Source organism: Thermobia domestica, chromosome 11 (genome assembly GCF_964235325.1).
Source record: "Thermobia domestica chromosome 11, izTheDome1.hap1.1, whole genome shotgun sequence".
Lineage (NCBI taxonomy): Eukaryota > Metazoa > Arthropoda > Insecta > Zygentoma > Lepismatidae > Thermobia > Thermobia domestica.
The window spans coordinates 104,281,852-104,353,940 of record NC_137464.1 but is presented as its reverse complement, the minus strand read 5'-3'; the positions used below and the strand labels follow the sequence as shown (position 1 = coordinate 104,353,940).

Genomic DNA, 72,089 nt, shown 5'->3' with positions numbered 1-72,089 from the left:
CCATTTTATCCAGTGTATACCTGAGGGTCAAGGGGGGCTATTGCCCCTATAGTCCCCCTTGGATCCGCCCTTGTATATATATACTGTATATATAATGTAATCGAGAGAGCTGTTTCCAGAAGTTCATGTGTGAATATCTCATCCCATCAACCAACGACCTTTATATATAATGTAATAATATATATATACTGTATATATAATGTAATCGAGAGAGCTGTTTCCAGAAGTTCATGTGTGAATATCTCATCCCATCAACCAACGACCTTTCCTGTACTTTTGTAAAAAAAAAAAAAAAAAAAAAAAAAGTGTTACACATAGAATATCTCTTGAAACAGAAGTACTAGAATTAAGTCCTCGTTTTTTTTTTTTTTTTTTTTTTTTTGATAAAGAATCCAGAAATTATTATTATTGTGGGAGTCGATGTGCAAATCATACTTATATACAAAATACAAACCTGTCAACTGTAAGAGTCCTCGTTTAATGTTTAAAGTTTCACAACAAAGTGTGTAAAACTGGCTAAAATAATTTTCTGTCCTGTATTTCTTGGACTTTGCAACTTATGCCCCCTTTGTAGTTTTTTTTTTTTTTTTTTTGGTATAGGACAAAATATCGCCTAGAAAAAATATCGCGTGGCCAAAACGTCGTCGTTCTGCCCAAAATCTCGTACGGACAAAATGTAGCCATAAGCTATATAAGGAAATAAACAATAATTCGGAAGAAAATAGTGTTTCTTATTTTCTGTTTTTGAAACGTTGAAATGAGTCACTCGTTTTGTTCGTATAGATAGAACCAAGAATATTCCGATAAAAACAATTATTTCCAATAATTTTTAATTGAGTCTTGATTAAGCACAGAAAAAGTTACAATGAAAAATTACAACTGTTAATGGTTAAATATCAAATGAGTCTTAGTGGAAATCCAACTGTTTTTGAAGTATCGTAAAGTAACAGCTAGGATTCTTGTTTTCCATCCTTGAGCGAAAGGACCCTGTCCTGTAAGTACCAAAAGCCTTCTGAATCTTCAATGAGGGGATGAGGCCTCACACCTTACGTAAAGAATGTTCGGTGCAAGAGCCGAGTTGATGGAGTCACTGCTTCTCACCCGTGTCAAAGGCGTAATCAGTCACCAAGGTGAGAGCCCCTAGTTGGAACCTTTGAAAGGAAAGGGGAAGGAGAAGGACATAAGGGTATAGAGAGCTGTCATCTTGTTCATGAACTCGTCTTGTACAATGCAAGACACTCAGCGGAACCGGTTTCTTCCTGGAGTACGATTAATAGGTCTTAGCAACGGCTGGCCAAAGATCCCTTTTCTTGCGGAGCCTCACGTTTCCTCGGCTTTATACAACACTGGTGGTGTGCGGTCTTTTCTTCGCTTTTCTTCTCTATTATATTTTTTTTCTCTCTCTTGTTATACCTTTTGGAAGTTGAATGTAGTTTGCTATTGAATCAAACGTACGTACGTAAGATACAGTGCAGGACGAACGAACCCTTTAGCCTACCTTGCGAAAAAAAAAAAAAAAATCAATCCCTTTACAAAAAGTGGAAAAGTGGGTCATAAATGAAAGAAAGCAAGCAAAATATCTTCTTCCGTGTGTTTTGAATTTTCTTCTCACTATTGTGTTCCAAATTGTACTCTTTTCCTTTTCATGAAGACATGTTTACCACTAAAACATTCAATAGAAAGCCGACCTTACTTTTTTCCCTTCTTTCTTCTGTATAACAAATGTGATGAAGACCTTCTTTCGTAACAACGCATTTTAGTGATCTTTTATTTTCATTGTTGATGCACACTGTATTGTTAGCAAACAATGAATAAATTTTCCGTGTAAATGATCCCAGTAAGTTATAATTTATTCGATCACCAACTTACTTCATTATAACTTTGCTGATTTACTTGCTTCTTCTGCATTAATTACGAAACGTATTTCTTGATTTATTTTCCAATCAACTTTTTCTAACTGGTTAACTATTCATATTGTTAATGGAGGAAATAAATTACCTCAGTTTCATTTATGTGAAGATTTTTTTGGAATATGCGTTAAGAGCTCCCTGGTGGTTATATGATTAGCATAAGCGCCTTTAGCGTTCGATTTCCGATAGCAATTTGTTTTGTGGATCCTACGTTAATCGTAGGTTCATGTCACATATAGCTTCTGTGCTGAATGGGAAGCTGAATAACAATTCAACCAACTAACTTTGAATGTTGTTCTGATCATCGGGAAGTAGGTTATTAAGAGACTGAAACTTTTATTTAATTTGCTAAAATAGAATACATATTCTTGATAAATTATTATGCAAGTGATTTGTGATGCGAATTATAAGTAAATGTTCAGGGTAATGTATTATTTTAGTTGTTGTAAGCTAGAAGAGGCAATATTAACTTTTGTCAGAACAGTAAAATAGCATTTTTTAGCTTCGTTTATTAAACTGGTGGCATATAAATACATTATATTTAAAATAAATTTGCTGAGAATGCACAAGAACATACACAAGGTTTGGTTTTGGGAACGCCAGATATGTCAGGATAATACTAAGATAATATTTTCTCACATGAGTATGCGAGGGAAAATGAGATAATCTACCTTTTTGAAACTCAATCTAAGCATTGATACATATAAGGTGCATATATATATATATATATAGATATATATATATATATATATATATATATATATATATATATATATATATATAATAGAATTTTAAAATACAGTGCAACTTTTAACTTCTAGGAATCTAAGCACATTTATTGATGTCAGATGGTAACCAGTTTGTACAAATTCTTTCCTGTCGATATCGTGTTTTGAAATGCTTTCTACATAGGAAAACTGGTTACGTCCGATATCTTTGAAGCAAAACTCTAGAGTTAAGCACACACACACACACACAAACACAAAGTGTTTCTGCATCCATGCTGCTCTTTAATCCAACATACTTTAGAGTTTAGAGTAAGTAATATCAAGTCTACGAAAGCACATTTTGTCTTTTGAGTAAAGAATCGATATTATTTACAGAAATATAGAAAATTTATGGAAGAATCACATTGATCTTCTAAGTAAATTTAAATTTATTAAAAGTCCTGCTCCCAAACACTCTTTTTACTGTATGCTATAAGTTAAAATTGTCCTTAGCTAAAAGCTCTAATTGTTTATATTTAACAAATTTGTATACTCGTTTATTTAATTATTGGATATATTCATTAATTTTTACATTAATAACCATCCTCCAATTGATATTCACTAATATTTTTATATTAATATACAAATATATTAATTAATTTGTATATTAAAATTCCTGGTTCCAAACACTCTTTCCACTGTACACTATAGATTAAAATTGTCCTTAGTTAAAAGTACAAATTATGTACATGTAACAAATTTGTATATTCATTTACTTAATCATTTTGTATATTCATTAATATTTACATTAATATTCGTGCTTCAATTGATATTCATTAATTTTTATATTAATATAGTATACAAATATAATCATTAATATTTGAATATTAATATACAAAAATATTCATTAATTTGTATAGTCATTAATTTGTAAAATATTATGTCAATATTCATTAATTTGTAAAATATTCATTAATTTTTATTTTTAATTTCTTAGTCAAATTGGTTTATTCCTTCAAATTATTCCTGATCTCAACCACTATTTCCACTGTACACCGTAGGTTAAAATTGTCCTCAGTTAAAAGCTCTAATTGTTTATATTCATCAAATTTGTATATTCATTTTTGATGAAAACTGAATGCCGTATTTTTAATGCAATTGTTCAAGAACTTCTGTAATCTCAACACTCCAGCATGTAGAACATCTATTAGCCTGAGCGTGTACTATTAGGAATAAGAATGATGCACTGATCATTTATTATAGAGAAATTCATAAAGTATATTTTTATATAGTTTCCCCTTACATATTTTCTTTTCTTTTTCCTAATGAGATGAGTGAATTCCTCAAATATTGGAGTACTCCTGCACTTTAGTGTAGTAAATTAAAATCTAGTAAGTTCAAGGTTGCTATATACTGATAATGAAAATCGCGGAAACAGCCACAAAATGTTGCCAGTGCTCAAAATTATATATTCAGTATGCAGTTATCGTGTTCGAATAGGTAGATACACGGTAGTGAATTTGCCCACAATTAATCTCAGAACATGACCAGCCGTAACTTTTGTACAGGGGTTCTTTAATTTGTGTACTGAAGATCGCTCTGGTCTCAAACGAGAATTTCTTAAAAGCTAGGAAAAATTTAAACCATTGATTACAGTTCGTATATGCATAATTAAGGTTACCTTAAACTCAAACATTACTTATAGTTAGCGTCATATATGGTTTATCACTCAACTAATGAGCTTTTGTTGACATAAATACTTAAGTGGTTTCTTATTAAACCACTTAAGGAAAAGTTCTGGCTTAACCGCTTAGGTAATATCTTCATGCCTATTAAGACAAACTAATCTCAAATTTTGTGTTGCGTTATGTTTGCGTTTGTCAATGATAAGTTGAGTGAAGCTCTGAGCTCTATTTAAACAAAGGTAGAACAAGAAAATAAATGAATTACAGTCTTACCGAAGATCAAATCCGAACCTTCTTGTTGGGAAGGAGACGCCTCCTGGACCATATTGCCGCGGATTTTATACATTATTCTTTTCTTACAGTAAACTAAACTTTAACTCATATTTGCTTATTTTATAGTGTCTAATAGATTAAATTGTAGCTAAAGAGAAAAATTATGGTGGAAACCCCACATAAAGGTTTTGAAAACTCACTATTTTGACCAAGGGTAAAAGTGGATCTGAAAAAGTAGGGGGACGGTAGGTAGCGGCATGACATTCCGCCATAGCCCTGCCTTTCCTTGCCCATTGTATTTTTTAGTAACTGGGGGGACGCCGTACATATTTTTTGGAGTCAGGGGGACGGCGTTGCCCCGCACATTTACCCCTGATTTTGACTCCTGATAACAATAGTGATTAACCTCTGCAAAATTCGTAAATTACGGTATGCTTCATGACCAGATGATTCTTTTAAATGGTTCTGGTTCGAATGCAAGTTCGATTCTGCTCTCCAGTTGATTCATTAGATTAACTACTATATATAATTATATACACACATACCCAAATTTTTGTTAGCTATTAAACCTGTCCTTGATTTGATCAACCCTTAATTCTCATACCTGCTAACTATACTTCAAGCAACCTTGATCAGTACAAAGACTTGCACTCTTCATGTGGATGTTTAAACCTAGAACCACGATAGGAGTGTCCAAATGATTTTTTTTTTAAAAAAAAGGCCAAAAAAAGGGGAAAATTTTCCAAAATATTTTTCCAAATTACTTACAAATTTATGGATCTTAACACATGTATATGATATTATACATAAAATAGTATCATTCTAAATATAATAACTAACAAACTATTTATAGTAATTAGGTCACGAGCCGGCGCACTTAAGAGTCATTTAAAATATATATTGGTTTCTGAAAATTTTTGTAGCGAACTAAGCAGAAAGTTATAGTATAAAAAGGTCAACGTTTATGATTTTTCTAAAAGAGGAAGTTGTTATGTGGTGCAAGTGTGATGAAGTGGCATGTGGGTTGAGTGTGATGCTACCCGGCAAAAAATATCAGCAAAGAAAAACAGTGGTCGAAAGAAAATCCTAAGTGACAGATCCCGCCGAATATTAAAAGTGGATTGTCACTCAGAAACGCCGTGTGACTGCGGTGCAAGTTAGAAAGAACCCAAGCAGCATCCCTCACAATCTGTGTCTGCAATTACAATCCGTACGGATTTATATAACATAGGTGGTTGAGTTCGCTGATAAAGGACTATAACGCTTTAGCAGGAAGTCAATTATGCAGCGAACGCACAACGTGGATTGCTGATGACTGGAAACTTGTAATATGATCTAATGAGCCACAGTTCAGTTTATTTCAAACCACGAGCCATGTTTACGTGTGACGGACGGCCGAAGAAGCATACTATCAGCAATGCCTCTGCCCAACCGCGATACATGACGGCTGATCTGTGGTGCTGTGGACTGCAATATCTTGGTTCTCAATGAGCCTTTTGCTGCATGATTACAAGTCACGTTACAACCCATGATTATGTCACTATTTTAGGGAATCTTGTGCATCCTTTCGTCCGGAGGTTCTTTCTAGACAATGTCACCATATTTCAGAATAATACTGCGCCTATTCACACTCTGTACCTGTTGCGTTCTGGTTTGCGGAACATCAGGATCAAATTGGGTACCTACGCTGGCCTGCTCAATCCCCAGGCCTAAACATAATTGAACAAACGAGATCCGTTTTGCAGCCGGTGCAGATTTCCGCGTCTGTCATATCTCACGGATCTAAGTGATGCACTACACGCAATTTGATGTAATATTCTACTTACAATATCTATGGCTGCATCCCATATCGCATGAGATCTGCTCTAAGGGCGAAAGTTGATCCAAACCACATTAATCTGAAGTGTTGAACTTTTCTTAAAGGTGTTTCCATTAAATTTATTTGACCAGAATGTAAGGTATTGTTTGTTTTAGTATTGTTAAACAATTTATGAACTAAAAATGAAATACGGACGAGAAAAACAAATTTATTAAGTTTATATGTATATAGGTAGCAGTAATACAAATTTTATACTATCTTACAAAATATTAAAAGTATTTTAACCAATGCATCTTACAAAAAAGTATATCAATAGCACTTCAAAATATCAATTGTATTTTCAACCTTCTTCTTGTCTGAAACTATAATACCAGCTAATATAATACTATCAACGTATTTCCGATGATTCGTATTTTAGTAGTTTAAGTTTTGAAAACAGAAAAAAAAATAGATGATTATTGTACTAACTAGAATGACTTCAAACTTTTTATTCAATAACTTAAATTACTCAAATTATTATAGGTATGGATACATAATCAAATTCTTTACTAATATCTCTATGTATAAGATTCACATCAAAATGACTCTATAATTTTAGCAACTGTTTCTTTAAATTACCTTGGTACACGTTATAAGGAAATGTCAATATAGTTAAAGTAGTGTATTACTTTATTTTTCATCATTAAGGTCTTCCCCAAAGTAGTGAAATGTTTCATATATTACTCATTATACACAAATGATACGTATTTTAGGCCTGTTAAGTTCATATTTAACTCTAAACACATAACCTCTTAGTTACTCCAGAGAATTTAATTTCTTAAAACTCACAAATGAACAACAACAGTAATTAAACTATATTACTTTTGTCTCCATAGGGCTTTGTGCTGAAGGCAATATAAATTATATTGGCATATTCTATTTAATTGGCAACATCATTGTGCAAATATTTATGCAAATAACACTATTAGTGTTATTTCTGACGCTTCCACTAGTTTAATACAAAGTAAACCGTAAGTCCCATCAGGATCATAGATTAATACTGACAACTCCCTGTAGATGCTCACAATGGAATATAATACTTTAACCCGGAATAAAGGTGCTATTTCCAGTTGGGTGTTAACATTGCAATGTAATGTTCTTTTAAGTTCTTTTCCAGTTTGTGAAAAGATGTCAAAGGTCCATTATAAATGGATCTTGGAACATATCCTTAATATTGTACTTATTATAGAATCACATGATAAAAAACAAAAACAAAATGTTTTATTGCTTCAAAATTATGAATATAGAAGGTACTATTTATATTCCAAGTTATAAGTAGAAACTGGAAATTTAGTTAACCAAAACCTTGACCATAAAAGAAATAGCACTCAATATAAGTTTCAAACTTTACATTTTCTTTTATTGATTCACATTCAGCAGACTAGACTTCCCTAATTCATTAATTCGCAGTGTGGTAAACATACTGTTATATGGTTTTCAGACTCAATGTACATTAACTCATAAATCCGTCATTTTGTAACTTTCACGTTCCCCACAGAATGTATAGTGTAAATAGCAACTCCTCATCCACAGTATGTGTTACTTTCAGTAACATCCTTATCATAGACTGTTAATCACCTTCTTACACTGTTCCCTCAGTACATTTTTTTAAAACAAGCTTCATCTCACCATCACGTTCTCTTCCTTAAGCAACAACTTTTTATCAACTGTACAAACTTCTATTTCAGATAACTTAATCAATGTTGATTACCGTGTATATAAAATATTTTTGAAAGTAAATGTGAATAATGTATTAAGCACTTTTATTAAAAAGATTTTATTCCATCTCATCCTCAAACTGGTGAACTATCTCGGCACATCGTGTAATTCATGAATAAGGTGCACTATGTTACAGGGCAAAACAAACTACCAGTGAGAAGGCAAAATGGAGCTGAAACTCTCCCGTGGCCCGGACAACCAACTGATATAAATCTTACAGTAAACGTTTTTTCGTAAATTACTATTAAAATTGCACAAATGATCACACAAATTTCAAAGTTATTAGAAGTACGGCAAGCCTATACCATCTCTATTATCTACAATTGTACTAGCTGTCCAAGAATACCATAAATCACTTGCTGGATACCTAGAGTCGAAGCTGTCAAAGACGATTCCAACAAATAATCGCCTCAGACTAATTTCTCAGGTGACCATTTATTTGATAGGGTAGTACCCCACTGGAAAGTTCAGTCCGTTTTGCGGTTTTTATTAAAGTAACACTATTTTCAGCATTGTAACTATTATTTTATTATTTCACATATATTCTCAGGTCATTCACATCTCACCTGGATAGCAGTTTTCTTCAATCCCTCTTCTGTAGAATGTCTCATCTTGATAGACCTCACATCTTCACATCACCTTCATTTCTGTCTTCTCTGCATATTTAGAAAATTTTTAAGTCACAAAAGAGAAATTATAGTCTGTGGGAGCAATATCAGGTGAATATAACTGATGACTTAAAAACTTCACGCTTGCTATTTCTTGCTGAATCATTAAAGAAACGTGAGATTGTGATGCAGCAAAATGATACCTTTACTGCTCGCTACAACTGACCATTTGTCTTCGATTTTTTTCTTTCTTGAATTCAAGGCGTCGAGCTGTCAGAATTCACTGTTTCACTTAATTTTAGTAATTTAAAATTAACTATCCCTTTAAAATTCCAACGTATTGATAACAATCTCTCCTTTGGAGTTGAATTATGTCTTGGTATAGAGGAAACGGCTTGTCCTGTTTGACTTTACGCTCTTTTCTGAATTACATTCTCATAGGTGATTCATTTTTCATCACCAATTTCTACATGATGTAAAAATTGTTAATTTTTTATGCCAACCGAGTACAGAAAGAATAACTAATAGTCACACAATCCTGTTGATTCTATTCAAACTATTCTTGCAGAAACCATTTAGAGTAGATACTTCTCTAAAAAAATTCAATTGCGTCATCATCATCAATCAGGAAAGGTCTTTCAGAGCGTGGATCATCTTTAAGCGTTAGATTTTCCTAGAATTTCTCGAACATCTTGTGTGTGTATAGACAACCTTTCCAAATACTCCACAAAATGATTTACTGCATCTATTGCATACTTCTTTTGCCGGAACTCACACACTATACAGTCATGATACAAATTAACTTTATCAGACAGACATCTACAGATCCCGTAAGACACAGAAAATTAAAATCCATTAAAATACCAATTCATTTCGAAGAGATAAAAAAAAAGAATACTTCCCCATATAAATCAATGATTTGTAAAAGAAAGGAACTTGACAAGTGTAATGTATACTCTCTTTCAAATAAATCCAGTTAAAAAAAAAATATCTCATATAGTGATTGGAAAATCTAAAGAGACATATCATCGCTTTTGCCAGTGGTACACATGTATGTGAAATTTGGAATTCAGCCTTAATTTTAACTTGCTAATCTGTATATTACAAGTAAATATCAAGTTCAAATAATTATTTTAACTTTTATATTTTAAAATTCATTCCAATCTACGTACTACCCTATTGTAGTTTTATTTCAGTGGCATGTTTATTACAAAATCCATTTTAAAAATGAAATAATTGTTGTTTATTTTCAAACGACGGTAGGGAAGACGACAATCATTTGAAGATAAAATTGAAAAAAAAAAAACTAATTCAAGATTACATCAGAGTAACAACTTCTACATGGCCCTGACAGTGCCGGATATTTTCCCAATAGTTTAATCAATTACATAGTATTGCAAATAAAGGATGATGAAAAAGGCTGAAGAAAAATAAAATGCGACGATAATAGCATGTTTCGGCTAAAGTCTTCAGATGCCGAAACTGAAGAGCCGGATCTGAGCATTAAAAAAAAAAAAAAAAAAAAAAAAGTTTATTTACTTGAACCAAATAATGAGCTACCAGAACTGGCAACGAAGCAAGAGATGTCTCTTACAGTAATCAGTCTACCCAAAGGCCAGATTAATTATCTCAGCCATGATGTTCAAAATCATATCATCCGGCTATTTTTCTCATTCATCATTGATAATACTCAAGATTGATCAAAGGAAGATCAAATGAGTTTCATTAATAGCTATGCAAATTTTACAGAAATAAACGAAAGCTTTGAAAACGAAGTTTCGAGACATGTCGAGATTAAAGAAGTGTTTTTAGGATTTTAGCATGTAGGAAATCCAACTGCATCCAGACTTGCAACTCTAGTGTTAGATCATTTGGAGAAATTGGGATTGTCTGTAAAAGAATGCAGAAGGCAGGGATATGATGGCGCTGCTATGATGAGTTGTGCTTACTCAGGTGTTCAGAGACTTGAAGAAATTGAGAAAAGAGCTATATATATATTCACTGCACGGTACATAACCTAAGCTTTTTCATTAATGATGACGTCAAAGGTATAAAAAAAAGTTGCCAGTTCACACGCTCCAGGATTTGTATATATTTTTTTGGCCAAAGTATAAGTAGGTGAGATATTCTGTCATGATTAACAGGAGAATCAAGATGTCACTTTAAGAAAGTTCTATCCAATCAGATGGGCCTCAGGGTATCAGTTCATTGTATAGGCTGAAGTATGTTGATGTAATGAACTCTCCGAAAACTTCCACTCACAAGTAAGAAGGTTAACGAGGTATTAGAAGCAGAGGGATTTGCAAAAGGCAAGGAGTTCCTTCAATTTTATTTTTCTTACTGTGGTGTTGTCAAAAACATTTTCACAACTGAACATCGCATCGCAACTTTTCCAAACTAAACAAATTGACCTTGAGAAAGCTTTACGCACTCTTGAAGAAAGCAGAGAGGAATTCAAGGAAATGAGAGAAGAATACCACCAAATAGAACAAGAGGCCACAGCTGTTGCTGCGAAGTAAAAGTCAACCCTGTGTTCTTAGAAAAAAGGCAACCCAAAGTGAAAAAAAGTTTTCGATGAACTGGTAGAAGATCATCGGTTTTCGGACACAGAGGCTTGCTTCAGGGTTAATGTTTACAATAAACTTCTAGATATTGCGTACAATACAATGAAATAGAGAACCGTTTTACATTGTTACGAACAATTCTTGATGAATTTTCAATCATATTCTCGATGGTATGTACTTATAAACCTTTCAGACGAAGAAATTTTAATTAAGGCTAAAAAACTACAAAACAAGTACCAGCTAGACATTGGCCCGTTGCTACCATTGGAACTAATTTCCCTTCGCACTGGACTTAAAAACCATATTTCAAAGATCACACTGTTCTTGACTTGGCGGTATTACTATAAATCGAGTTTAATGTTATTGCCCCAAATTATCCTGAAGTTGTTTTATTCTTGACTTTACTCGTGACTAGCTTCCAATCTTAAAGAGGATCAAGAGCTATTTAAGGTGTTCAGTGACACAGAAGAGAATGAGTGACTTAGGAATGTTGGCAACCAACCATGAGAGGCTTCGACCATCGAAACGAGAGGTCTTATACGGGAGTTTGCAGAGATGAAGTTGAGGGGGAAAGGATTTAGCAAATAGAACACTAGGAATATTTCATGAAAATGTGCTATTAAAAAATGTATTGAATATAGAGGGGGTCGTTTCAAATATTCTTGACGGGGGGGGGGGGGGACAAGTTTCTAGATCCGGTACTGAGCTTGACATATGAAGGGCCCCTTTCACTATCTTATAGCCTCATCAAACCTAAATCCGGCATTGTATATTCCGATAAATTGATTTTCTTTCTCTGTCAATTCATCTGTCTATGCGATTGTGCCTTTTTATATGCGTATATCGATAGATCCTATCATACCATTCAACGTAACCAGACCAAATTATATACTTGTATTTCGAACTTGTATTATTGCATTCTCCAGGGAAAGTTTTTGTATTCTCTTCGTATACACTTTAATTTTTTTTTCAAAAATGTCTTTGACAATTTTGATTAAATTTCAGAACTAAATAAAGTAAATATCTCATTTTCATAATTTAAAATTAATTTATCTAAGAAGAAAATCAGAAGGGATGAGTTTTCTTAGATAATTCTTTTTTTTTTTTTTTTAACAGAAACAGCTTGGGCTATTGTTCTTTTTGTATTTTGTATACTAATGTTCCATTACCCAAAAAAGTCGCTAAATTCACCTCTTCAAAAGTATCATAATGAGTGCTAATTTAAACGTATTATTAACAACGCTAGATTACCCAATAAATTATTTCCTTTGAGAAATTCAATAGTAGTAGTTTATTGTTGAAGGATACTTATTTTAGGACAATCTTCTGAAAACGTGTAGCTGTTATAATTTTTTTAATAAGTTATTTTAATAATATCAGAAGCATTTAATGACTTAATTTAAAAAGTGAAAGCGAGAAAACTTCAGTAACTTTTATTCATATAGTTACTAAGATCGTTAGCAGACCACAATTGCATTAACTCTATGCCAAAGGGTATCATAATTAGTTAATAAACTATGGTTGTCAGTAAGGAATATCACGCACTTGAAGTTTCAATTTCCTCAGGTAGATGAGCAATCGTTGGAAGATGTTTTCTTCCATCTAACGGAGAGATGTGTAATTTCTATTATCTTCGTTTCAATAATAAAAATGGGATATTGATAGTTACCGTTAACATCAACCTTGCTAGTAATTATGTTAAAGATTGACTCAATTAACAAATTATACAAAGACAACTGCCAAAAAACATAATTCAAAACTTCACTTACATTCAAGAGTTATCGAAGCAACGGACGATTTAAAGTCACCGTTACCCGTTAAGATATAAACGGATTGACTCCATTCAAGAACTGTTTTACGAGATAATCAAACTGGCTATCAATTGCCAAAGAAGAGTTCAAAAATTCACTTTCATTCAAGAGTTATCGTTTGGAGTAACGGGCAAGTTAAAGTCACTGTTTCCCGTTAAGATATTAACAGATTGGCTCCGTTCACGACCTTGTACGAGATAATCAAACTAGTTATCAGTTGCCAAAAAAGAATTCAAAAATTAAATTTCGTTCAAGAGCTGTCGTTTGGGGTAGTGGACGAGTTAACGTCATCGTCACAGATTGATTCCGTTAACGAATATTTCACGAGATAATCAATCTACCTATTTATTGCAATAAAAAGAATTTAAAAAATTCGCTTTTGTTGAAAAGTTATCTTGTGGACTACAAACAGACTTACAAACACCACAATCTTATAATTTCCACTTGCGTGATCGTAAACTCAATAAGAACGATAACAATATTTTTAAAATGTGAACATTAACGAATGGTGGCCAGGTGATGTCATGCGGCATGAACGCAGAACGATTTATGTTACACTGTTTAAATTTAGGAGGGAGGGAGAGATCTGACCGAGGGCGTCAGTGAGATCATAGGCATATTTGTTGCCTATAAATGGAGTTACCATACGTCAGTATTTGTACGGAAATATCCGCATTTTAAGAATAAAAATTTCCATCCTCATATATTTCCGAAATTATCTGATTTTGCCACATTTTCTAAACTAAAGCGTATTATCTTCCTAATATAGTGTTGAACTCAGCAGAACTAGGATATGTATTTTGCTAGGGAAAGGAGGGAGCTATCCCCTTACTTCTGAGACTGGAAGAAACTTGTCAACGACCACACGGTATTACATTATTCTAAGGTCGGACCAACAGTGTTCCAGGCATATCACTCTAGTTACATATATGCGTATTGGTAATAACAGCCGGTACTTTCTGCCGAGCTTTCTATGCTTGTTTCTTGTGATCATATTGTCATATTTAAATAGCTAAGTATGGAGACAACGAGATTATTATTCTTATAGCCTTATATATATACAGGGTGTAACAAAAAATTACGGCAATATTTCAGGGGCTGATTCCTTATGGGTAGACAAGTACAAAAGTTCACATGACCATATTTCGGGAAATGCATCGATACAGAGCTACGGACATTGAGCCGCCTGACGGTGCGAAATAGTTACATGCTGGACGCCCCTAATGTGACTCAATTTACACCTAAATAGCTCAGCTCCTAATTAAGCAAGGAAAATAATTTTGGTATCAATGCCTTCCTAAAGGATGAACTACGTGATATGGATTGTATGTTGTCGCGCGAGCCTGCATCCATATCAGCTGCAGCGAGTGCATTATTTGTCAACAGCGGACTATCTGCCACGAGTATACTTTTGAAAGTGATACTTCCAGCAAAGTGCCGTTAATCTCCTTTTCCCATCCGCAACAGTGTTTACAGATGAGGCTCAGTGGCATCTTCAATTACCATAGTGTATTCAATTATTTTTTCGATAATCCTCATTCAATCACTCCCAGGAGACATCAACAGCACTGCTCTCAGTGTGTGGTGCGGTATTGTCGGTGACACTTTATTAGGTTCACACAAATTCACGCAGAGGCTGACGGGAAACACCTATCGAGACTTCCTGGAAACCAGCGTTGCGGATGCATTGGATAACTTGTCCATGGCTCTGCGACCACAAGTGAAAATGCATATCAGTGGAAAGCTTTATCTTTTAGGAGGACATTGATACCAAATTTTTTTCCTATCTTAATTACTAGCTGAGCTATTAAGTTTTAAATTGAGTCACATTGAATTGCATCCAGAATGTGACTATTTCAAACCATCACGCGGCTCAATGGTCGTAACTATGTAACAATAGATTTCCTGACACATAGTCATATGAACTTTTTTGCTTGTCTACCCATGAGGAATTCACCCCTGAAATATTGCTGTAGCTTTTTGTTACACCCTGTAAATATATATCAAAAAAGTATTACCTCAGAGTTTTCTATACCACATGATTTATCGTCAGATTGGCATCAAATAATGTTTTTCACTAGTGCAACACTTTGCAGCCAGCGTAAATTCCGTTATCCCCCGCTAGGTTATAAACAAGCACGCGTTTGGTTAGGTTTATTTTCTGTTTTCCATGATATGAATAATCACGATGGGGCTTAACGGAATTTAACCCTTGCTGCGAACGACATCAATTCTGTAACTTGATAGCGCACACTAAACACAGTGATGATTTCAAGGATGCCCCGGGGTGAAGAGCTACGAAATATCACCCGCCCCCGGACTCCCTATTGTCCTTAACGTGGATTTTAAATGCTTTCGTTGATTTCATTTTTAGTTTAGTGTTCCTATCTGCTGCGAGGCTATATGAGACGTTGACTTTCAGCTTGACCTGGAATCCAAACCACATGAGCCCTTGCCGAAAATCAAACACGGGTGTCTCACCCAAAGTGCATATGCTAACCGCTTAGCCACGAGGAAGCTCATCCACTACTTTCGTGGCATTACATTTTACCCTCACTGAAATTCCCCCGAGGAAAATCTGAAATCATTGCTGCCACAAAATAATCATATTATTGTGTATTGTCTTAACGTAGGTAAGTAATACATAATGAAAAAATTTAAAAAAAAAAAAAAAAACAGAAAGTTTGGTTATCAAGTGAGATCTACCTACCCCAGTAGCACAGTTGATGGGCCGATGTCGATCAACATGGGAATTTTTGGTGGGATCGATGTCGCTGTCGATGACGATCGATGCAGAATGGCAAACATTTTTTCGACATTGGCCAATATCGGCAAATCTATGTCGATCGACATCGGCGTCGATGTTGATCTATGTGGGTCCCATGTGGATTCTTCCAGATCAATGTTGGCCCCACATTAATCCATGTAGCCCCATCTAGATCTGCCTTATATCAACATAATCGATCTTGGTCCCTGGTTGAACAATACCGGCCTATGTGGGATCAATGTCGGCCCATCTAGATCTGCCCCATACCCACATCGTCGTTCGAGCTCCCTAGTTGACCTATGTGGGATTTATGTTGAACCACCCAGATCTTCCCTGAACCCATATCTTCGTTCTAGCTCCCATAGTTGATCGATGTGGATCTATGTGGGATCCATGTCGGCCCATCTAGACCTTCCCTATACCCACATCGTCGTTCTAGCTCCCTGGTTGACCAATGTGGAATCTATGTTGAACCACCCAGATCTCCTCCATACCCACATCGTCGTTCTAGCTCCCATGGTTAACCGATGTAGCTCTATATGTTCCTTGTAAAAAGAACGGAGCTATTCAAATGTATTTGAATCGCCCAGTACTTTTCTCAAGGAACATAGAATAGGCGACATTTCTGATCGTCCAGCTTCTATACACAATTGCGAAACGTACGAGCTCAGCCTATTTCTTTTCACACTAAATGATTAAATATGAAAGTTTTATTCAAACCTGAGTGCGGATATGTTCTTTTGTATTGCATGTTGTAGATCTGAGTTGGACCCATATAGAGCTTCATCGGTTAACCATGGAAGCTAAAATGACAATGTGGGTATGGGGAAGATCTGGGTGGGAGATCCCACCCACATCGGTAAACCAGATGTGACCATATAATTTTTACAGATTTAACACCAGATGGATATGTCACCATATCAGATTTGAATAGGGCCATGTACTGCATCTCTGGCGCACGCTACATGCTTGTCCACCATTTTGGATTCAAGTTATGTTTTTCTGATGAAAATAGGAGAAAATGACATCGGATACATCTGACATTTTTTCAAAATGTCACTGGTGCAAGTAGTTTTGCCGCACTTCTATCTATAGCGGATCCAAGAGGGCGGTCGGACATTTAGCGTTTCAGAGATGCAATATTTAGACTAAACAAAACAGTATATAATAAAAACATTTTCAGATTGAAGTATTCACATTTTTATTTTTTAAAAATAATTAAAATAAAATTTACACAAAACATATTCCCTAACTTTTTTTTTTATCGTGAACTTCACTCATTGCATAGAGGTATTTATTGTACAATTGTTTTGCTGTTTCCAACATAACGAATGGAAATAAATACTTTTAAACACGTAACTTATTATCGTTAATATTGAAACAACATAGAAAAATGAGTAAATTTTCTCTTGCATCAACTTAATAGTTACCAAACGTTGACACTGTCTTTACCATTTTGTTTCATTCCATATGAAGAGTTCGCAGGAAGGACTATGAAGGGCACGTTTTAAAATGCTCAGAAAATTCTTTCTCAGCACCAAAATGTATAATTAAGATGGTGAAAACATGTCGTAATTCGCTCACGTGTACATTCACGAGTGGACTACGACCTGTTTTCACCAACCATTTTGTATCTTTTGGTGTGGAGAAAATATTTTTTGAGCATATTCAAAATGTGACCCTCACTGTTCTTAACGCGTACTCTTCATATACATCATTGTTTCCTTCCACTGAAGAAGGAACCAGCTCTTGTTCCGCAACGCGTGGAAACTATTTAGTTTATTCAAAAAAGGGTTCACTGATAAGTGGCCATTTTCCTGACCCTTATGTCAATATATCATATGTATAATAAAATTAAACACTTAAAAATCATATACACTCTACGTCAACAAAAGCCACTGTAAATAAATTTATTTCAAACATCGAATTTTTCCGCTACACATCCCGACTAGGAAAACAAATATATCTAATTAAAGAAACTATGCAGATAATATTTATCTTTCTACTTAACCTGAAATAATTTAGAGAAAATTTAGGAAGTTCTTTTCTTCTGTAAATTATTAGTTTCCCATAAATTTTAACTTCTCAAAAGTTTTTTTTTTTTTTTTTTTTATCCCACTCCGGTTGTAAAATATCCGTTAATTCTCACACTGGTCTGTACTGTGGACTCATCCCTTACACTTACACAGACAGCACGGAAGTTCGGAAAACTCATTATATTCAGTAAAATATGCATGCCACTATAAAGTTTTAGTTTGGATAGGTTCTTTGCAGTAAAATACAACATAAAACTTATAAAAATGTATCACTAGGAAATATTTCTGCAAATTAGCGAACTGAAAGTTACTGTGATAAATAAAAAAAAAAACTATTAATAACGGTTACTTTCATGAAGTTTATAATTCTCTTGTACTTTAACATATTATTGTCTAGTATATTATTTACAATAAGACATTTCGTTCATATAAGTTTGTTTATATCGGACACGCTGCTGAGGGTTGACCACAACTAGCCGCGGGACCGATCACCCCACGGCTTTCCCTTCGGGGTGACTCTGCAAGGTGAATTCAAGTGGTCCTTGGACTCTTGCGGGTTCCCCGCGGAACGACTGTGCATCTTCCCCTAAGTCTTGAGCCTGTTCTCTTCTCCGATTAAATCTGTAGCCATCCCAATCTCGCGAACCACTTAAGACTTTCCCAATCCGTTGGACAATGTCGCTAGTTTGTATATCAGAAAATCGGAGTTGTACTGCTCCTGAAGAAGAAAAAATGGTAAAAACTCAATGCAATAATACTGTATCACCAGAAGGGACTACACATTTAAATAGCAAATGTCATCATTGAGAAATAACAGATTAATTTTGAAGTTACATAAATAAAATTCGAACGAAAATATGACTTTCTCCTAAAATACAAAGAAACCTTTTATACATTGCACAAAAAACATCCATTGTACGCATGAGCGCATTATTTCGTGCTCGAAAGGCTAATCTAACAGGACATTGTCGTTCGGTGTCAAACAGAGGAAGTAGGGAGTGGAAAACGATATGTGGATGGCTCAGAATATCCACTCGTTTCAAGTCAAAAATTGAAAATTCACTTGCACGGTGCGATTGAAAGAAAATTACAACTTCTTTCAGAGGCATAAACAAGGAAAACAATGATTTTATTTATCTGCGAATAACAGCGTTACTAATGCCCTAAAATGTCTACAAATGCCAAAAAACTCTAATTTTCTTAGTTTCATTTTTCTAGATTAACACATATTGGTCTCTGAAACCTCGATATATGACAGAAAAAAAATCTCCAAACACGAACTGCAGTAATAGATACTGATGAATGAATATGACAAGGAACGCGTATAGCATAGCAGATACGGATCCATATGAAAGGAGAGTATCTAACGTATTATTGAATTATGTTTTGTCCTCTAGAATGACCTTTTACTCTGATGGTGATTCAAAATTATTTTCATATTCCTGTAGTAAAATGATCACAACGAACAATAACACTTCCAGTTCCCTTACTACATATTGTTAAGGAATTCGATTCGATCCGAAGAGGAACTTGTCCTCGGAACTCTGGTATTGTTTGGGAGATATTACCGCAAGCTTTACTTTTACTAGGATAATGCGAGAATGGCACCTAAACAAAGGATTTCACTGGTAGTAATCCCCCTCCAAGATTCCTAAAAATATATACTAAAAAACGCCATACATCCGAAAGATGAAATTAGACTCTATTATATATATATATATATATATAACAAAATTCTTTAGGAACTCAGATCCTGCACAGGCGAATCAGCGACACCATCGCGAATGCGGCTTTTCCTCAGTCTCATCCGTGAACGGCAGAATGCTAGGACCTAAAATTATTAGGGGCCCCGAACTACATGGTGGCGTGAATCTAGTGCACATATCTTGAAGTGAGGTCACTTTACTACCTGTTTAAACCATTCCATATTCGTCGCACGACAAAAATCGAAGGATAAATGTGTTGTTTCGACTTCATTAGACTTTTGTACGACGCACAGAAATTATATTTACAGTAAAACTTCTAACGGACATCTCAAAATAACGGACAGTTTTCAATTTCCTGGCAGAAATACATTGGGTGCAATGTGAAAATTACTTCTGAATAGGTGACATTCTCAATAACGGACGCGGATACTGAAAACTATTCCCCAGCGTCTATGTAGAACTTCCAACTAACGGACAGCCTGAAATAAAACTTTGTTATTTTCTTGAATTTCAAGCAATAATAGGCAGGATCGTTAATGTACCGCGCATTGTTGGATGTGATAATTGAATGCAAATGTCTCCATTTATTTGTTTTCAACATGCATTTAGTTTAGTATCCATTTTCAGCAAAAGTTTATTTAATCTTTGTTTATTTGCTTTGCTGCAAGTTGTTAATTTCGAAGAGAAAGAGTATTTTGTCCGAACATAATACCATAGGGGAAAAAAAACACTGTATTAGCTCATTATTAAACAGAAAGACATATTGCCTACATTATGTTGCTTATACGAGTAGTACGTTAAGTTTATACTGTATATTTCTTTTAGTATAAGAATTAATGTAGTATAAGAATGATATGCTCCAATGTTTCTCTGCAGAACCTCCGTATATGGAACAATGTCTAAATATCGATACTAACAGAGTAACGGTTTCAAATGGGGTGCGAGGAATGCTTAACATTCAAAGAGCGTTGATCGCGTCTCTGTGGTGTGACAATTATGACACCTGAACGGAATTTGCCTAATTTGGGTTCGTTCGAATCTCAGCCAGAGCAACAATAAAAACTTGAGTGTGTGTTGGTAAGCATGAGAAGAAACCAGAAGCGCCACGAGAGGGCGTATCGGTGTGTCGACTTAACAATTTTGTCTGCTACCTGCGCACAGGCAGTAAGAAAAAACAAATGACTAACAAGATGCTGTTTTGTATATACAAAAATATAAATTTTTCTGTTTCATGGTACAAATTTTATATCGTCAGCCCGTCGGTTTAGCATTCAAAAGGTTGGGAGTTTAATCGCTCCTAACATACGCTTGCCCACAAGCTTCCTCTAATATGGAACAGAATAGTTCCAAAGCAACCATTCCAACAGGATGCGCTGCAAATCAAAATGTGATAAAACTAGAATTACAGATTATATGTTCTGAATTTTAAAGCCAAGAAGTACTTCCATTACGAAAGGAACGCCGGATCTAGAAATACTTTCGGAGGAGATCTTAAACACTAAAGGTTTCACTGTAAAAAGTAAATCTTAGTATGATATATATGTTTTAAAATGTAATTAGTACGAAATTTATATTAGTTACACAAAAATCTATTTTTGAGGAAGAGAAGGAAAAATGAAATGAAATCTTTGAGTTTTACGTCCCACGCTTATGCCGGTTAGGCTAAAGGAGACGGTGATGATGAGTAATGAATGAAACGGTGGAATGAAGAAAGTGGGAGGAAACGGGAGAACCCCGAGAAAACCCACGCACACGGTGTTTGTCCACCATGAGGAAGAGAAGGGTCCGGACTCCCGCCCCCCTTCCTTCGCACGGCTTGGAACATAACAATTTCAATTTCCAAGCATAAGTTTTACCATAAGTTCGTTTTTCATTAACAAAAATTGGTGATAATCTCGGAGACTACTAGGTCAAGGCGGCCACACTAAGTGGTTGGAGAAAATCGATGCATTGACTACGTGCTGCCACACTTTCGAGCTAGCAGGGTTCAAAATGTCTCTAAAGAAACAATATAGTCTTCATTTTGTTTGGTTATTTAATAATGACGACACACGTAACTAAGCTTAGCAATACAGTTTAATCTTTGGATACTTACTACTGCCAATTCCTAAACGAGCTGATGTGAAGGTACTGTCTGTATCTGCACATGAAGTAGTGGCAACTGACGACGCTGACATTCTGCATGGAGTTTGGATTTGGGAGTGGGATGGTGAAGGTCCGTTTGGACTTTTACGATGTGATGCAGACGAGCAACCTCCGTTTGAATTGTGGACCATAGATGATACGTTTACCTCCGCAGTTCCTCCTATAGATACTCCAAGCGACTCTGAAAGCAAGTAATGAAATTATACAAACATCCAGTTTTTACTAGACTGTTAAGTATACAATAAGCAGGTGACAACTTATGGTTTTAAAAACATGTTTAAAATGTTACAATGATTACATCCAGTATTCTATCTGTAGGGGGATGGCTGGAACTTCCTCCTCTCTGTTTCTCGAAATACCTCTCAACCTTGGATATGGTGGAAATAAAACCCACTTTTTTGAGCTATTGACGAATTTATCCCCCTCTCCGGAAATCGCAGATCGTACACTGATTACATTAACTCACAACGTTAAAAGATACTAACGCTGTTTATCTGCTTGTTTGATCTTGTCCTAAATAGACTCCCTATCATAATTAAATGAATATTTAATGTGTGCGTTATTTTTTCATTTATTTATTTATTGATGAATACTCATAATAGAACCAATTTAATGACACAGTTTCCATTACGAGCCCGGTTTTTCTGTAGTTAACCAACATGAGAAGATATCATTTATCCGATAAAAGGCGAAAGTATTAACAACCTCGTTAAAAAAAAAAGAAAAACAACTAGCAAGCATTTTCATAGAAATAAATTACTTGAGACTATATCTGAGACTGAATGATTTGTTACGTAAGACTTGCTTGAACATAGCAAGTAGCCAATTTTGGACTCCAAATTGAAAAACTTGTTTATAAAAATAAACAAACTAGACATCTTATTTTTAGTTGTTAGGGCTTCTCACTAAGCTTGTTGTACACATTACAACAACTACTCTGCACATCTAACGAATAAATTGTTTCCAACAGGTTCATAAAATATTGTAGGTTACTTCTATCTGTCTACTATTCCAGCCAGCCTTACTTTTGAATGTTTTTCAGACGAAGTAGCAATAAACTTTCTCCAAAATAGTATAGTTTCACATTTAAGTAAGGTCTGCACTGGCATAGTAATACGAAAGAACAGTGTTTCTTTCAGGCCTGTTTTTTTGCCCCCCCCCCCCGGACGAAATGGTTAAAACATACTGGAATAGAACCAGCAGAGGGGAAATATATGATTTCAGCCCCTCCGGATACTAAGAGTAACCCCCGGAACATTTTTTTCTGAAACAAACACTGCGAAAGAAGGTCAACTCCCTGGCAATAAAGAATCGCCCTCGAAATCTTGATAATTTTAATTTTCACACATTTAAAAAAAAATATATTTAAAACGCGATTCAATACATAGTCCTATGTAACAAATCAGCTACGAGCTAAACTTTTAATTTGCGTTGAAATTACTATCAAGAGAGATATATATGAGGAGACAAGCAATGTTCTTGAACGAAATTATGAATATAAAATATATTTAGCATAATTACCTTTCCGAATAGGTGCTGGGGGACTTGGAACATTACATTCGTTAAAAGTTTCATATGGTCTTCTCTTAGTTCCTGGATATAAGTCATCACTGTCCTCTTCAGACAAATATCTTTGTGGCTTTTTGCGACATCTTCTTGAATAAATTTCTTCGTCAGAAGAATCACTACTAACGTTTGAAGTCAGTAAAGCTTTGTCAGCCTTTGCTGTAGCTTTTTGAAATGAATCTGAAATGTTAAAAAATACATATGTTCTACAGTTACTGATAAGGGAAAGTAGCTGCGAAATTATTCTTGGCGTGAAAACCATACACGATAAGAAAGCAACATGGTTATGGATCTACCCTCAGTTGTGATTTCTTTGCTAACTGTAAAACATTAAATATTAGAATATCCCAAATAAAACAAATCTGTTTACGAACTAAATACTCTTGTTTATGTAGTTATTCACGACTGAAATTCGAGAGTAAGTAAGCCTGTAACAGAACTAAGAATAGAAGGCCTAAGAATACTAGCATTTTTATTTTATTTATTTATTTTTTAACTTTATTTAACGTACCTTTGACATTTCCTGCTCACGATAAGATAGTGCAAGGCTAGATTTGAAGAGAGTTATCCAGGCCTTGTCTTTAAGGTACTATATTCAGCATTTGCCTGATTTGACTGAGTATAAGATCCCGGAAAAAACTCTAGCATAGTTAACACAAACACACACACACACACAAAGAAAAAATCCTTCTTATTTCCCTGACTGGAGTTGCTACTTTTCCCTGACTTCTTTATTTTCTTCCATATACTATTTACTTTATTTAATATTATTTCAAAAGCACTTTAAAAATCCTATAAGAAACGTCATGGATTCTAAAAGCTAATTTAGTATAAAATGTCCTAACATAAAAAGTTAATTTTAGGTCATACAAATATATATCAACTCATACCAACTTGTAATGTAAAGAGGACACCATTTTTTCTTTTTTCTTCAATAAGACTGTATTCCAGCAATGTATTAAAATGGAAGACATTTTTTTAAGCATATTTGTCACGAAACAACTGGTGACAGGAAGCTATGAATTTGAACAAGCTTACTTTATGAGTTTTATTTACCAACTAAGCTTCTCGAACTGTAGTCACAAGTATACAAATTACAATGGAATTAAACCTTTAAACTTTTCCTTGTTTTGACAAAAATATCCTCACAAATTTCGACCTGTAACGCTGGAGCGTCGAACAGGTGAGTTCACCGTTAGTAACCGTTATAAATGAATAAAACAGGAACAAACGTAATCCGAAACAACCTCTTGCAATTTCCCTGGCATTTATGTTTATTTCTTGTTTCCCTGATTTTCCAGAATGCGGACATGGTGTCTAGTCAGGATGGCCAGCCACCGGGCTGAAATCTGCGACCTACCAAATACTAAGATAACGCGCTACCAACTGAATCACGGCTGCTCCGCATGATAGATCTTGCATTTCAATGCAGAAAATAGTGAATTAATATTACATTTTGACTCAAAATTGAGGTATAAATACTCAAAAACACAACGAGACAGATGAAAAGAAAATACAAATAGTACTCACTGGATTGTCCATAGATTTTTATGTTCACAACTGTCCAATCAGCAGATGGCTCCTTACAGTCCCTGATAAAATTTTGAATACGCCTAACGGATGATGTTTTAGGCCAAAGGCATTCATTTTCGTTTTTAAGCCATTTACTAGGTATAACTTCTAATGCTCCGTCCTCGTCAGTGAAAGCTGCTACGCAACAATTTTTTCTTCCTGAGGTCATGTTGATTCTGTCTACAGATATGCTATAAAAAAAAACTCAACACTGAATGAGAAAACACTGCAGCGTATTTCTTTTCCAAACACAATACATTTTGATGTCACAGAGGTAAAGGAAGCACGGGATATCTTATTCGACAGTTTGCCACACATAAACAAATACCAACTGCGAACTGCATGGGAAGGAATAATAGTCACCTTCTATCGGAACATCCAAATATATCAACCAAATGGATGGGTGATCATTTGTCTCAATAATATTAGTAACTTTGCCTATTTTCCCTGTAGTGACTTGAACAAAACTGTCCTTATAAACAGAGATACCAATCATGAACCCACTATAACTCACTGCTCTATATTCTTCACCCACAACCCCTAAACATATGGTCCTCCGCTATACGGTTTATTCAAAGCTAATTTGCGGTATGACCTGGAAGTGAACTCACGAACAGACACAATCAGATTATCTTCGTAGCTTTCGCTTAAACATCCGCAGCGTTGTGGACGGAAAATGCACAGATGAAACAGTAGAAAAAAAAAGTTACCAGTTTGTTTTTCTTCTCTACTGTTTCATCTATGTGCATTTTCCAATCATAACGTCGAGGATGCTTATTATTTAAGACAATCTGATTGTCTATTCGTGAGTACATTTCCTATTTTCCTTATTTTGGACCATTTTTGTCATTAGGCTCCGTTTTTATCCATGTGATATATCCACTGTACTCCTTATCTTCCCTTCTTAGGCAATGAAGTAAATTTTAATTCAACGACATCGAACGTCTAAAATTGTTATGACCAGACTTGCCCCGCTTTCTATTCGCATAAGAAATATAGCATCTCTAGTATCTAACCCTTATACACTATATTAACTGTGTTTCGACCGTAACAATGTATTTATAGAGCCTACGGTTTCTCGCATACAATATCTGGAATATGTTTGCTACTGTACATGATGTATAAAAGGTTTGCGGTAACCACTGAACAGGGTTGGCAAAAACCATGGTTTTTATTGAAAAAAACAATAAACCAGGTTTTTTGGTTTAAACCCGTTATTTTTTGTTTAAACCTGGTTTTTTTTGTTTAAATAATTTGCTCTATGTATTTATATCACATATGGACAGAAATAAGTTTGTTTCGCCTTCGTGTTATATTGCAACAATGGGGTTACATAAGCTTAAAGCGAAATCCAAACCACTTCTCGGCTTACATCCGAGAGAAATTGTCCTCTATTTGAACTCGAAACCAGGATTAAATTGGCGATACGTCTGCCGACGCACTCAAGAAGGACTCCCGATAAAAATACATTGTACTGATCTTTACATACTTGTTAATATAATTTTCAAGAGCCATTTCAAAAGGGGGAAAAAAAATAAAATAAAAAAATAAAAAAAAATAAACCGTTGCACAAATGAAGCCAATCTACAGAATTACATATGAACAATTTCAAAATACTGCAGTGTACACAAGAACTAATTTAGTCCAAATTAGTTCACTACGACTTTTATTAGTCCAAGTTAAAGAAATATAACGACTTAATTTGCATATCAGTAAGAAAAGTGAATAAAGATACGAATTATTTGAATCCACTTCCATTTATACATAAATAGATACTTCTGATTTCAATAAATGCCTCTGGTGTTTTTTTATAACCCTCTCCCCTCCAAAAAAAGTACGGCACTTCGATGTATTTTACCAATAGTAAACATTATTAAAACGAAACAATATTTAGAATTTTTCTTTGATTGCAATTGGATAACAATAATAACAAACTATAAAAAACCATAAAAGAAACATTCATAAATTTATTAAAAAAAGCTGCTTTTGTAGTTTAATCTCTTTGAGTAATGATTGGGGAATTTAGGTCTGAATATAATACGAATAATATACGGGAGTGAAACGTGATAACCCACAAATGTGTTTTCATCAAGATTTTACGAACACTTACACTTTTTCGGACATTTTTCGTTTTTTGGTTTAAACCAATTGTTTTTTTTTTTTTTTTTTTTTGAAAAAACAGCTGGTTTAAACCAGCCAACCCTGCCACTGAAGCACCGTAGCTCAGTGGTAGAGCGTGGGTAGCATTCAGGAGGTTCTGGGCTTGATCCCAGGGGTTGTTCCCCGTAGATAAGTGGTAACACTTGCTACCTTATAATCCATGATTCCAGATTAGATTCCTGTGGAGATAAACGTTATTTGTATCCCACGTAAAACTGTAGGTCCCGTCCTTGGAAGCTCAACAACTCGTTCAAAACGTTAACTTGAATTCACTCACACTCAATTACCATGGTCCACTATTCAAACAAGTTTTCCCAGGGCAAGGTTCTCACTTATTTGCCAAGATCAAACTCAATGACTTTTCCAAGTTTTACACGTCACTACCCAGAACTTCCAGTTACCCCAATTTATAGTACGATAGATATTTGTACTTGTGTGCAGATACATAAAAACATAATATCTTTATGAACAGAAACATAATTCCGAGAAAAAATAAGATACCAAATGTTACATGGAAATAAAGATAGGTCTACATCAGAATACTTCACTGTACTGTTTCCTTAACTTGTTTCATGGTTGGCACATCAGCCTGTAAGTTATTTCAGAAGAGATCTAACCAACCTAGCTAGTTTTTAGGCAAATCTAGTTTCTGAGTGACAATCACAGGCTAAGTAACCTACGTGTGAATCTGTATTTTCATCGCCAATTCTAGTTTTCAAATGGTGGTTACAGGCAAACCAACGTAGTGGAAGACATAAATTAACCTAATATGACCTAACCGGCAAGACCTTATTTTGATTATTTATTTACTCATGGGAAGGACAAAAAGAAGGGATCGATCCTTCAGGTAAAACTAGGATTTGGACAGAAAGTGGCCCTGGCCTTTCAAGAGAACGTACTATCCCGGCATTCGCATTGTGGGGCGGAGGAAAGCCTCAGTCAGTCTTGCGCGGGATTCCAACCCACGCTCGAACTACCCAAGTGCTGCGTGACAGGTGGATGCTCTTCCCCTACACCAACAGCTGGGTTCAAGATCCTACGTTGCACAGAACAGCGAAAGTATGCGCTCACCTAAAGTTTATTAAGTACAAGGAGCAAAATAGTAAATTAACTTACTTAAAATAGAGTTACAAGTTATATTTATCAACACTGTGTCCCTTGTACTTAACACAAATCAGTTGTGATGCGTGTGCATCTACCACTGTTTTATAAAAAGTAAAATCTTGCTGATCTTAACTTAACCTGAAACTATGCAAGAATGTGCCAATTCGGTAGTGAATAACTCGATAGTACCTCTATTTGTCATAATCTCTCAATTTAAAGTACTTTTTAACGCATTTTTTTAAGTAGTAAATAAATCGTTCCAATATTTGGCTGTCTCAGCCTGAGCCTCCTATGCCTGAAGACCATAAATCAAAATTATTCACGACTAAGTATAGTGATATCTACACATGTTTGCACCTGTAACAACAAAACCAGTACCAGATTTCTTGCATCGAGCGCGGACTATAAACTAGCCAAAATTTATTTGGAACAGTTTATGTGGATCTCTTAATCTATAGTCGACATCGTTCATGCAAATCAAAGATAAAATATGCATTCTATTAATGGAAGAAAAATAATTTTAATACTCACCTTCAATAATAAATACGAATTGATGGTAAAACCACAACAAACAACAGTCTTAAATATATTTCTTGCTTTTCCCTCGCTTCGCACCGCTTGTGGCGCCATACGGTGTTATGGTTTTAAAACTGTGAACAGTTGACAAACAATCTGCGTACTCCGATCGACATCGATTCGACATAGATCGAGGCCGAATCGAAAAATTACTTTTTCAAATAATTGCCACAGAACCATCAAAATGTTAATTTCATGTGTTTCAAATTTATTCATTGTAAAAAGGAAATGTTTCCATGCTTTTTTCTTTTTGGTGGGCAAGCCTATTTATATCCCACGTGGGACCTATATCGGTAAATCAACATCGGCAAGCCCACCAAGTTCCCACGTGGGACCCATATCAGTAAATCAACCTCGGCAAGCCCACCAAGTTCCCATGTGGGACCCATATGGGAACTTGGTGGGTTATTGTGGGCCAGTTTAGATCCACGACGCCGACATTGGCCGATGTCGCACAAATATGGGTCCCACGTCGGCGTGCTACTGGGGTACATTCAACTAAGTGTAAGATACGATACACCAAAATATAGTCCTGGATACAGAAAGAGTGCATCTTATTTTCTAATGTTTAGTAAAAGTTTCACGGAAATTGATGAATGATGTTATCAATTCCTTTGTGTTATTATTAAGCGTTTAGGGAGCACTATTTTGTGAAACAAAATTTTCTATTTGCAGATTTCCGTTGCTGAGAGTACGTTTTCTAAATCAAGTTTGACGACGTAAAACTAGATAATGCACTGAGCAAGAGCGAGGGCCATCTCAAAACTGTTAGTCAGTTTATTGAGTAGTAGTTTGTGTTTCCTAGAAAATTACACCGACAAATTATTGTATTATTTGAAGTTTGAATATGTTATAAACTTCTAGTCTATAAAATGTTAGTTTAGGCTATAAAATACTGCCTTTATGAAAAATTGAAAAGTGCGGACAAAGGTGACGGGCACTTTTTGTCTTCTAAATGAAGGTACTTTTTAAGAGAAAATTTACAAGTATGCGGATGAGGATAATTAAAAGAAGAAAACAGGTAAAATCGATGAGCTCATAAAGAAAGTGCGACGTTTGAGAAATTTACTTAGAGTAAACTTTACAATACACTCTCCAATTGCCCATAAATTAGTAGGACCGATTTAAAATGGTATAGTAGTCAGGTACGTAGCCAGGATTTCATGAAGGAGGGGAAGGGTCCGTGACATGAAATACCGTGATCATCACACCAGAGGCTCGATCATTCTAAACTATTTTACTGGAACATATATTGGTTAGTTTAGCCACGATTTTGTAACGGGTGGTGGGGTGATATGAAATTCTGAAGGCTCAGGAGCTTGATCAATGTAAAGTACTTTACTATCAACATATATTGGTTTGTTAGGACAATAAAATCAGGATATGTCCGTAAGTATTTTAATAACAAACTATGAAGAAATCTCGAGTAATAAAAGAATAAAAAAAAGTATTGAAAAAGATTTTACAATATTTACGTTCCTTTCTTTGTTCATTCAAATATAACAATTTTCCTTTCATTATGATCTCAACTATTATGAAAAGTACATATTTTCTATTATAAAAAGTACATGCTCAATAATGTCTTGTAAAATATTTTACATTATATGTGTTCCTTTTTCTGTTGAATCAAATGCTAACAAAAAACTCATTTAAATAGTGGTTGATGCAGATAATAATATCAAACCTCGAAAATAAACCATGAATTTCAAAAAGATTTTTTAAAGTTCTTAACATATTTACGTTATGAATTTGAAAGGATTAACCAATATATGTAATAATATTTTAACCTCTTATATACAATAAGCACTTTAAAAAATGATACACAAATAACTAGCAAAATTGTATGTAGTATTTTTACTTCAAAATATCGCACATCCTCTTTTCGAAGCAAAATAAAGAAAAACATGAGAGAAATCTGCACATCAAGAGCTTCGTTTCGGGTAGTTTTGTACATTCTTGACATTTTTCAGTTAAGTTTTAACTTTCATATACATTGTATGAATATTTCGAACAAATTTTTTACTGATTGATCACATACGTAATAATATGTTACCACCTATCAGGTGCTTCGGATCTGCAAAATTGGTAAAGCTCCAAATTCTGTAATGCACTGACTGCTCCCTAAGCTTGTTCAGAATCGGGAAAGTATCGAATTTTCTGTTCATGGATCATATACGTAATAGACGGTTCATCTGAGCGTATGGTTTCCTAGGCTGTAGAATATTCAACCACCATCATGGTTTACCCAGTCCTGAAGGTTTCTGAATTTTTAACAAGAAAAATCAACATATCGTTACGAAACTTTCTTTTTTGTTTTTACAAAAAAGAAAAAAACTAAACATTTAAAAAGAGTGGAATAATCAATCACTGTTCCAATTCACAAGAAAGACGACAAAATTGCTTGTAATGATTATCGAGGCATTTTTCTTAACATTCTATTAATAAAATTGACCCCACAGGCAGATGAAATTATTGGAGATTATCAGTGTGGATTTAGTCGAAATCGACCAGATATATTACTATTCGACAAATACTCGAAAAGAAATGGGAATATATTACCCAGTACATCAACTGCTGATTGGCTTGCAACTCGGTTAGGAGGGAAACATTGTACTGTACAACATTCTTACAGAATTTGGAATACCGAAAAAGCTAGATTTGTTAAGTGTTTAAATGAATTTCAGAGTAAAGTCCGAGAAGAAAAATGCGAGCTTCCATGTCGAGATTGGCCTGAAACAAGGATATGCGTTATCGTAGCTATTATTCAGCTTTGTTCCAGAGTATGCTATAAGAAAAATCAAAGATAGGAACCAGGGCCTAGAGTTGAATGGTATTCATCAGGTTATGGTGTATGCTGATGATGTAAATCTGATAGAACGATCGAAAGAAATGCAGAGGCCGTATTAAACGCTTGCAGGAACATGAGTAAATGCAGAGAAATCTAAATACAAGGAAGTTCACAAGGAAGTTACGGCAAATAATAAATGCGTTAAAATATCAATTAATACTTTCGACACAGTGGATACTTTCAAATACTGTATCTTGGATCAGTAATACAAGACCAAAATCATACCGACAAAGAAATTAAATGTCGACTAAAATCAGGAAATTCTTAATTATAAACTAATTATTTGCTGAGCAAAACTATATATTTTCGTTAAAATTCAACACTTGTTACAGTTTCGCCAATTAACTCTTTGGCTTCATCAGACTTTGGAAGATCTCTGGAAAATAGTGTCTGATGAAGCCAAAGAGTTAGTTGGCGAAACTGTAACAAGTGTTGAATTTTAACGAAAATATATAGTTTTGCTCAGCAAATAATTAGTTTATATTTAATTATAACAAAGCAAAGCTTCTACTTAAGGAAATTCTTGTTATTATTCAGTTCAAAATATTTTGTCGTCGCGAATTCTGTCAAGGAATTTAAAGCTTAAAATATATAAAATGATAATCATGCCTGTTATGCTTTATGATTGTGAAATATGGTCGTCGCTTACGCTGAGGGAAGAATACAGACTGAAATTATTTGAGAATAAAATTCTGAGACGAATATTTGGACCCAAGAGGAATGGGAATGGGGAATGGCGGAAACTGCATAAGGGGGAACTACATAGTTTATACGGTTTACCAAACATCGTTAGAGTCATCAAGTCTAGGAGGCTCAGGTGAGCAGGTCATGTAGCCAGAATGGAAGAAAGTATCCAATCGGGAACGTCCATTAGGAAAACCTAGGCCCAGATGGGAGGACAATATTAAAATGGATCTAGCAGAAATAGGAATACAGAGTAGAAACTGGATTGAATTGGATAAGGACAGAAGTCAATGGAGAGCTTTTCTGGTCACAGAGAAGAGAGAGAGAGAATACATTTAAGTTAAGCACAATTGCACAACAAACATGAGTGAGTGGTTAGCTTTCGCGCTTCTATCGTGAAGTCCGGGATTCAACCCCGCATTCGACCATTTTGACAAAAGTTTTTCTTAATTCCATCTGTGAATGTAGAGATAGTGCGTGTACTGTGAGTCCTGGCCGACTTACTTTCTAATCGTTTTTAAATCTTAGTTATTATTAATTACCAGCAGTGATGGGTTTGCGAAGAGGATTAGGGTGGAGATGTCTTTCGGATTGAAGCATCTACCCCGAAATTAGAGAATTTCTAAAACAAACTAAATATTAGTTTTGCCTTTACTCATAAACTTCAAGCTGTCCTCAAATAAAAAAAAAAAAAAAATAGGAATTTTTAGAAAAACTAAGCATTAATAAGAAAAGCCCCTCCCAAAATACTTTTCTAAATCCGCCACTGATTATCAATATAAAATGGTCTTCAAGGTTGTATCTGGAAGATTATAGCTCAATATACAAACGGAATGAAATATTTGTTATGCCTGTACTCATAAACTTAAGCTCCTCTTAAATAAAAGTTAGGAATTTTTAGAAAAAAACAAACATTATTCAGAAAAAACCCTCACAAATATTTTTCTAAATCCGATACTGATTATTTCTATCAAATGGTATTCAAGGTTGTGTCCGGAAGATTATTGTTAAATCATTGCACAGCTACAGTATAACGGAAATGTAGAAGTACGCTCTGACAGACATATTGAAAAACGTACGCTCTGATGTATATATTGAAAAACATAAGTTTAATTATGTGCTAGAAGCTAGAGTACTAAGCTCTAAGAGGTGAAACACGGATGACTAAAACGAAATGATCTAGAGAAGAAAAAAATGTCGATAATTCAGAAGTTAAAATAAAGTTAAATAGCTTCTAAAATTGCCCTCAAATACTACGTACTTTATGTTTACTTTAATTAATAAACCCTGTGCTCCATCCATCATAATGGTGAATTCCAGAGAGAAATATGCATTCAGGTCATGGAATCTTATTTAACTTGAGAGTATACCATAAGAAAGCTATTTAAACAGACTTTGCATCTCTTAACAGCCCCACACTCGTTTCTATACTTTCAAAAAATCCTTGCAGGACATGTCGAAATTGACAATCACTTAGACAATCAAATAGACAAATTTAGGTATGTTCGCTTTTCATTTAAAATAATTAAACACGTATTTCAGAGATTTAATATATATATATATATATATATATATATATATATATATATATATATATATATATATATCAGAGATGGGTAGAAAAATATGGGAAAAGGAACAGGAATGAGGGCTACAATTAATATAATAAGATGGAAATATCTCACGGTTAGAGAAATAAAATTTGATATTTATTCTTTGAATTTAAAATAATTTAACTCCTGTTTCAGCGTCTTAAATGTTTGACCTGGAATTGAACAAAAACGGTTATAATGGTTTGCTAAGATACATATACGAGACGTTCGAACTTCGTGCGAGGCTATCAAGTTCAGATGAATCCCTTTTTTAGCTGTATTTGAAGGATTCAAAATAATACCCACCACTGACGGCATATGCTAATTTAAATATAAGAAAATGACAATGCAATATTGTAAGCACTACATTTTCAATTTTGTATATTAAAATAAAGTGAATATTTAGGTATAGAGTTAATTTTAATACTGCACAAGCGAGTTGACATTTACCTGATAGTTTCTCCATATTCATCAGTGTAATATAATTTTATCGAGTTCCTCTCTCCTGTTTCTTTCTCGGATGTGTTAAGGCATATATGAAAGTATTTTTAAATCAAAATGATAGTAATAATACTAGTTTCATCCTTTAATAGCGTTACTATCTATTAATTTCTTTTCTATTCTCGAGTAACATTGTACAAAACTGTGATAGTTTTCAGCCTACTACGTATTTACGTATTCCCTTAATTCATTCTATGTTATTGTTATGTTACAAAAGGAAAAAGAAAATATTCACCACATTTAATACGAAACTCGTAGCTTTGTTGTTACGTATCTTAATTCACTTAATAGAGTTGCTTATTAACATTATTCTAGTTATGCTTAACACAATGTGTACAGATTTTACTCTTCGTTAAGTTACTTTTATTCTGCCTTAATATTTTCATCTCAATGTACACTTTCATAATTATGTTATCTGCATTTTTAATATTCATATTAAACACAATACGTAGATTCAACCAAATGTTCACAACTATTCGTTTGAGTTAGGTTGATTTTGAGTTTAACTTCTCGTTCAGCAGCTAGGCTATACTAAACGTGGACCTACTGATTAAAGTGGAATCCGAACCATATTAGCTCCCGCCGGAAATCGAACCCGGGTCTTTCACGCCAAAGGCGCGTACTCTAACCGGTTACCCACGAAGGAGCTCAACTATTCGTTTACATAGACCTAGTTGACAACCCTTTCATGTTATTCTGTAATGACAAGAAAGAAATAAGTAACATAAACTAATACAAAAGATTAATGTCTAACATAACTATGAATAATGATATATAATGCATATAAAACATGAGAACTTCTTAGAATTCATTGTGAAGCATGTCAACTCTAGCGCCGTAACATGAAACTTTTTTCTTGGGGGAACATCAGCATTAATATTCTGGCCCCTAAACAATGAAATTTGGACAGCTTTTATAATAAAACCTTAATAAACACTCTTTGTTAGTTTTAGGGGCATCAACTATAGCTTTGCTAAAATAGAGTTTGTATTACGTTTATTCATCATCTTAGGGAAACATCATATATTTTGCTTAGATAATGGGATATCAGCACCACTTAAGTTACTTTCAGTACTTGGAGAAATTATGGGCCTATCCTGAAATCATGCTTCACAGGTTAAATTGAACGAACCACAGTTGACTCAACTTAAAGCCTTAAGAAATATATTATATTATTTTTAGGTCCCCTAAGATTAAGCATTTTGCTGGACACCATTTTCGTTTCATTTAAGATATTTTTGGAGAAGGGAGAAAAGGGGAAGATTCGGTAAATTTATTCCATACTTCATTTCTACATTAATGTTCATATTGTGTTATATGAGTAAGATAGTTTTATATTGAACTAAACAGCGGGGAGCTCAAGTGAAGACAGTTATCCCATATTCCCTACAAGTTACGGCATTTGTCAACTCCAATAAATAAAATTTAATCGTTCCAACAGCCAATATATCACACCATATGTATCCATCATGCAATTAATAGCACAATACTCTTTTTTAAGTTTTCGTACATCCAATTCAAGTTGTATATTACAAGTACATTTTTACAATTTGTAGATTTTAATTTTCCAAACTGCACTGTTAGTATTTTAAAATCTCAACAGTCACTGAAAAAAGTTTCCTATTTGTAGTCTCAAACTATCACACTTTCGTAGCCACAAAGAGTTTCCGAATGTCATAGAAAAGAAAGAAGAAAAAAAAAAAGAAACACTTGAAGGCATTTTGGTTTTGAAGAAAATTCAAGAGGTAAAACATATTAACTTACTTACCTAGAAACATGTTATTTTTTCATTTCATGGAGATAAAGCCCTCTCACTACACTTTAATATTTCATTATAATTAGAATGTTTTTTATCGGGCAAAGAAAGAACAACATGGTTGACAAGGATTTAGAAAAGAAAACATTGTAAAGGAGGTCCTTTCTTTGATAACAAACATTTCAATGATCCTTTTGTGGCGTGAAATTTTATACTGTTGTACATCAACAGTGGCAAAAGGAACCCAAAGCGAAAAGACTCTAACCACAAAAAGGTAGTCACCCTTTTCTTCGTAACATACCTGCCAGCAACGGGGTCATTTTTTGCTACCTGTGCCTCCCCAACCTGACCCATACCCATGAAAAGAGTCTTTCAAAAGGTTGCCGCGTGACATATAAGTGGTCTTTGCTAAAACATAATTATAATAGGGACAAAGATATTTGTAACTATAGAATCCCTTTCCTTCCATGCATTTTTTGTAGGATTTCGTATCTCGTTTATACGAAAGGGAATATTAACATGTTTGTTATAACTTTTAATTTCGAAAGTGGTACCACCAACAAGGGAACCACCACATCCTGTTGTACTAAGGGTAGGGGTCATAAAATGTACTTTGCATGCCACGTGCTAGGGTCAATTTTTTGCTCCAAAAGGGTTATGTATACCTGTGTTCAAACCATCCCAAGATGCTTTTAAGCAATTCAATACCTGACAAGACATTGTGACTCTTGTGCTTGATTTCTCTATTGTTGTTTTTGTTAAGGAAATTAAGTTACATATCGCTTTCGAATGATTTACAATATAACTTGGAGAAAACATACTGAAGTTTCTTTGGCATCTGTAAGAAGAGTGAATGAAACACATTGTTTCATGTATTGCCCACGAATTATATAATTATTTGGACTCAGTTTGCGGATGTGACTCAATGGTAGAGGGCTTACCTCTGGCCTAAGGTAACCTTGGTTCAAGCTCAGGTCATGTGAATTTATGGTGGACAAAATAGTGTCCGTGGATTATCTTGGGTTTCTCCTGTTTTCTCCAGGATTCCCATTCCAGGTATTCTTTTCCAATAATTCACATTCATCAATACCTTTAACCTAAATGACATAACCATGGAACGTAGCATCAAATGTTTCAGTTCGTTTCTTAGTTTAATTTTTCTTAAATTCAGTTTAATTTATATAATAATGTAGATTAAACACAATTTATTAAGAGGCTTTAATACATGCTTACCTCTTTAAGTGTCCGGAACTACAAGAAAATCCATATGCTTTATATTTTAGTAATATTTATTGACATTTGCAATTGAGCATATTTCCAGTGCAGCAATAATTACCGGTACCTAGGTATTGTACAAGTACACTATCCCTAATATACATTCTAAAGAATCTCTCTTCTCGCACGGTGGTCCAGTGGTAGAGCGCTTAACTCTGATGCGTGGGGTCCATGATTCAATTCCCGACCAAGTAAATTTGTGGTGGACAACATCATGCTCATGGGTTTTCTAGGGTTAATCGAGTTTCCTCCAACTTTATCTTTCAAATAATTCTTCCATCATCATTTTTGCTTTAATCATCGTCTCCCTTAGCCTAACAGGTATAATCGTGGGGTGTTAAACTCAAAGATTTCATTTCATTTCATGTCCCTCTTCTATAGCCCTATAATTTCCTCTTTCTCATATCGTGTTAAGCTACATGGGAAAGGAACTTTACATTCCATCTGTACTCAACTGTCTTAATGTGCACTGTCTATCTTCCAAGGTAAATGACCTAGAACCGCCTTCGTTGATCCCATTGTAAAAAATGCTCTTCTAAGTACAAGGTATGTTTCTTATCTCTAAAAAACAGAAAACAAATTTCAATATCCTGTTGTGTACAAAATGCAACAGAAAACACAAATGTATGAGAGTATTCACAGATAACTCATAAAATGTTTTGTTCCTCTTTCCAGAAGTTGGGCAACCGGAGCTAAATTAGATAAAACTCCGATTATACGTCGTGTAGCAAATAATGTTCCAGTGCAGACCCCTCACATTTTGATTTTGTCCACTCCCAGACAAAATTTTCTGAAAGCAAGCCTGATCATCGTTCGTTTTGCGTATACTTTAATTTGAATGGCAAATTATAAGAAGAAACATTGTATAATAACGAAAAAGTTATATTAATTTTGCAAGAAGTGGATTAAGTCAATTCTTGAATGGGTGTCGAAACGTAAAAAATGTGGTTTTGAATGTCCACGTACAAGATGATTTTGAAAATCTGGATACACTGTGGCATCATATTATTTTTCAAGTTACTCTACAGCACATTTTTATTCCATCATAACCTTGTATGTGAACCTTTCTCAGAGCGAAGTTTGTCTCTCGATGTCCAGTCAAAGCTTTCTTTATTTCTTTTTTTACCTATTCTTCTTTCAATATGTGAGCCTATTATAATTTCAGTATCTATATTTCCAGGACAAAATCAGATACTATCGTATGTAATATTAATAGAACTGTATTGCAGCTGGTCAGATTAAAGTTTAGAATTGTATATGATCTTGTGCTAATGATAAATGGGAAATAATATTTCACGTGTGCGATCTCGAAATTTGAGAAGTTGAAATCTCTGACCTAAGTAGTTTCCTTTGATACAGAGAAACCTGACGAGGAAATGAGATGGCGAGATAAGAAACTGAGACCCATGACAAAGAATTAAGACAATTCTATTTTGAATTCTAATTCGTAATGAAATTTTAAAAGAAAACAGAATTTTTGAACTTCTTTCATTATTATACGGAATTATTATTTTGTAATCACACACACATATATTTTGGGCCAGATTCACAAAATCTCTGGATCCCCAACAAGCCTTTCTATCGGTGCTTTCCTCACATGCTCCATACCAGAAAGGATTATTCTATAATAGAAGAAAATGTTTGAAATTGAGGTGCGCCAGCAGATTATGCATTTACCATCACAACACATCTGGGTTAAGTGTTCAGTAATTGGGTAATATTTAGCACAGTTGTAAGTATCCCTAGAATGACTACCATGAAATTTCCTGATGCAGTAACTCGTAATGGAGATCAGGAACGTTCACAGTAAAATTTCGGGGGTCTGAAAACCCAGAATTCCTTCCTGCGTAAGTCCCTGGAGGTGGTGATACATCAAAGAACAAATTGATCGCACCGATTATGACAAGACAGACTACACTAAAGGTACAGTTTGGCGTAGCTTTTCATCGATGTTGCAGACAATTTTGCAGTACGTTGCACTTTGCATGGAATTGTCCAATGCTATAAAAGGACGGAATTTACATGGATATTTTCAATTTATAACTATTAATTATATGATAAGAACTATCCTTTCTTATGCTCTACTCCTTTTATAATTAACAAGATTCTTCATAATCCATAGGGATGATGAGGCTTTTGAATCACACTACATATAACATATGCCACTTTCTTTCTCAAGACTGTGGACTACAAACTTCATTATGTGAGATGTAACTAGGTATTATCAGCTAGGACTCTATCTTCAACTATGGTGTAGGAGACCCGGGTTCGATTCCCTGCGGGAGACCCGGGTTCGATTCGGATTCCACGTTAATGAGTAGGTCCACGTCTTATATAGCCTCGCTGCTGAAAGGGACGCTAAATTAAAATCAACTCAACTCAACTCTATCTTCAACTAAATAAAAATAGCTTTTAACAACCCAAGAGAAAGTACGAATGAATTTAGCTCTAAAATTCTGGAACTGAATTCTGCTACCCATCTATCCTGGAAAGACTTGTGGCTCTCGTGCCTTTCCAGTACATTGACATCGGAGTTTAGTCAGTGCATCGTTTCCTATTCGCCGTATGCTTGTTTCTATGGTTAGAATTTGCTATATCTGTCATTGAGAAAACTCCCAAATTGTCCTAATGTTTCGGGTGACTTCTATAATAGTAGCATAACCTGAAGATTTACCACAATGCAACCATTTCTGATTTGGAGGTCTAACCGAAATAAGTATACCGATTCTTCCAGAATTAACTGAGAATGAAAACTCATCTTGATCCGAACCTTTATATTACAAACCAAATACAGTTAAAAAAAAATTTTTTTGACTTTCGCAGAGAGAACAACTTAAACGATGTAATAAGGGGATATGGTTATACAGGGTGTCCGAGAAGTCCTTCCCTGATTACAGAAATTGATAACTCAGGCTAGAAATAAGATAGAAATATGAAACTGGTGTTGAATTGTTTACAAACTATAAAAGTTTTTGTCTGTGTTAGGTTTGTTCTGTTTTACCAAGTCTCAATTTTTTTTGTTTTAGGTTTGTAGTACGTAAGTAAGAAGCCCAAGAAGCCATGCCAACCAACCAGGAGAAGGCACAGTGTGTCCTGTGGTACCATAAGGATACCATCACATCTGCAGTGTACCTGGATATGTTGCAGCTGTATGCTGTTCCTCAGCTGCTTCAGTATCGACCGAACACATGTACCAGATCTTGAAACCCTGTAGCAACGAATAACCGCAGTCGTTGCATCGATCCCTCCAGTGATGTTGGCTAATGTGTGGATGGAAATTGAATATCGCCTAACGTGCTACGTGCTACCAAGGGTGCTCATGTGGAAGTGTACTGATGTGACCAAAACTTTTATAGTTTGTAAACAATTCAACATCAGTTTCATATTTCTATCTTATTTCTAGCCTGAGTTATCAATTTCTGTAATCAGGGAAGGACTTCGCGGACACCCTGTATGATTAGTATTAAGATTACGGATTAGTTTTCTGGGCTTAACGGCATCTTTGGTCATGTTAGCTCGTCGCGTATGAGGAACGAAGACTGTAGACAGTCGCGCTATCCGGGGAACTGGATTTGAGTGATTGATTAGAGTTTAGAGTCTCTTTCAACACAGAGGCTATATGAGACGTGGACCTACACCTTAAGGTGGATCCGCTTATCGCCTAGCCACGAGAAAGCTCTCCAGAGAATGGAGAGGACGAAAGGAATAAGGAAGTGCCCTGAGACAGGGGTGTCATTTAGGGGGGGCCTGGAGGGGCATTTGCTCCCCCCCCGAGTTTGAGATTTGTATAGATTTTATCAATAGAATAGTAGTAAGTCAGTGAAAAACGCGAAATTTTACTTATATCAAGGGGTTTTGCCACCCCAAGCTAAATATGAAATGACGCTACTGCCCTGAGACCATTATGCTGGGTACCATTCCAGCATTTACCTAGGGTAAATGAGGAAAACCCGACTCAAGATAGCTTGCCTGAAACAGCTTTTATACTTTTTTCTACCCAGGACCGCTCGTACGAAAGGCGAGAGCGTAGGCGACATGATTATATGAAGAGAATGACAAATTATACGCCGAAATGGAACTTTTACGAATTCAGAGAGATACAGACTGAATAGGTTTTACTGTAGGTAGATAATGACCACGATCTTAAACCTACTTTTCATCATGCGTGCTTATATTTTAAATTCAATTAGTTACACTATTTACTTATTGATTACAACATTGGTTCAAATTGCAATCAATGTGAACCGTTTGTAATTATGTAGTAATCTAAGAGTAAGTTTACAAAGTTTGTATCCTGATGCATTAACGTTCTTATTTCCATCTCTGTAAAACACAAAGTTTTTAAAAAGAAAGTAGAAAAAGTGGTCATAAGTTAAGATGTTTTTAATAATAAAGTAGAAACTGCCTTTTAAAGTTAATTTCTTAATAAAATAAGATAGGCCTCGTTATATTATGGTAGTAAATGTACTTTGAATAATATGATCTTATAAATGATACATATTCATACGCTACATTGTGAAATTAATTGTAAATTTTGCCTTATGCCATTCCAAATAATTTAATACATTTTTTTTTTTTAATAAACGAACCTCTAAGTACGTGATTATAAATAAATTATCCTTCACTTCGATTTGTGGAAACGTAAAACAATATAATTTATTACTGTCAAAATTGAAACAAGAGTCTGTCATAGAAGAAGGTTAACATTAATCACGTCAAGTGTACTTGTACCGAAAAAAAATAGAAAATAAAAAAAAATACAAATGAAGGAGATAAGGTGGAAACTTCACAAATGAGTGATTCTTCTGGAGTGAGATCGTTTCGGACGTGTTTGAAAATAGTAGTAAGAGGAATATGTGCATTGGTGCTGATGGTATTAGTGGTAGTATAAGGTTGCAGAAATATGGACGTAAGCCTCCCCTCCCCCCCTCTCTGCCTCTCCCAAAAACCCTCCTGATGAATACAGGCTAATGGGCACAGTAGATCACGTGATGTTCAGTAATGGTTACGCGCACGAAAGCTCACGCACAGGGCTATAAAGTGTTTAGGTTGACTACGTTTCTCTTTTGCCTCTGGTCCATATTTCGATCCTTCCCTGAGGCTCGTCCGGTAATGGGTTGCATGCATTGCTGTCAAACCCCGTACTCTATGAACAGCAGTCGTGTGTGAAAAATTCGTATCTTCCCACACCAGCACACACTAGCACATCTTCCTCTTCGGGACCATCAGAGAATCGCTCGTTACATCGCATAAGCAGTCAGCACAGGATGGAAAAACAGTCTAGGATCAAATGGCGCAAAAGCGGCTGCTTTTTTTTTATTCTTCTCACAAAGTGCAAAAACCCCTTCATGAACATGAGGGTTTGTACACATTCGCTATCTAACTATTTCATTTTTCTCCCTCTATTCTTCTTTGAACATTTTAACGGTTTCCGGCTTTAACACGAAAAAAAAAAAAAAACTATTTGCAATAAAACTGGAACCACAATTCCGGGAATTAAAATATATGTCCATTACACAATTTGTAGCAGAATATTTTAAAAAGATACATATATTTATTTAATTTTGTAGATAGAATGTTGTTCTGTATTCACATTGTGCAAATCCAGTTATTTGCACTAAAGATTCTTGTTTTCTTTGTTTTCTATAAACCCATGATAAAACAAGTATTCCACTATATTTGTGTTGAACATTCTGACTGATAAAACACAGTATAAGTAAATACAGAAGTATAATATCTGAACTTACTCGAATGTAGTGAGAAATATTAAATGTAATTACAGCATCTCAGACTGTACACAGTTTACAGCTATGTTGAAATTTGGAATATAGACGTAGGTTAAAGTTCATCTATGATTTGTAAGGTTCATAATTCGTCTCCTTTAGCATATAAAATAGATATATCGAACTTAGTCTGTATAAAGGTCCTCATCATTAGCATGACAAATCGTTAAATTCTAGTTATTCCGTTATTCCATCTTGGCTGATGTAAAATTAGGCTTGAGACACATTTTTGTTCACTGTGGTAAGCAGAGCGTCCCTAGAGAATGCTGCTGTTCGAGGCCCGAAACAGCCCCAAAGGTTTTGGAGGTACATGAATATGTTAGGGGGGTCAAGTCACTAAAAATTCCCTTGCAAGTATTTCAATTCTGTTTTTTGTATAATAATAGCATTTTATATAGAGGTCTGGAAGAGCCACGAAAAGTTTAGGGGGCAAGCCCCTCCTAGCCCCCCTCTGGTTGAGGGCCTGCGAGGGCCTTGCTGAGAGCCAGGTTAAAATTGCGCTCGTTGAAAAATTCTTTCAATTCTCAGAAATAAGGGACCATGTTTCCCCTAGCAGAATATCTTAGTTACGCGAATGATATGCAATACAAAGAATACTACACATAAATGTATATCACAGTAAAACTAAGACTCAACACTTGTTACCACAACTTCGTGCATTTATTTGAAACTCACTTAATCTGTTAATAATTAAATATAATAAATATCTGCAGATGAATTAGTTGATCCATTTACTGGATGCTAAAAAGATATTTGTGTGAAGCAAATGACCTGTGTAAAATAAGTAATACGTATGCTTTCCTAATTCTATATATATTATCTATTAGCATCTCATTTACTGGAACTTCAGTTACTAGCAAGATGTTCGGTGTTTGAACAAGTTTTATTATACAGGGTGATATTTTTTAAAACTCACGGATTTAATTTGGGTCTAGAATTTCTAACTGAAGTCCGGTTTTCAAGAAGTTTGTGGCAAATGATCAAGGAAAGATGGTAGATTTATGAGACTATGTTTACTGTTTTAAATTCAACCGGGATAATATCGATCACGCCTGAAGGTAAACAGCAAATATCCGCCAGTGTACCCTACAATTGAAATGAGAGTTTGGAATTTTGAAGCGAAACTGCAAAATACAAATTAACTGTTAGTGAGAATACAAATTAAATGTTATTGGTACACCCATATATCACATGTAGAATAGCTATAGCCATTTTTTTTTTTTTTTTTTTTTTTTTTTTTTTTTTTTGCGACAGACGACGGAGAGATTTCTTGAGCGATCTAAGGAGTCGATAACTGACATCCTCCAAAACACATGCCTGAAGGTCCATGCTTCCCTGTTTCTCACTCAGAAGCGGTCCTGTTTCTTCCAATTTATGTTCTAGCGACCATCTTATGTTCTTGTCTGGGACAGATGGTGAGGCAAATTTTTTTCTAAATGCCATTTGCGTAGCAACAACAGATTCCGTTCTCCAAACACCTTTAACGATAAACTCATGTTGCTCAAAGAGTACACTATTCTCACTGTGTCCTGATCATACTCACATAACTTAGTAGCACAGAACTGTACAGCACAATTTCCATTACAACGGCAAAGTATTCTTTCTTATTTACCTTGGCGAGGATGTCATCTAACGAAGAAAACTTAAGTTGTAAGGTACACTGGCAAATATTTGCTGTTTTTATTGAGGCGTGGCCGATATTATCCGGGATGGGATTAAACCAGTAAACACAGTACCATAAATCTCCCATCCTTCCTTGATCATTTGATACAAACCGCATGAAAATCGGACTTCAGTTATGAATAAAATCCGTGAGTTTTAAAAGAAATCACCCTGTAGTACAGATAGAAGAAAGCATATCAAACAGAATTTAACGCTAAACTTCACATGTTATGATGCACTTCTGTAAGAGGAAATTGTCCTTATTACTATTAATCTCATCACTAGTTAGATGATACGATATCTATTATTTTTAAATAAAACATTTGAAATGTTAAAGGTTAATGTCCTTCAAGTTAGGGGAAAACGATTATTGATGACAATGAATGATTAGAAAAAAAACATGGTAAAATAAGAAAGTAGATGGAAACAGGTATTGTCCTGAGAAAATCCTAGATATATATGTTCTCAAGTCGTAAGATCATTGGCAACTTCCAGCCGAAGTGAGTGCTGCATCACTGAGACACCACGTTCATTATAAGGAAAATAATAATTAATAAAACTATGATGATGAATATTATCATCAATACTTATAATATTGGTTTCATTAAATGATTGTAAGAAGATTGTTATCAAATGAGTTAAAACATCATCTTCGTAAACAAAAGAAGAAGGTTGCAAATTCCGATGGAAATCATCATCAAGTACTGTATATTGCCAGTCTAGTATTGTGATAAATATACTCGTTACACAACAAGTTGTTTCGTCAAGAACCTTATTTATGGAGCGCAGGGGAGCAATTGCCCCCCCTCCCCATGTAGAAATTTAATTTTTAATTTTTGCTATAGTGTATTTTTTAAAATAATATTATCATATTTTGTTGTAAATTATATATATTAATAATATTTTTTACGTCGATTATTTAGTCATGTAGTCATTGAACTAGCTTTATGTAGGTGTAGTGATACTAATGATCCAGTTTATTACCTACCGAAATGCATATATTTAGAAAAATTCTAAATTATACGAATTTATATTATTTTAGTGTTGTCGTATTCTAAATATTCGATTTCGTTAATTGTGGGAAAGAGTTTCAAAATTATTCACTCAGAAACTTGAATGATTATTTAAAATATGCGAATTATATTAATAGTCTTCAATATGTTAATTTTCCCATATGTTTTAATGTGACGTTGCCATGGAAATAAACGTATGAACCCTTGATTTGCTGAATATCTGAGCTTGAGATTAGGCACTTGATGGTGTTTTAAAAATGAAGACAATCATATGGAATACCTGTTCCTGCATATATTTAGCAATTTTACTTCTTTTAGTAGAAGTAAGGTACGTTATGCACCTCAAGTGTAATTAGTGTAGTCCAAAACCAAGAATTCAACTGAAATTGTAGAAGAAAAGAAAACACTAAATAAAACAACTTGAAAAAAAAATTCAAGTGCAAAAGTAATATCTAAATTTTTATGAGCAGAAAGATTAGGATTTCTCATTGATGTAACTTGTTTATATACTTGCTGATTAGTACATTTTGCACAGTATCGCAAGCTGGAATATTATTTAGATAGAAAGATTTTTCAAAATTAAGGCAAAAGTAGATAGAAAACGTTTTGAAGGTTTTAATAGTGCAGTTCAAATTACTTTAACTAGGCAGAAGTTGAATTCTCAGCGCATAAAAAAAACAATGAATATGATTCGTATCTAGTTTTTTTTTTTTTTTTGTTTTAGTTTCTCCTTCCACAGAGTGAAATGGTTGCATTTCCGAACATTGCACAATATTTTATTACATATCTAAATTATTATTATTTAGGCAGAATGAAAGAGTCTTGGTTAACAAATTTATGCATTATGGTTAATGCAGTTTTTTTTTTTCAATTCAATGACCTCAAATTTACAGTATTGACCAAATTCGTCAAACCAGTTTTATTACGTAGAAGAATATTTATTATTGTACTTATAGTGACAACAGATATCAATGAAACAATACTACATATAATGAATATAATGAATATTTTTATTTTATTTATTACAGTTCTTTGCTGGTGCTTACAAAAATAATTTCCACAAATATTTAGACTTGATTACCTTCCTATTTTGATTCTGGTATAGATACAAGCTTAGTGCCCTGAAAAAAATTGTGGTTTGTTAATACGTATAGTAATGTGAATTATAGAATATGAGTAGTACACGATATTTCTATTTATTTATGGGCCAATATTAGAGAAAATTAGCGATGTATGTCATAATAGTGGCCCCGTGTGGCGTAGTCACTAACGCTCTCGCCCCCTCACTGCAAGCGGTCCCGGATTCGATTTCCGGGAGGAACAGTCAGTCGAAAAAGTGTAACAGTTTTTCCAAGAGTATTGAGTGAGTCAGCTGTCTTGAGTGAGTTTTCCTGGGTTTCTCTCATTCACACAAGGCAAATGCCGGGATAGTACCTAACATAATGGTCTCTGGCCGCTTCCTTCCTTCTCTAATCCTTTCTTCCTTTCCTTTCATCGGATGGTGTGGTCGCCGAAGGATGTCATCCCTCATATACGTGACGAGCTAAATGGTCTTAGATGCCAACAGCCCAAAAATCTAATTCCTAATTCTAATTCTATATCATAGTGTAGAAAGCATGCAAGACTATTACTATATTTTTAATTTGATATATATATATTAACATTACATGTACAGAAAATAATTTAACATTTCAGAAACTATTCATATAAACACCTAAACAAAACTTTATATGAAAATATGAAATTAATTTTATTTGGAATATGAGAATCACATAACTATTGAAAGTCGGTTATAGCAACGACTATTAAGAAAAGTGTAAAATAATCCAGGTCAATTGCCACTAGACAATCATTTGCAAATTTTCCTTTTCTTTTAAAATGCTAATATATAATTTGCTCTGAATGAAGATTAACGTAATTACTACACAATTTTGTTTACGTATGTAGGTAAATAATTTCCTTGCATTTTAGAAGTTGTTTCATAAGAATTCTTCAGTATATTTTCAATTCTGAGAAATTATTTATTTATTTATTTTTTATTAAACTAGTTACATCAATAGGGTTCTCATGTACACAAAGACAAACGTGGAACATATCTTCTCTTTTATAAGTTGACAAGTTTATAATAAGTCAGATTTGCAATTGAGAAAGAATAATAAATATTAGCCTAATTTGTATTTTAAGTAGAATTTTGATTTTAGTATTTGTAGGGATATATTCTCTGGCAGCTGTGAAATGGCCGTTCCATATTAAATATCCAATTTACATAATTTTTTACACATTTATTGTTATTATCAACACATATACAGGTAAGTAAGCTACACCCCTGCGTTTGGAAGTACACATGTTTTAATCAAGTTTATATAATAATATGCCTATATAATGTCAGGCTGCTATGTCGGTATACAATCTAGCTCCCTCTCAAAATCAAGCAAAGGGGCCGCGGCAGCTCAGTGGTAGAGCGTTTATCTCATGCATGGGGTCCTTGATTCGATCCCAGCTCGCTTCAACTGAGCTTTGTGGTGGACAAATGAGCTTTTTGGTGTGGTTTCCTCTGAGTTGTCCCGTTTCCTCGAACTTTCTTTATTCCATTGTTTCATTCATTTCTCATAATCACAGTTTCGTTTAGCTTACCAGGCATAAAAGTGGGACTTAAAACTTAAAGATTTCATTTTATTTTCCCAATGAAGTAAAATATAAAACGATACTGCTGGTATGGTAGGTTGATGTTAAAATTCTTTTAAAAAATATATTGTTTATGTTGAAATATTTAATAAATAAATAAATAAATATTGACTTTGTTACTTCGATATTATTACTGTTAGGAATCGCTTATTGACGATATAATGACATCGTATTTCCCTGTGTTTTCGTTGTAAATTCAATGAATAATTTTTCAGCATTTGAGCTACGTATAAGTATAATTCACACTAGAAAAGAAAGCTAAAGATATAATTAATTGAGCGGCTCGGAGGAAGATAATAGTAAGCGCCGTTATGCAACTTTCGAGTAAACTGGAAAAGAAAGTTCAACATTCCCATGCAATGCAATGAAATGACATATACAAAATAAGCTTACCCTGCTTGCTTTATGCAGATAGAATTCCGAACTTTAACTACCTACATACTGTTCTGTGGTTCAATATTTATCCATTCCACCTAATAACTCAATTTCCCGTAAGTAGCGCTTAGCATTGTCTTCCCCTGAGCCGCTTAATGATTATAATTCACAGTTCTATTGGCAGAAAAGTAAATGTTTATATAACTTTTTTTAATTACTTCAGTCGAAATGAAATTCCATTCTCATGTTTAACCAGTAAAAGATATGACATTTAATTTATATATATATATATATATAGATAGATAGATAGATAGATAGATAGATAGATAGATTGATTGATTGATTGATTGATTGATTGATTGATTTCCAAACTATCTATGCATAAGTATGGAAGGTCTTATAGTACGGCTTTGTCCGCCCGTATGTCGACAGCTATCAGAGAAAAGGTAGGTCCCAATGATAGGTTCCATTTCTTCCATTAACTCTCTATTCAAACTGAAAGTGGTTCAAATGAGTCATTTCCGGTTTCAAAGTTTATCGCCATAAAAAGAAAACGGTACAAGATGGCGGTAAGCAGTTTTCTTCAAACGATTTGGCGTCTTAAGGTGATGTATCATGGATATTCTGAACACGATACCAAAGCCGGAAGTGGTTCAAATATAATACTACTTTCTGTTTAATACTGATTTCCACAGAGAAGAAACGGTGAAAGATATAGAGATGTAGTTTCCTGCAACCGTTTCAGTGTCCCAACAATAGGTTCTATCCTCTTCCATTAACATTCTGTTCAAATCGGAAGTTGTTAAAAATAAACTATTTCCAGTTTCAATATTTCTCGTCTTAGAACAAAATAGTTATTAGGTAACGACAAATGATTTTCTGGAATCGACTCAGGGTGTCAAGGGAGTATACCTTTACAACTTACAACACTCTACCAAAATCGGAAGTGGTTGTAATTTCCCACTATTTCCATTTTCAATAATGATTTTCGTAAAGCAAAACCAGTAAAATATATCGAGATGAAGTATTTTTCCAATCCATTCAGCTTCTCAAGAGTACGCTCTATATCTTCTTTTAACCATCTATTCAAACCGGAAGTGGTTCAAATTAACAACTTCCGGTTTCAATTTTTATTGCCCTTGGAACAAAAACACTAAGTCAATATGGGTAATGGCTTTCTGATATGAGTTCAGGGCGTAATTCTTGTGATAGAAAGGAAAGATGAAAAGAAAGTTCTATACTTTAAAGCAAGTAGTAAAAAATTGTAATTTTTTTTTTTGAAAATTTCCCATAATTTCTTCCTTATGTTCTGTGATGTGTAAATATAAGTTTACGTTTTGAGTCAAATTTTCCTCTTATTAGAAAAAGACAATTCGAAGATACTGAATCATATAAGTTAGAGAGGGATTTAGAAGTAGTAACGAGATAAATCTTAAAAGCTATCATGATTTGAACAGCGTTCCAATTTTGAGAATGTAAACTATCTCACATGGACACTCCATGATCCGTTACGCACAAAATGTGAATACAATTGTTCGTGCTGAAGTGAAAATACTGTTTTGTTTAAGAACAACAATATCATTGCAGTCACATTCTTTGCTTATTCTAATAACAATCTGTTGTTTTCTTTGAATGATTTAATTAATTGTTTTCTCCCTATATATCATATCCAATTTAAAGGACGTGTATGTTTTATTGTAATTATACATTAACTGCTGTAGCTACGTTTATTTTTTTTCTCAGTGGTATGTTAATGTCATATTCGTACATTGAAGTAATTAGAAATATAACCAGAAGTGTGTTTAGCTTATGCAAACAGTTTAATACAAACATGTTAGAGATAATTGTCTAATAATTGCCTACATATATAGCTGTTGATCTAGCGTTAATATGTTTTCTGCAAAGGTATTTGTCCATTAGCACAGGTAACAGAATCCGTGCCTATAATAGCGTGTTATAGTTCTTTTTTGTTACTATTGAATCACTCGATGGAATTTCACAATACAAGATCTATTGGAGTTGTACTAGCTTAGTGTTCGAACGCGATCCGTTTACACAGGTTGTGTGTGTGGTATTGAGCTCTGTGTAACAGCATTACTGCCAACTATGGTACGTACTTATGATATGTTCGTTTCTTTCTTTTTCCCTGTAGAATTTAACCGGGGACTGCTTTCTTAGATTTAAAATTAATATAAATGTTGTAAGGTTAGAAATTGATGAAATACTACATATATGACGAATGATCATACGCATCATATATCATATAGCTTTATGATGATATTTTCGAGTTCATTCTCAACCAAAAGTTACTTGGTAATATGCATTTCTTTTCTCCATTATGCGATAATTGATTTATTTAATCACATTGTTAATTTTTCTGGACACCAATTAGACTCTTCATTCTTAGTCCTCCACTTCCGGTTTTCTCTTCAACTTTACTTTTCAGTATTTTTCTATATGTTTTCTATCCGCAGAACACATTTATTTTTTTGAATCAAAAGATCCAATATATTTTAATCAAAAATTTTCTTGTAGGCCTTATATGTGGAAAAGTACATAATGTGTAGCTCAACCCAAACTATCAGGTAACTCAGTATGATGTGCTTATTCCGTAAAAATATAAAAGCTCGATTTAGGGACCGTTGAAAAATTTTGTAGCCCCTGTTCCACAAACTCACTCTTGGCCACGATCGTAATGTTTTGATCCATTTTATGTTTTTTTTTTCTAAAATTCTTGTGTCTGTACACACTTACGTTTATCATCTTATACTATATTAACTTTTTTTCTGTATCTCGAATATCCTGAACTATTAGTCTTAAAATGTTCATATTGTATAGAGCAAGGTTACAATAGCTTCTAATTCTGGGACACTGAAAGCATGGAAAGATGAAAAGAATACTAATCTCAATACTACTAGTGTTGTTAGGAAAAAGGGGAAAGAGTACATGAAAAATAATATCGCGGAAATTGAAGAAAACAGAAAAATGAGGGATTGGTACTCAGAAATAACGACTATTATCATAGTGTATAAGGTCAGATTATATGTGATCAATGAAGTAAAACGTTAAAAATAACTGATCATGGAAATGTTCTACTTTGGCAGATAGAAGCAATATTTCGGTAGCCTGTTAAGTACACATATGAAAAATGTAGACGAAAGTAGAGAATGCCTATCGTATAACTACGGTGAAACTGCTTCCAGAACTTGTAAAAAAAAAAAAAAAAAAAAAAAAAACCTATATAATCTTTCAGGATAGGAAGCTGGTCCATATCAATACAAACTAACGGCAGATTAAACTATCGTAATTAAAGAGACAAACCGAGAAATTTGGTTAATACGATAGAATTTCGAAACGAGGGAATTTACTAAAAATCAGAAATGAGAACTAAAGGAATAAATTTTATAATTAAATCAAGTGAGAATTACAATAGATATTTTTTTCCTAGATGCTTTCTCAAAACAGCATAATATTTCTTTGTTGATAATTATGAGGATATTATTCGTATTTTTGGTTCCCTTATTTGCCTACCTTAGAGCCTACTCTGCCAGAAGTAAATGTGACTCTTAGTAATTGTGAAGATACCGTTAATGACCTCACAGGTACGTACAAACACGAAGCACAACCAACCAATCACCAATTGTTTTATTTAGCAAACTGTTGTGATACGTCAATATTGTTTTGAATTAGCGTGAGCATTGATTTGCAAATATGAAAGGATATGAAATATTGGAAGATTACATGTTGAAGATAAATTCTATAATATTATTAGTGATTAACGAAAAAATGTCCAACAATCAGACATCTACCAATCGAGAGATCTTTACTGACTAGAAGAAATGATGTGCATCAGTGTAAAACCTCATGCGCAATTTTCGAGAAAATTAAGAAAACTAAATTATTTGTAAACCCAAAGAAAATCACGCTGTCTATTATGGTGTTTCTAATACTGAAGTTCACCCTCACGAAGCTATTCACTCTGGCACTAACAAAATAATAGTATATAGTATGGTTAAAAGATCCAGGTCAAAATTAGCTTTAATTTTAAAACTTTAATTTCTATTTAACTAAAATGTTGCTGAAAGATAAGTCATATATCAATTTATACGTTACATCAAGCTTATCAAAATGACATGCTTAAGTGTAAAATCTGATGCGTAGTTTTCGAGAAAATCGACAAGAACGAACTTCTGTGACACTAAAAAAGTATTTCCTTTGTTGCCAGTAATAATTGATAGTTCTTCTGGAACCACTTGTTTATGTCTATATCTTATTTACTGTATACGTAAAATTGTTAGAAGTAAATTTGGGCTTCTGAACTTTGGAATGATTTTAATGGGTATGAGATGAGATGACACAACGAAGAAGAATTCGTTTGTCCAGGATATATAGGGCCAAATGTTAGGGATACAGTTCGTTTCTGGGCTTGACTTATCCAGTTGATCCCAAGATATGAACAATCAAATATCAGTAACCATGTATTCCCATGGAAGTAATTATTGATATCCTTGCTTGATAGATTACCCGCAATGCTGCTGACACAAGTGGGTTAGCATAATGTTCAGGATACAAAATACTAACTTTAAAAAACTTAAATATTATCTATTTTCCGAGTTATTGATTGGGGAATGTTGAGTAAAAGGAAATACAAAACTTCAAACTGCAATTTTCACATTGAGTATGCACTGTGACTAAACTATGTTACAACGGTAATTGTTATGTGTTATTCAGAAGATTTTTAAAAAAAAGAGGGTCTTACACAATCCAAAGTCATACCTAGATGTATATATTGCCGGAGGGATACTACAAAGTGTCTCAAACTCACTCTGGATAAAAATGACATTCTAAGTGAGCTTTAACAGTTTTTTAATAGAATGCAAAATGTTTATCTGAGTTCAGTCTTGGCTGTTTCAGGAAAGATGCTTAATTTACAGCTTGTAAAATAGATACATTATTATTGCAAAGACAATATTTATGTGTGCGTTATAAAATAGGAAAATATTTCTAGTAATGAGAAATGTTCCGTGTAAACATGTTATATAAATTGCGGGAAACATGTAGATTCTCCGGATACCCCATTGATACTACCAGCATAGAAAATGAGTATTAGAAATCAATAGTATTACTTTAATCCACACATCTGCTTCTAAGTTGAAAATACTATAAAAATGAGTTGTGAAAAAGTCAGTCATAAAAGTTGCTAAACAGGGTTAAACACCATAGCCAGTTGATATTTTGCTCAATAAGGCAACATGTCACATTACTGGACAAATGACAGAAAATAAAATTATTGACTGCAACAATCCGTCTATTTTTGAAAATACTTCTGCTTACTTATAATTCTGAATCATTATAATATGGTGGATAGCGATATTTAGTCCCTTGAAGGGGATTGTAGAATCTCACAAACATTTCATGGACAAGATATTACCAACAAAATTACTAAAGATCTATCTGCTCTGTAACCAAAAGGTACAATAAAAAACTTTCAGATTTCAGATAATTCAAGTCAATTAGATACTTCAAGTGAATCGTAAGCAAAATATCTTTCATTTCAGATGTTAGATTAACATGTTCCCTCAATTCTCCCACGTCATAAAGCCGATCTACTTGAGGACATTGGCAAATAAAATGGATTCAGTATAGGCCTGGATATATTGGCATTTAACTTTTTGAAAAAGGGTTTAATAACAAGAATACATTTAGAAATTTATGTCTCATCCCTAATCCCTGCGGTACCAGGAGAGTTTTTTTTAGTCATGATAGAATCAAATTGTATAAAATATATGGTGTAAATTGTGCTGATATTGTATAAAATAATTGATGATTTATCATAAGATATAATTAGTCTTATATCTAATAATAATTAACTATTTACTCGTTTCGTATTTATTTATCCTCAATAAAAATGTTGAAGAATTTCATATACTTTGTAAAAGTTATAAGTTTACGAACAATTTGAATATTTTCGAATAATTGCGTCATCTTCACAACGAAAGTAATAAATATAAAATTCTTATCTGTAACTTGGAGAGACAATACACAATAAACGCTCACAAGCAAAGTGACCAGGATTTTAACGTAGCAAAAGCTCAAACATGCTATAAATGAAGTAAAAAAATGAGAATCATTGCATTAAACTTTCTAGCCTCTATGTCTTGAATAAAATCATGCTGTAATAATTACTTAAACGTTTATTAATAAAATATTATAAAATATATATAACAAGTGTTTTAGGAAATATAGAAAGAAAACTTCCTTAAGAGTACACCACCTTCCGTTGTTGATTTTTCACAACAAATGACATATGATATATTGTAGGGATGTAACTGAAATATATATTTATGAAATACGAACAAGATTGCCTGAACAATTTTTGAGAAAATCCTCTGAGAAAACTAACTCCAAAATAAACTACCCCTTGTGAATATTTTCAAGACAAACAGCTTATATCCTATTATAGTTAATGGAGTACATTTTTATGAAACATGAACGAGATTCCCTGATAAATTTTTGAGCTTGTCAAAACACTTAATATCAAGGATAAACTACCCTTTGTGGGCATCTTCAGGTTAAACGGTTTACGCCGTACTGGAAGGTTGTTAGTTAAATATTTATTTATAAAATGTAAAAAAAAAAAAAAAATCGACTGAGCCGTTTTTCAGAAAACTGCAGGAAAAAAACTTCTCAAAAACTAAACTACATCTTGTGGTTTTCCCCAGGAGAAATGTTTTACTTCATATTATAGAGTCCTTAATGAAACATTTTTAAAAGTTGAATGAGTGTTTATTTAAAAAAAAAAAATGACTATCTGAAAACATCTCACATGTAAGAGTAATCTATCCAATGCCATATCTACTAATGTCATATCTCAGTTCTGTCCATGAAGCATTTATTCATAAATACAGTGTTATCTCTGAAAAACGAACGCCTCAGAACTTGAACAGCTGCGAATACGGACATAAAAATATAGAAAATTTTGTCCCGGAATACGAATTCTGCCTTGGAATCGAACACGTTTCCCCAGAGCTCGACTACTTATATGCTTTGTTGTTCAATTTATTGTCAAAGGCTAGAGTGAAAGTATCTCGTATAACATTTGCTCAAATGTTATGCTTTTGTACCTGTTCTGAGTTATTTTTTAAAAATATATAATAATAATTTAGTGTATTTGGCAAGAATCCTAAAATGTTCATTTTTATTCAAGTATTATTACTGTTTATTATTAACACGACTTTAGAATTCAGTGCCTCAGTTCGTGTGATTCAGGGACGGATCAATCCAATTTCTAGTATTTCGAAAGCGAGAAAATGTCTTAAAACTAGAACATGGTTCTGGAATGTATTAAGTTTGTATTGTAAGGTATAAACAAAATTGTCTGAGCAATATTTGAAAAGATAATCCATAATGAAACTCAAGAATAGACTACCCCTTTTGGAAGTATTCAGGAGAAATGGCATACGTCACAGTGTAATGTTATTAATGAATTTATTTATTTATGAAATATAAATAAAATTGCTTGAGTCGTTTTGGGGAAAACAGTGCAAAAATAACTTACCTTTAAAGATTAAACTGCAGCTTCTAATTTCTTTCCTACAAAAACGACTTAGCCTATATTATCAGGTTGCTAATGGTATATTAAGATATATTATTGCATAAAATAGTAAAAGTGATTCAGTGATGATTGCCTATAAGAACGTGAAAATAGGACAGGATTTCGGAATCTAATGTCCGACATATTCTTTAGTTTACGTGTACTTTCTAATATGCTATTTCACTCGACACATTTCTATAATATTAAGTTACTAACCAGAGCATTCAACTTATCTATTGACTCACCTACTGTATGATATTAGTGTATGAAGGTTAGTTCTCTGAATTTCTTTGGTATACTCCAGAAACCAGCACTGTGGAACTGTTCTTTAATATGATACATTTTGGAGATGTTATGACGTTATTATTATGTAATACTAATCCCTACGTAATTTTTTTCTCATCTTCTCAGATTAGTAACCTTTTGATTGGATTGGTACAGCTTTCCTCTCTTCGCTATTCTGAACTAGACTTCTTTTTATCTTGTATTATTTAGTCCATATATTTCAAACGTGACCTTCTGCCATTCCCTACATAGCAAATAGCGTGAATCTTCCATGTTTCATGACGTGTTCAGTCATCTTATCTTTTCTTTTTGGAATATTCTTCAGGATATTTCTCTTCTCTTCTACATTTCAAATACGTTTACATTTGACAGCTTTTCCACTCATCTAATTTTCAACATCCTTTTGTAATACCACATTTCGAAGCCTTGCTTCATAAAATTATTATTATTAATAATAATATCAATACTTTGTTCTATTTACAGAGATAATCTCACTCACTCAAAATATGACTCAAAGACATTCGTTGTAGGACTCGTCTATATCATTTAATACAATTTGTATTTAAAAACAAATTATTGTTATACAAGAAACATATATGTTCAAAATTTTGTTTCTTAATGTTTCCTGGTGCAAAATTCAAAACTAAACTCATTCTATTTGCATAATAATATTTGCTAGTCTTCCATAATCTTTTACGATTCGATTCACTACAAAGTGAGTGTTTGGTGGACAGCACCATGTCTATGGGTTTTCCTCGATGATCTCCCACATTCTCATTCCACCAATTGCTACACAATCATCCGCCTACTTTAATCTGCATGGCATAAATCTGGGAAATAAAACTGAAAAAAAATTTTTTTTCATTTCTATAGCCTTTAAATCGCGTAATAAGTATTTTACTCTTCAGAACGTTCCTTTAAACTCTTATTGGATTCGTGCTTGGTTGTTGGAAGCTGTTCTCGACCTATCTTCCTTCGTGCTTAATATGATAATCCTATGAGTAGATTAAAATATTAAAAGAAAAACATAATGTTACAAGTGACATGAAAGTCTACAAACTTGCTTAGAAAATGTTCTTATCTTGAACTCATGGTCCATGCAAAGAGGCTCTCCGTTAATAAGGAAAGCTGGGAAGAGATCTACGTCAGCCTTAGAGGGATTACATCGCCTGTGGAGAGCAGATTTCCCTAACTAACGAGCTAAGTTCTGTTTCGGCCTACTTAAACACTGCAGTTTACAAGCTGACAAAGAACGACTACTTCTCACTCTAATAACATGTGCTCTTTCAAGAGTACTACACTGAATCCCACTTGCGTAGAAAATTATTTTCTTGTGTTTTAAACTGGACTAGTGGTTCTCAACCTAATTTCTATCACGACCCCCATTTTATTACATCCTCCTGCCAGCGACCTCCTTATAATTTCTGGTTTGTAATAAGCTTGTGTGGGATTTTTAATGTAAATATTGCGGACATCTCACGATATCCATCTCTTTCTATAATAGTAGAATCCATTTCTTGTATATAGTAAATAGAGTAACTTCCCTAAAAGCGAATGGATTAAAACCAAATTTGGTCAGTTCATTCGTGTCCCTAATGAAAACCTCTCGCAACCCCCTAAGGGTCCCTACCCCCAGGTTGAGAAACCCTGAACTAGACTAATGACGCTGTGCATCGTACAAATGAGAGAAAGTTTTTTTTATTTGTTTCAATTAAATATTTGCATTACTTACCCATCCTAATTTGAATCGAAACACAAGTAATTCTAAATCACCAATAAAACTAAAATTATCCTGTAGCATACGTACAGTCCGCAGCAAAAAAAAAAAAAAAAAAAAACCTGTAACATGAGCATGTAAGTTTATTGTGAAACGTCGAAGTCTTTTGCTCCAAAACAAGTATGCAAGGGAGGACCCAGAGGTTTTCTCCTGGTGTGATTCGTGCCGCTTAGACGTTATGTTGATTCCCTGCGTTGTTAGGCGTAGTTTCACAATAAACTTACATGCTCGTGTTGCAGATTTTTTTTCCGGCGGATTGTAGATTTTTTTCTAATTGGAAAGGGAATTCAATTCATTCCCTCACAATTTTCTGGTTTGAACCGTAAACTGTAATGATTTTGTAAAAATCTTAACCAGCATATGCAACATATTGCGTTAATAAGAAATAATCTTGCGAGTTATTGCGCAATGTTTTTCAGAATGCAGAGGGGGACACAACAATAGGAAGTTACAGTTACACCATTATTCCCGATTGTTTTTAGACGAAATCAATGCGAACAATTAGAAAACAACAATTATATATATATATATATATATATATATATATATATATATATATATATATCTTATTGCTTTAGTACGTAATACATACACAATACAATTTATAGTGCTCTCCAGCTAGTCTAGTGGTTAGCGCGCACATTTAATGTACGTGGTAGAGGTTCAGTTCCCGATAGGACAGCACTAAAATTTGATTGCAGCACTGCGGTTTGAATTTCACCTTAATTTGTAAATCTATATCTCGTGTAGTGCTGTGATTACTACTGCAGCCACTCGCTATTGCGCAGGCCCAACAGCTTCGCCCTACACTAAATCGGAACATATAGAAAGCTTACTATTCAAGACGCCGGGTGCTGAATTAGTATCGATTACGGAAATAGTCATCTTGTACGAGATTCCGAAAGAAGTAAAAGAAATATCTAGTAACCATAAGTAGGGAAATGCCTCCTTCCAAACTTATGCCGAAAACGACAGAAAATGAACTTTAAAGCTCCATAACTCGAATACTATTGACTTACCATAGACGGGTCAAGGAATTACACAAGAATTAGTATTCGCCCTAATTAAATATCCATGGTGTAAGAAGCTTAAGTAAAGGCGCAACGAATCATATAGAGGAAGCTGGAGTGCGAGGAGATACTTTTTAGTACGTTTTAAACATATGTTTTAATATTCATGGAGATTCCATGTAAATTAATTCCGTTTCTCCGGTAACAATCGAAAATGACTAATATCACCTTTGTCTATCATGTAACTACAAATATTACTTTTAGGGGTTATGCAACCATGCACAACGTAGTTTAATTTCAAACAAACTGAAATCAAATTTCTATATTGAAACATAAGGTCTTGTTTAAAAATAAAAATTATCAAAATACTTCATATTTTAAGAGTTCTACCATCATTTTTATCTAGAAATTCGTAGTTGTTTCATAAGAGCTTACGATTTAGTCTACTTGGTCTCAGAAGTATGTTTATATAAACTAAACATCTTATAATTCAAGGGGCTGAAAGTTGAAGCCAGGTCTCTGATTTGCAGACTGTTGTGTCACTAAATTGTCAGAAAAATATTTCTGCTGACATCACTTTTTTGCTTCGTGTGAGAATTAAATGATTTTTTTTGCACATTTACACGAAAGAAATCCACTTAAAATGTGTCTAGTAGTTTGTGATGTCTGCAAACTAATCCCATGACATGCTAGATTAACGGAAGTATATTAAGTAGTACCAGTGATGTAACCATGGGGAAAAAGGGAGAGTAAATTGAAGCTCGAGTTCCCAAACTATTTTCTACTCCCTCTATTTCATGTCCTGATTAAACGTGTTTAATAATTGAATATTTACAGGAAATGAAAAATATTAATATTAGATTGGTACGAGTCCCAAGATGGTCATTTCCAGAGACAAGAACTGTCAACTAGAAAACCGTTGGTTAATGAAAATAATCGCCTAGTACCCTAATGTATAATACTGTCAGTTTGGATGGTTCATCTCGTCAACTTTTATGGGTATAAATTTGTTAAAAATATAAATAGGGAGGGTTTTTGAACTCATATATTCTCTGTAAGGAGGCTTTATTACATTATATGATTATATTTAGTTAGTACAATGTTTCATTCCCTTTCATAAGGCATGGTGCATTGAAGTAACATTTAAAAGTTTTGGGAAAGGTACTTAGGACCATCCTTTAAATTTGGGAAAAAGTCAAAACTAATAATTAGTAAATGTTCTTTATTAAATTTGGGTAGTTCAATTTGTTTTCCATTGTGGGTATAAATTTGACCAAAAAAAAATGGAGGTGCTTGACCTCCCTTTTATTAGGATTTATCACGTTATATAGTTATAGGAATGAGTATAGGTGTCTATTTCATTTTATAAGATGTAAGTACATTAACACACATGTGTATATTTTGGAGGAGTATTACCTAGGATTATTCATTAAATTTGGGAATTGTCAAAAGAAAAACAATAATTAGTAAATGTTATCTAGGATCCATTGTACGCTTGAGTGGTTCATATCGTTTCTTTCATTGGTATAAATTTAGAATTTGGAGGGTTTTGACCGTATATTTGATAAGTCCTTATTTTTTGTATGGTTATAGGAGTAGGTACAAGAATCCAAGACAGGTACGTTGATGTCCTTTTCTAATTTTTGGGAAGATACTTACGACCACTCCTTAAAGTTGGCAATTGTCAAAGCATGAAATCTGCTAAAGGTTTTCTATGACTCATTGTAAATTCTTTTGCTCCTGCTTATTTCTTTATGGGTGCCACATATTAGTATTGTCGAGTAATTGGTTTTCACCCTCTTTGATGTTCTTTGATGAGCGTTTAACACATTATATGATGATATGTGTACTTTGATGCTAACATTTGTGAGATGTGCTTGGGAAGCATCTTGAATTTGGAAATTGACAAAACTAGGACTCTGGTAAAAATTGGATGACCTAAATTGTATTCTATCTTGCCAAAATTCAAATTTATGGATGTTGACCTATCATATTATCACTTTGAAATGTAGTGACAACTGATAGTCTAAGGCTTTAGAACTTGGAACTTGATATGCAACGATAAATACGAAACAATAAAATTCCATACGTTGAACTTAACACATGATACCTGCTAAATCGATTGATGTGTACGTGTAACAGCGCTTTGAACTTTAATAACAACTCATTGTCAAAGATTATGAATGGAAATTAATAATCTTCCTGATCACCGGAAGCTTATTCTTGATAAATTTGATTGGCTGATTACTTTTCAAGATTCAAAGTGTGATTCAAGATTCTAAGATTCAAAGTGTGAATTTGTTATTATGTATCTATAGGTTAACTATCAGATTTTTCGTGTCCAAAATTTAAATTTCGAGGTAAAAAATCAACTAATCATCCAAACTGATAGTATTATACAATAGGGTTTTATACCAATTACTGCTTTTTGGCGATTCCCAAATTTAAGGGTGGGCCAATGTACCTCTCACTAAATTTAAGTTGAAAGCATCGATGTACCTATGTCTTAATAAAGAAAAAGGACCATAAACATACACATTTAATGATATAAGGTAAAGCCTTATCATAAAGAAAAAAAATAGGCCAATAACCGAACATATAGCGCACACGTGACCGTACTAATATTTGATAATTATTTATCCATAGAAGTGATAATCAGGGTCACCCAAATTTACATGCGTCCTACAGAACATTTACCAAAATTTGCACTAACAATACCAAATTTGAAGGGTAAACCCATTATTGTATTTCTCTTGACAATTTCCACATTTAAAGGGGGATCCTAGGAACTCCTCCGAAAAGTGCGTTTATGTACCTATGTTTTATAAAATGAACCAGACACCCATAATGTGATAAATCCTAATCAAAGGTAGGTCAAAATCTCCCATTTTTTTGTTGACAAATTTATGCCCACAAGGGAAAACAAGTTGAACGATTAAAATTTACCATGGTTCCTAAAGAATATTTATCAATTATTGGTTTTGACATTTTCCAAATTTAAAAGATGATCTTAGGTACTTCTCCCAAAACTTTTACGTGTGTTACATCAATGTACCATGTCTTATGAAAGGGAATGAAACCTTGTACTCACCAACTTAAATTAAAACAATTTAAGGGGCATGTACCTTTCCGAAAATTAAGAGCGGAACACCATTGTACCCATGCCTTATGAAAGAAAATGGATCCCTATCCACATCCATATAATCATATAATTTAAGAAAGACATCATCAAAGGAGGTAAATAAGGTCAATAACTGACCTCGTGGCAAAAACGTGACCGTACTAATATTTGACAATTTTATACCCATGGAAGGGAACGAGATGGACTACCCAAACAGAGGTACATATTCAGGATCTACAGAACATTTAACCAATTATTGCTTTCTGTCAATTCCTAAATTTAAGAGGTGGGCCAATGTATCCCTCCCACATTTTAAGAAGGTAGCTCCAAGTTATCTATATCCAATAAAAGGGTATAGACTCTCATACTTGTTCATATTATCATATAATGTAATAAAGCCTGATCAAAGGGGTAAAATAGGTCAAAACCCTTCGAAATATTACATTTAGGGGGCAAATTTTATACCCGTAAAGGGAACAAACGGTTTACCACAACAGTAACGAAGTTTCTTATTTGAAAGTTTACGCAAAAAGAGCCTCAGTCAATAAAATGGCAAAATTGAGTTAACAACGAATTTTTGTTTCCCTAGGGTACACCCATATTTGAATGCATAAAGGGTTTCAGTTTCATTGGTCTATAAAATTTTATAAACGGACGTAAACTTTGATTATTCTACGCAGAAAGGGCTTGAATCAGTGACTGAAACCCTATCAATAAGATTCGGTTAGTGTAGTTTTTATCTACATTGTAAACCCGTCCGGACGCAAACTACAGGGTTCTACAAGATTACATAACAGGGAAAACCAAGACGTATGGTAGCCCTAACGTATTATAATGTTCTTTGATTCCTAACCTAACTGTATCTTAGCAAACTTACCTAACCTGAAATTAGCTGCAGTTGTCTTGTTATAAAGAGAACTTTGGTAAAATCTTTGCAAGACAAACCATTGACAGTATAGTGAGTGATACACTCATTGAAAATGTGCAAACCTGGACAACAAAAATTAACATTGCTACCACCTACAGCTTACGTCAGTAAAGTTTCCATCAAAAGTTCCAAAGTCAATGACGTCAGGAAACTTTTGTCCTATGTTCCTGATATGCACAAACACTTTCATGACTTGATCATGAATTGGCATACAGTTGAGCAGATCGAGTCAGAATTCCAAAACGATTATTATTTGAGAAGAACAAACTTTAATACAATAAACAATACCCTCTGTTTAGTAAATTAATGTAGTCAAAAGCATATCTTTGTTTCCAATTGGAGTTGAAGTGTTTCATACGTACTATATATATTTCTAACTGGGCAAGAAACGTTTTAACACAGTTTTGTGTTTTAAAAGAGCAACAAAATATTTTTTTTTTTTAAATAAAAGTATATGCATGCAGGGCTTCGTCTATAATTTACGTGCGTGAAGGGCTTCAACCCACAGCGAAAAAACTTTTGTTACCATGGCAATGAGGGAAAAAATGGTTTTCCTATACAGCATTTTATTAATGTAATTTTTATCTAGATAAAAAAAAACGTTCATCTTAATGTTATACAGCGGCGCAAATCTGTCTTCAACATGAAGGGGGGGGGGGGTTGACCGTTCCCAATTTTTTTAAGTGATGTTTAAAATATTTATGAGGTTGAAAATCCATGCTATGCAGGATCAGGGAAGCAGAGTTGTCTTCAACATTGGGAGACGGGCAGATTTGAAGGTATTCTGGGAGGACATAAATTTCATCTCACTTTCTTTTGTGGCAATCGGACACAAATAATCACATTTTGCCCCCAAAACTCATTCCAAATCGGATTATTGCGGGACAGTCACCCTCAGTTCCAAGATTGGAGGAGACTTGTCCCCCTCATACCCCCGGGATTTGCGCCGATGATTTTCAAGTTTCGAAACAGCAATGTTTTACTTTTTCTCAAAACTGAGTTTACTTGACTGAAGCCCTTTTTGCATTATCTGATTCATTTTGGCGGTAGATAGAGCAAGGGATTTCCTAGTTTTCATTACATATTATGTGAATAATACCTCTCCATCATTTTAGCTCCATTAATTTTACAATATTCAGTAACAATTTGCCGCTTTCACTAGACATATACGCCTCACATACAGACAAAAGTGTTAGTAAAATTCTCTTTTTAAAATCAATCTCTCAAAGCTCTTAGTTAATATAAGAAATTATTAAAACCGTATAGAGATTACAATCATCAAGACGTTAACTAATCAAATTTTTTGAGGCGACTATTCTGTTGGTAAGGATTTCTGCTTGGAGTAGTAAGGTACTCTTTCTATCATTTGAATAGTTAACTTGTACTTTTACAACGAGGAGGGGTATGTGGATTTTAAAACTAAAGTCGTGGAGTTTGATGTAATAAGAACGTAAGCGAGGCTACGCCCTATTTGCATCAAACTCATTGGCTTTTAGCATGCTTGTTTAGCCTCCTGTATAAATTTGAACTCAATATCTAGATTCTAGAAGTCAGGGCAGCTCTTTGAATCATGAGCAACACTAACCAGAATAGCGTGAAAACCGCTTATCAGCTGATAACACTGTTTCTATCCCGCCAAAAGCTGTTCATTTCCCCCCAAACACCACAATGCAGTCGTGTCAGGACTGTAATTTGTGGGGGAAGGGGGGAAACTGCCCCCAGGGAAGCTCTGCGCCGTTTGAGGGGCCGCATTTTAAGACAAAATTTTCTTACTCCATATACAATACGAACATGAAATTATAAATGAAACATCAAACAGGTTCACTACATTACATAAACAAAACAGCACACAAAAGCCAAATAAAACAAAAATGAGTCGTGGGCCAATTTCAGTAAAAAAAAGTCTACTATTAGGGACCCTAGAAATTATATTTATTCGTATGGTTTTGAGATTTGTCAATATTGTCCCCTTAACTAATGGAACGGGCTCAGGGGCGTAACTTTACGTCCCCGAAGACCTTGCCGTGCGGGGGGGGGGACCATAGGTTCCAAGGGCCCATAAAGAGTAAGTGAAAGATGGAAAGAGGGGGCCCAAGAATTAAAACGACTTTTTCTAGGGGGAATAAATACGCGTATTAATGGTTGCCCCCCAGAAAAAACTAAGTTACGGCGCTGAGTCGTGTGCCGTACTAATTCCGAATATGAGTGACTTAAGCAGTGGATCTGGAGATGAAATGTAGAAAAGGAAGAAGAGAAGAAACAGTGGTAAAGAATATGAGAGATCTATTCCAAGTCATTGATGGTAGTGCTTTTTAAGAGATTGGAAGAATCATTTCATGGACTTTTCTACTCAAAACTTAAAAGCAAAATTCTGTTCAAACTTCAATCGTATGTAATTCTGGAGTAGTCTACCAGCGGTACAGTTCTAGCACCAAGTAGCTACGTGCTATTGTATACGTCATTAAAATATATCAAGAAATCGTTCCCTGAAAATATAGTGCTATTATTGACACCAGTAACAAAACCAAGGATAAAAAATCCAAGTTATCTTAAAAATCTTTATTGGTTTGTGCCAGACCCTCATTTGTCCCAGAGTTCTTCCCCAAAACGAGGAATAAAATTCGGAAAGTGATCGTGTTTCACATGACAGTGAGAGTGAGAGACACTGACAAGTGTTTCAAGTGGTTTTCTTGTTATGTATTCTCATAACATCTTACTTTTGTTTCTAACAGTTACTAAAGAGCAACAGTATAGTAAATATCTAATTAGTTAACTTTTAATTTTAGAGAAAAGTTTTGATGCAAAAAGGGAACATAACAAATGTTGCTTCCTATACAAATACACAGTGGCGTATTTAAAGGGGGCTTCCTGGCTTAAGCCCTCCCCCCGAAATTTTATTTACAACTTTAAAGTGAATGAAATATCTTAAAGAATCTTGACGTTTCTAGGAATAAAGTTAACAAAGCCCTCCCCGAAACAACATAGTAAGTACGCCACTGCAAATACATCTAAATAAAAAGCCAAGTACAAAGTTAAAAGCATATTTACATCTTTATTAACATGTGATTTACCAACATCGTGAATAAAATGCTGCGTATTATATTGTCTTATATAAGAAAAACACTTAAATTTTCAACATCGTTTTTCTCAAAATGCATGTTACAGACTTACGCACTTATTGCATCAAACACTGATCCAAATTAGTATAATTAACAGCTGTAACATTATTTCTATTTATTATAATTTATATTTTTTTTAAAAAAAAAAGGAATGAGACATTGTTTCCCTTATTATAATGAACATCTTCATTCCTATATTTGATGCTTTTTTGGTTTAAAAATAAATTCATACTAATTATTTTAAGGAAATTTCAGATACAGCTTGATTTTTGGTTTGATTTAATATAACGTCTCACGATTGTGTGCTAGGCTAAAGGAGACATAGCTACAGCTTGATATATAGCTTACACTAACCCGGGTTCAATTCCCGGCGGGAGCTCATGTGGTTCGCATACCCCGTTAATCAGTAGGTCCATGTCTCATATAGCCTCACTGCTGAATGGGACGTAAAACTCAAAGTCAACTCAACTCAACAGCTTACACTGAATTAATAACAATTAATAACAACTACAGCAACAATAAAAAAGGGGCTATGTTTAAAGGTAGCATCCTGACATATTCTCGTGAGAAAACTGAAGGAAAGGCCTTGAAAATTTAGTCAGCAAGGCCATATACACATTCGAGCCTGAGACTTCCCGATTTCAAAATGAGAACCATAGTTGCCCTTGGCCTGCGTGGTTCAATTTATTTTAGTATCATACTAAATTCGAGAACCACTTGGCTGAGTGTTGATTTCAGTTTTCTTACGGGAGGCGGGGTTTAAATGGTACTGTACATCCACTGGTAACACATATTGTGAATGGAGATTTTACTCTGGGGATAATTTTACAGCTTGGAGGAACTTTCTCCCGGGCCACTGATTGACTACAAAATAAAGGATTTATATTCAAACTACGGATAAATACAAAGAATAGCATTCGTTTTTGCAGTAAATATTTATTTTTTATTTTCTATTCCAAGTTCACAATTGCACATTGAAGAATTTATAAGAACAGAAAATCTTATAGTGACATTGACCCCAACCATCTCAACTTTGTGTGCTCCTATACAATTCAGTTATGATCGTAGGTACAAAATACGGGAATTATGTTTTCAATTCGTCACAATCGTAAGAACTGTTTTATGTATTACACAAAATATCTTAAAATATCCTTACGTACACGCATTACTTACCATACAAGTGGCAATGAATTGGGCCATAGCAAACATTGGTTACTTTTTTTTTTTTTTTTTTTGTTCTGAAACATATTAAATATTAATTTTTACAACTATTCGTGACAATTATTTTTTCAGGTTCTTTATTCGGAAACTAATATGAAGATTAGCTTAAGATTTACAATAAACTCTTAATTGAAAGTAGTCGAACACTTATTCAGCTTTTTTGAAAAATCCGCTACTAATTTAAGGAAAATCTCTTCGACTTCTTATTCAAAACATGATCCATCTGTCCTTGGATATTGAGACTCGCAGTAGAAACGCTAGAAATAATGAAAATACCCACAAGGTTGTTCCTTGGATTTTGATAGGATTGCTTCCCATGAAACAAGAGTCGTTTGGCTTTTATCCTGCAATGAACGCTGCAATGTCTCACATCCCACAGTATACCATTTGTGGAGCATAACATATACATATATATATATTTCTACTGAATACCCTCTGAATGTCCTCTGGAAAAAATTTATATCAAGTGGACTTCTCAGGACCTATATTCCCAATATTCTGCCCCTTGTTCGTTCCATGTGAATATTTTTAGTAAAGGGAGACTGCAATGGACATTACTTCTATGACGTGTTGGAAGAAAGAAAACTGCTCCTTGTTTTACCTTTGTGTTGATAGTGAGACACCAATTACGCAACACATCACAAGTTGTCATTACTTCTGTAATCTAGTAATATGTTGTACGGATTTTCCACATGTTACAATAGCAATATTCCAGGCATGGAGGAGAATAGTGTATATTGGACTCTATCCAGTAACTGCAGTAGCGTCATTTCAGATTTTGTCACGGGAGTGGGGGCAGGGATGTAAGACTTCTATTTTCTTTTAATTGGTACACAATTTACTAGAAAGCCTACGCTGGTCAAACTCAAGAGGAGGCAATTGCCTCTTGCCTTCTCCAAATGTCGTATTTGAGTAACGAACATTGGTATTAAATAAACGAACAGCAACGGGGACAAGCTGATCTTTGAGCTAGACTATAACAAGGAAAATGTAGATAAAGAAGTAGGTAAAATATTATTTACATATTTGAGCATACAAAATTATATTAAAAGAAAAATGAAATTATAAATCCGTCTGATAGTAACATAGGTAAAGGAAGAATTTAAAGGTTTTAACGGCAACACCACCATTCAACAAGATATTATGAAAAATACATATGTGCCATCTCAAGCTGTAGTTAAAAAAAAACTGAAACGCATAAACTAAGGAGCATGGATCCTCCTTGATAAAATTTTCTGTACGCCTTACTTTGATATACTTGGGAGGAAATTGGAACAAATGTACTTGACATAGAACACTTGATCTTTGTGACAGATTCTATCGAACATTTTTCTCATGTCAAACAACAAAAACAACAGTATATACTCGTATCATAGTACTTTTGCTTTTATTATATACGTGGATTTGGAATAACTAATATTTTCTCACCAGAATATGTACTTCTTTATTAAAAATAAAGTATTTCCTAACAGTTTCCATAACGTAACGTTATCTTCCTCAGACGTTAATGTGTGTGCTCATACTAATGTAGGTAATAGAGACATCATAATATTAAATTATAGATATACAATTATTATTGTTGCTTATTATATAATTTTTAATTTATATTATGTAACTCTACGATGTTGTTATAATTTATGTTTTATTTTAAACTTTTGTGTATATATAATCATGATTATTATCATTTTAATCTTTCTTTTCTCCTTCTTATTCCCAAATATCAATCAAATTCTCTAATATCCGTGAACTTTTACTCTTTAATTCTTTCTAACAACCTATCCCATAATTCATGAATTTGAAATCCATTTGTCCAATTCATTAATCTTTCTCGTTTTCTCTCTTAATCCTTCTCGCTTCTTTCCATTTTCTTATTAATGTTCTACTCTCTTTTTCTAAACTTTGTACCCCTTCCCAATCTACTGTAAACCATGTCCTGTTCCTTTAACATGTGTATATATTACGTTATTTTCGACTTAGAGTCTCACGTCACCCTTATGTTGTTTTATTCTTTGTTAAGGTTTTTTCCTGTTTCTCCAATTTATATCATATTACATTTCTTACATTTGACTTCATTTACTATTCCTTCATCTTCTTCTTTTATGTCCTTCTGATTTCTCATTTTCTTAATCACTTCTAGGATTCTTCTTCCTTCTTTTCTGTATATGTTCACAATTCCTTCCCTTAATAAGTTCTTTTGTATCTCTGTCTTTTCTCTAATGCTGTCTATCCCATACCATTTTCTTTTCTCCTCTTCATTTGTCTCTTTTCTCTGTCCTTCTGTTCTCTTTGATTCTACTTTTCTTTATATTGTTTATGATATAACCATTTTCTCTAGAAGATTGAGAAACTTTTCTAGGTCTTCTTTCTTTCTCGCTTCTTCACTATCTATATCTTCTGTTGTTTTTGTGCAAATATTTAAGTCACTTCTTTTACTTAAGTCACAGTAAATTCCTACCGCACATTGTTTGTTATATCATCTTGTATGCAATTTTCCTTCTTTTCTTTCTATTGTCATGTCCAAGTAGTTTATTCTGTTGCTTATCTTTCCACTTATGTTTCTAGGCTTATCCCTTTCATCTTCATCTTCAATGCTTTTTACAAACTTTTCTAGTTGTCTTCTGGTTCCTTTCCATACTGCTAAACTTATTCTACATATCTAAGATATAATACTAGGTTTTTTCCTATTTCTTTTCTCGCCAATTCATTGCAACTTCTGAAAGAAGTAAACTTGATTTCGAACCTATACTTAAGTCTTCTTTAATTTTTACCAGTTTATTACCTATTGTGCAAATGTTATTATCCCACAGCATGTTTAAAGCTTTCACTATTGTTTCTTTCTTCGATTCTCTAATTTTCCTCTCATTTACTCCTTCTTCTATTACTTTTATCACATTATCTGGTAAACATTGCTCTAACATCCACACTAAACATAATTGTTTTCTCTCTCATTCTCCCTAATCTTTCTAACACCTTTTTCACCTCTTCAGTATTCTTCACTTTGTGACTCTCTTTTCCTATCCCTATCTCTTCTGTTATTTCTCTTAATTCTTCTTCTAATGGTTATCGGGAAACGAAGATGAAAGGTTTTCTGAAGATACATAAAATATACATTAAATCAAGACCAGTATTAGATTGCAAAGGAAACTGACTAGAACCAATGCTTCTGGTTTTGCTATTAGTTTTCATGGTAAAAGATAGTGAATTTCGGCGTTTTGATACGGCTTCAGGAATAATTTACTTCTCTGACATGTCCCTCTATTACAACTAGTGACGACACTGGAGTGGGCGTGTGTTCACCGTGACATCGTTTGTTCCTCACCTCGATTACTCTCAGACATGTATTTTAAGGTACGCCAAGTAATATAAAATAAACTACCTGGTCCCTAAAAATTTCTCTGTCCGTCCTCAGCTTCCCTCCCAAGAAATTAACTTTGGTGTCATCACTGATTACAGTTAAAGCCTTATTATCTCAGTTTTAATATCGATTTCTTCTAGGAGAAATTTTGTATTCGACAATATAAATTGAAATTTCCTGGCATAGATATAAATTATGGGTTACCTAATCTCTCAATTGGAAACTAAAGTTGAATTGGTGAAACATATTGGAATTTACATATTACACATGTTGCTTTCTCTTTCCGCAAAGGAACTGTTACGTGTAAATACTATAGTAAGGCATGTTTTATTTGTTTAGGCATTACTCCCAATGAATAAAGGATTTAGCAACACTTTTAGTGGAAATATCTGGTGTTATTTATTATGCGGATAAAAACGAACCAGTTATGCAGGGTGGTCCAAAAGTGATGAAACACCCTACTAATTGATAATTGCTGCGAAAAATAACCAATGCAACAATACAGGTGGAGAATAGGAATTGGGAGAAAAAATTAAAAGCATACCACAATGACGCCCACCATTTTGAATTTTACGCAGTTTTCTTAAATAGAAAACATAGCATGTGATATGTCATTATAATAGCAAACTTTCTTTGAAATTAAATAGGAAGTTATTTTTGTTCTTTTGCTAATCCTTCGAAGTTATAACTGTATCTTCGAAGGTGGCGGACGCTATTGTTATGAGTCCTCAAACATTT

The 72,089-nt window shown here is 34.0% G+C and overlaps 1 protein-coding gene across 1 annotated transcript; it reads right to left on the bottom strand.

The window, feature by feature from the left end:
• Positions 1 to 16,950: 16,950 nt before the first annotated feature.
• LOC145664339 (uncharacterized) lies at positions 16,951 to 31,946 on the bottom strand. The gene is made up of 4 exons (XM_081730951.1): positions 24,886 to 31,946; positions 23,311 to 23,535; positions 21,740 to 21,970; positions 16,951 to 18,656 (listed from the first exon to the last, which is right to left on the bottom strand). The coding sequence occupies exons 1-4, from the start codon at positions 25,094 to 25,096 to the stop codon at positions 18,427 to 18,429; spliced, it is 897 nt and encodes a 298-aa protein (XP_081587077.1). The 5' UTR covers positions 25,097 to 31,946; the 3' UTR covers positions 16,951 to 18,426.
• Between the last annotated feature and the right edge of the window lie 40,143 nt (positions 31,947 to 72,089).

Excerpts from the sequence above, each read along its gene's own strand:
- LOC145664339 (XM_081730951.1), bottom strand. The coding sequence starts at position 25,096 with ATGACCTCAGGAAGAAAAAATTGTTGCGTAGCAGCTTTCACTGACGAG. Across the intron at positions 23,536-24,885 it reads AAAAATCTATGGACAATCCA|ATTCATTTCAAAAAGCTACA; the intron begins GTGAGTACTATT and ends TTAACATTTCAG. Across the intron at positions 21,971-23,310 it reads CCCAGCACCTATTCGGAAAG|AGTCGCTTGGAGTATCTATA; the intron begins GTAATTATGCTA and ends ACTTGCTTTCAG.